The following is a 72,089-nucleotide window of genomic DNA, read 5'->3' on the forward strand; positions in this document are numbered from 1 at the left end:
TCTCTGACCTTTATGAGGACTGGTCATTTTCCTTCAGGATTTGGACATTAAATTTGAAATCTCAACACTTTCAAAAGTGTTTCCTTTGCAACACTGACACAGTGTTACAATATGAACACTAAGAGTAAAATATGACCACCAATGCAGAGAACAACAACACTGTTACAGAGCTGGGTGCAGCTTTGTAGCAAACACTGGCAGAGTTACAGAGTTACAGAGTTCCCTGACGTATTGGGATCACGCTAGGGAGCCAATTGCCTTCGAGAGAATTAAAAACGAGCCAATGGACATTGGCATGCGAGATTTGCATTCCGCGACCCGCCTACCAGCGTGGGTAAAAAAGGCGGAAGTAAACATTGCGCAATGCTTTTTGCTTCGGAGCCGTCCAGTGTGTCTCTCTGTTGAGCTAAGCTGCTGTCTCTGAGGAGTTTTAAAACCAACTTGTCCTCTTTGGACGGAGAAAGGATCCTCGGTGCTGGTGTCACGGTGCTGTTGAGCGACCATCGCTTCCCGCAGCCAGCCGTTTCTCTCTTAAAAAAAAAAAAAAAAAAGCTGTTTTAACGGCTGGTACTGGTGGTGAGTGCAACACACGGGCTTGCAGTTTCCCCGTTGTGTTTGCCGCGGTGGTCCCTCTGTGCCTCGGCACATAAAAGAGTATCTTTTTCCTATCTAAAAGAGCAACACGGGCGTTTCGCGTCCTTTTCAGAATGTCGTTTCACCCGTGTGTTTCTGGATGCAGTCGACTTCTCCCTCAGGAAGATGGTCATAAACACTGCCTCTCATGTTTGGTCTTAGGGCACGCTGAGGCAGCGTTTGTGAACGAGTCGTGTTCTCATTGCGGGAACATGACTCTGGCGATGCTGCGTTCGAGACTGCGAACCCTGAAATATTGGGGAGTCCCTTCAGAGAATCCCCAATCTAGTTCGCCTGCCGGTTCAGTTCAGCAGACGGCTACTTCGGTGATTCCTGTTGGTGAGCGGATGAGGGTTACCGTGCGGAATGTCCTGTCTGGTGAAAGATCCTCACGGGCTTCCCACGCCTCTTGTAGCTCGTTGCCATCAGGTGTCCCGGCGGGGCTTCCGGAACCGCCTCGTGCGGTTCTGTTTGTCTCCTTCGGGGCACCACCTGAGCATCAGATGTCGATCGCGGCATCGGAGGAAGAGCGGTCATCTTTCGGGTGATGATTCAGTGGGTCTACCCCCTTCGGGCGTGGTGGCTGCGGCTGAGCCGGATCCGGAGATGGCCGCTATGCTCGAAAGGGCAGCTGCGAATGTTGGGCTCGTCTGGAACCCTCCACCGGGTCCCGAACCTTCGCGGCTGGATGATTGGTGTCTCGGAGCGGGCCGTGCTGTTGCCCCGTGGCCTGCTCCAGTACCATTCTTCCCTGAAGTGCATGAGGAGCTTAAGAAGTCTTGGCTTGCCCCCCTTGCGACCAGGCGTAGGCAACCTCGCTCCTCCTTCCTCACCACTCTCGATGGCGGAGCGGCGCACAGGTACGAGGGAATCCCCCCAGTGGAGCGGTCGGTTGCGATGCAATTGTGTCCAAAGACCGTTTCCTCCTTTCACGGTGCCCCGCACTCCCCTCCCGCACCTGTAGGTTTTCCTCTGGTCTGACCAGGGATGCCTACATGGCGTGTGGAGACGCCGCTTCCGCCCTGCATGCCATGGTGCTGCTGCAGGTCCACCAGGCCAAAGCACTCCATGACATGCAGGAGGGTGGTCTCGACCCAGGATTGCTGCAGGAGCTGAGTGCGGCGACGGACCTCGCCCAGCGGGCGACGAAAGTCACCGCACGTTCCCTGGGTCGAGCGATGTCCACTTTGGTGGTCCAGGAGCGCCACCTGTGGCTCACCCTTGCGGATATGCGGGAAGCGGAGAAGAACAAGCTTCTCAACTTCCCCATATCCCAAGGGGGCCTCTTTGGCGACGCGGTGGAGCGCTTCGCCCAAGAGTTCTCCAACGCCCAGAAGCAGTCAGAGGCGATACGGCACGTCCTACCCAGGAGGCGGACTGCTGCTGGTCCGTCCTCTGTGGCCGTAGAGCATCCGGCTGCTCGTCGCCGAGGTCGCCCTCCTGCGGCCGCTCCTCCTTCAGGGCAGCAGTCCACCCCTGGAGGACGGAGGTCTGGTCATAAGAGGGCGGCCAAGCCCGCTCAGACGCCTCCCGCCCCTTCCCGTAAAAAGAAGGGCGGGAAGCGTCCCTGAGACGGGCGACCTGGTCGAGGTTCTGGATCCTGCTCTTTCGGAGGGTGCCCCTGCACACCTCCTTCCCCCGGGGGAGGGCCGGGTGGAAAATCTTTCTTTCCTTTTTCTTTCTGTTCCGCCGCTGGCCACTCGGTCAGCGGTACCCACATTTTCAAAAAAAAGAGCAGTTTCTTCTTCCTCCTCCAGGTCATCCACGGCCGAGACTGGTGGGCACACAGTCCCCCCGTCCAAGAGGGCCAGAACGGCAGCGTGTGCCGCCCCTGAGCGCTTACACCCCCGTTCCCCTCTTCCCAGTTTGCGGAAAGCAGTGACGCAGCCCCAGCTGCGTCACTCCGGTCTGCGGCTGGGCCCGGAGGCGCAAAGACCAGCACACGAGGAGGCAGGGCCTCGTTCCTCGTCTCTCCCCCTCCCCTCGCCACCGGGCAGTCCGCATCAGAAGGCCCACAAGCCTTCTCTGCCGTCTGCTCCTCGGTGGAAGCAGGTTGGTGTCAAGCACGCCCAGACCCCGCTCTTGGTCGCTACAACGCCACCAGACCCAGCTCCCTGTCTTCCACCTCGCTGCCCCTCCACGGGTACACCGGTGGTCCGGGTGGGTTTGTTGGGGCGGTACCTGAAAGCCTGGCTAGCGCTTCCGAGTCTGTCCCGGTGGCTCATCCGCACCATTCGGTTCGGCTATGCAATTCAGTTTGCACGCCGGCCCCCCAAGTTCAGGGGCATCCACTTTACCCGTGTGCGGTCGGTGGACGCCCCTGTCTTGCGGAAAGAGATCGATGTCCTGCTGGCGAAGGACGCGATCGAGCCGGTCCCTCCTGCCGAGATGAGGTCCGGGTTTTACAGCCCCTTCTTCACTGTACCCAAGAAAGGCGGTGGGTTACGACCAATCCTGGACCTGCGAGTCTTGAATCGGGCCCTGCACAAACTCCCGTTCAAGATGCTCACGCAGAAATGCATTTTCGAATGCATCCGTCCCCAGGATTGGTTTGCAGCGATCGACCTGAAGGACGCGTACTTTCACGTCTTGATTCTTCCTCGACACAGACCGTTTCTTTAGTTTACTTTCGAGGGTCGGGCGTATCAGTACAAAGTCCTACCCTTCGGGCTGGCCCTGTCACCCCGCGTCTTCACGAAAGTCGCGGAGGTGGCCATTGTTCCCATGAGAGAACAAGGCGTTCGCATCCTCAACTACCTCGACGACTGCTCATTTTAGCTCACTCGCGAGATGTATTGTGCGATCACAGGGACATGGTGCTTCGGCACCTCAGCCGGTTGGGGCTTCAGGTCAACTGGGACAAGAGCAAACTTTGCCCCGTGCAGAGGATCTCTTATCTCGGTATGCTTTCCTTCCTGCAGGATGGGTTGGAACGGAGGCTGTCCCCCTCCACCCTCAAAGTGTATGTCGCAGCAATAGCCGCGCATCACGATGCAGTGGAAGGTAAGTCCCTAGGGAAGCACGACCTGGTCATCAGATTCCTTAAGGGTGCCAGGAGGTTAAATCCACCTCGTGTTTCACACTCTGTACCCTCTTGGGACCTTGCTCTCGTACTTAGAGCTCTTCAAAGTCCTCCCTTTGAGCCTTTGCTGGCGGTAGAGCTTAATATCCTGTCCATTAAGACAGCGCTCCTGTTGGCATTGGCCTCTTTCAAGAGGGTCGGGGATCTGCAGGCTTTTTCGGTCGACGAATCGTGCCTAGAGTTTGGGCCAGGCCTTTCTCACGTTGTGTTGAGACCCCGGCTCGGATATGTGCCCAAGGTTCCAACCACTCCCTTTGTGGACCAGGTAGTGAACCTGCAAGCGCTGCCCCAGGAGGAGGCAGACCCAGCCCTGGCTTTTCTCTGTCCCGTCTGTGCCCTGAGGGTTTTATATTGACAGAACGCTAAGCTTCAGAACCTCAGATCAGCTCTTTGTCTGTTACGGAGGCCAGCAGAAGGGGAAGGTCGTCTCCAAGCAGAGGTTAGCCCACTGGTTAGTGGATGCTATCACCCGAGCATATGAGTCTCTGGGTGAGACTTGTCCTCCCAGGTTGCGCGCTCACTCCACTAGAGGTGTTGCCGCTTCCTGGGCTTTGGCTCAAGGCAACTCGCTGACATCTGTAGAGCTGCGGGCTGGGCGACAGCTAACACGTTCGCTAGGTTCTATAGCCTTCGTGTGGAACCTGTTTCCTCCCGAGTTCTGGCTACGGCCAGTGGGTCGAGGGAATAGGTTGTGTCGGCTTGCTGCGCCACTCCGCCTCAAACAGCGGATACGTGCGTTCTTTTCTCCGTATGGCGCCCTACGTTGGTGAGCCTCGTGAGTTCCTCCTTCAGCCCTCCGGTGCTGGGCGTGGCGGTCCGCCCGGCGCCAGGTCTGCTACCTCCAGTAGGAGTTGTTAGTAGACTTGGTGCTCCATTGGTCTCTACTGTGACCCATCATGCCACGTGCAGTTTAGCCGTGTCTTCCCCTTGACGGACTCGTTCGTCGTCCCTGCTGAGTACGCTCCCACTTCCCTTGGATTGGGACTACCTCAGGGACTGCTATATGTTTCACTATTCCTTCGGGCTAGTACATATGTGTATTCCTGGCCTTCCTCAATCAGGCTGGGGCTTCCGCAGCGTTCCCTCCTCTCTTGAGGGAACGCTTTCCCAGTGTTATCCAATGTCCACTGTGCGGGTCTTGCGGAACAGCAGTGTGGTTCCCGTGCTAGCTCCCGCAACTTATTTCAAGAAACTGCTGCAGGGTGGCTTGCCAGGCGCTGGAAGGGGCCAGCACCATGGCGTTTTATTAGGGATCCCAATTCGTCAGGGAACTCCCCCGACGACACGTCGGAGTTCCCAGGACGAAAGGGAACGTCTCGGTGTAACCCTCGTTCCATGTGTACAGGGAACGGAGACGTGTCGTCCCTTCGCCATGTCGTCCCTTTGCCACTGTTCGGCTCCTCAGCGAAAAGCATTGCGCAATGTTTACTTCCACCTTTTATACCCGCGCTGGTAGGCGGGTCGCGGAATGCAAATCTTGCATGCCAATGTCCATTGGCTCGTTTTTAATTCTCTCGAAGGCAATTGGCTCCCTAGCGTGATCCCAATTCGTCAGGGAACTCCCCCGACGACACGTCTCCGTTCCCTGTACTCAGTGAACGAAGGTTACATACGCAACCGAGACGTTTTTCTAATTAAGGTTCTGCATTACCTACTTTAAAGAACTGTAAAATAAATTGACAAATCATTTAATCTGAAAAGAATAAATTCACTTTGAAATAAACACATCACTCTATATTACTCTTTCAAAACTTTATTTCAAAACAATCCAGAATGTTAAATCGTAATCTTAGTCTGGGATTATAGCGGAATTCTGTTCATTGTAAAGTAAAAAATAAAGGCAAAATGCAAACAATGGTTTTAACAAACTATTTATTTTATTAACAAACAAGCCCCTTTTAAATCATATGTTAACCTTTAAAATAAACAATGAATGCACACTATAGACATTTCTGTCATCAGAATTATATGAAAGCTGCTTATCAAATGGTCTGTAATACTTCAAATCCTGAACATGTCAGTGAATGTAAGTCCTGTGTCAGTGAAGTTGATTCAGTACCTTCGACTCTGCAACAGTACAGCAGTGCTCGAGTCAACAACATTCAGTAGATGAAGAACAGTTGCAGGATACGAGTGGATCAGTTGCAGGATACGAGTGGATCAGTTGCAGGATACGAGTGGATCAGTTGTGTCCAGTTGCTAACAGTAGTCAAATATCTTCATTAGTGTTGTGAAGATGAAAAAAAAACGTATATGTTTTTTACGACATGAGGGTGAGTAATCAATGACAGAATTTCCATTTTGGGTGAACTAACCCTTTAAGAATAAATTAGGACACCCACCTTAAGAAATCTCACTAATAGTCAGCCGCCAGAAGAATCTGTGTTCCCTTTTTGTGGCTGTGATGTTGGACAGGTGTGGGGCAGATATTTCCCAATCAGTTGAGTCTAAAATTAAACCGCAAGAAAACATCTACCTGTCAAATCATGAAAACAATTGGTTTGAAAACAAATTTTAAGTAAAAAATAAAAATAAAAATTACTTTTGTAAAGTAATTTGACTGGACAAATTCAAAATGAGTGGTAAGAAACACAGAAAATCTTGTTATACCAAATAGCAACAAAGCTATAATTATTTTTTATGTTTGTGCCCATGATTCTCTCATGTTATCTGTTAAATCTTAACATCACCAGGTTCTAGTCTGTACAGTCTTTAAACACCAAGCCTGGTTAGCCTTAGCCACTCGGTGCATCATAGAAAAGCTCCTAGCAAACACAAATAGCTAAATCAATACATTTAAACATGAAAGCATAACCACCAAACATCAATCAAAAGGTATTCTGATAAGTACATTTTGCATAAATATTTAATCTGAAAGAATTAGTCACCCATTATAAGAAAATTGGTCCTCCAAAAAAGGAAATAAAGTGACAATTTCACGTGCATTGTTGGTCTGCAGTCTGTGGAGTTGTTCTTCTGTTTTTCAGTTATACTAGGTGTGCTGGTAAACGAGAGTAAAAGATAGTTTGAGGATAAATACATACTTTTAATATTTGCACATCACAAATATTGTCATAAAACTATATAAAACACGTATTGTAATGAGTTAAAACACTTACTATTTGTTTTTACTGTTAAAAGCAAAATCCGTGTCAGCATTGCGTCACGACTCAAAGAAGATGCAGGTCTAGTCGTCTATGGGCCTAGTCTGTGAGAAAGGTTTAGGCGCGCACATCACATACATATCGTTACAAAACAATATAATGCCATGAAATACATGTTGTAAATTAGGTTAAAAACACTTACTTTCGGTGTTTTTCCTGTTAACGTTACAAGCAAACCTCCTCGTCGTCAGCTCCGTATAGAGTCCAAGAAGATCGTCGCCTTTGAGAAAAGTTTCGGCTCGTTTAAGCGCGCAAAGCATTTAAATATCGCTATAAATCAACATATTATAAAATACATATTGTAAATTAGATAAAACACTTACTTTCGCCGTTTTCCTGTTAAAAAGCAAACCCATCCTGGTCTGATCTGCATCGCGCGTCAACGGAAATGCCCCCCTGAGAGCGGTTTAGCCGTGCACAGCACATACATTGTTATAAAACAATAAGACGTTATAAAATGCATATTTAAATGCGATAAAACACTTAATCCATGCGTTTTACCTCATTGTATGCCTTGCATCGCGAAACAAAGAAAATGGCGTCTGTGAAAAAAGTCTCAGCTCGTTTCGTCGCGCTCAGCGCGTAAATGTCCCGGATGTAACTCATCACAGTGTATCAGAGGGTGCGGCAAATTAACAAAGTTGAGTCAAATATGTTTCTAAAACAGTGAATAAAATGTTGAAAATTGGCTGGAATATATTTTTGTATATGTGACATGAACTCTGGTTGTGATATGCATAAGGATCAATTCGACATTAAGGAAAGTTTTATGTTTGTACTAGGTTAAGAATACTATCTTAGTACTGTGATAAAGTTTAGAGAAATTGTCACAAATGAAAATGAAATCTGGTGATGCAGAATTTAAAATAAAAAGCTATTGATATGTAAAATATTCAACTGTATCTTGTAGAATATACTCTAATAAATAATTTTTGTAATTAAAATGTGTGCTTGTGTGTGTAGTTTTAAATATTGTGTTTCATCTAATGTTGATTAACAGTATATGACCATGATTGACTAGGCATAGGACTCCACTTAGGGCTCCACTTAGGGCTCCACAAGATAAGAGCAAGAGCATGAGTGAACTGCAGCCTTACACTGATTGGTAAACTGCACTGTGTTTTATTTGTTCACTTTCAAAAAAAAAAACATTCTGATCATTTACTCACCCTGATGTCATCAAATATATCCATGTCTTTCTTTCTTCAGTCGAAAATAAATCAAGGTTTTTGAGGAAAACATTCCAGGATTTTTCTACACAGAATGGACTTCAATGGTAACCAAATATTCAAATGTTCAAAGAAGATTCAAATGTCCGTCTCAATGTAGCTTCAAAGTCTCGACACGATCCCAGTCGAGAAATAAGGGTCTTATCTAGTGAAACGATCGTTCATTTTCTAAAAAAAAAAAAAAAAAAAATATATGTATATATACATTTGAAACTTTTGAAACTTCGTTGAACATTTGAATAGTTAGTTGCCATTGAATTCCATTCTGTGTATAAAAATTTTAAGAAAGAGAGACATGGATATCTTGGATGACATCAGGGTGAGTTTGAAAGTGAGCTAATACTTTAATACTTTAAGATATATGCTGGACATGAATATTAAATTAGCATTATTTTCCTACATTTTTACATCAATAAAATATGGCTTTTGTACATAGGACATACAGTATATGACATGTATGATTAAAAATACATTAATATTATGCAATTTATATATGTGGATTTTGCAGCATATATGTCCCTTACAATATTCTGTTGGAACATATAAGAATCACAGGTGTTTTTAGCAAACCTTTTCCATATGGGTAACCAATGTAAATACTGCATCCTTCTCCCTTCCTGTCCTCATTGTGAAGAGATTTCAGAACCAATGTGACACCAATGCATACTGATATGATTTAACTTTAAAGTATGCTGTTGAAGTAAATGTGAAATTGACGACAATATCCAAAAGGGGTTAAGAGTGTTACACTCTGAAAGTGAATAATTGGGCTGAATTTGTGTCAGAGTGTTGATTTGTAAAATGGATTCCCTTATCCGAGCTCCAGAGATTCACTGAGGGCAGTCACAGTAATTGTGCATTGGTCCTGGAGATAAAAATTGGTTATATATTTATGTGATATTGCACTGGGGATTGGAAGAAGGCCAAAGGAATTCCAAACAAATAAGTGGGTTCAGGAGGAAAACGGAAATCTGGATTATCTCTCTTTGAGAATCAAGCCAGAAGGGTAGAAGCTTGGCGCTATTATTGAAAGGACAAAAAGCAAACAGAAACACACAGACACAAATAAACAAATCCCTTTTCCTCACTTTAATATTAAAGGGATACTTCAGCTCTGGGAAGATGAATGTGTATTTATTAGTGAACAGTTATATAGTAGAAATGTGAAATTATTTTTGAAATTGAAGCATTCTAGACTGAGAAAAGGCAGAACATGTATTTTTTACTCATGTGGCTGAAATACAACAACTCCCAGAATGCACTTGCTTTGCTCCCCTTACAAGGCCAGGCTAACCACGCCTACCGGTTAAAGGCGGCAGTATCCGAAAAATTTCTCCACACATTCTCTAGGCTAATACATACTCTAGTAACAGTAAAGGTTTATAAAAAGAACCACAACCAATGTGAGTTATAACTTTTAATAAAAAAAAATATTCATATTAACACTTTTACACTGAAAGCTCTTCCAGAGCTTTAGCTGTTTCCTTATATTCACAGTATTGCCCGTCAGGAGCTGGATATCTCCGTCTGATATCCTGGACAACACAGGTGGGAAAAAGGAGACGACAGTCTTTACCAAGTCGCTCGCATTGCAGGACCCATTCCATAAAGTGACGGTAGGCTGTTAGGCGATATTGTCTACAAAACAGTTAGCACAACGTTAGCAATGGGAACTATTTGCACACAGTATACTATCATAGATGTAAATATAACAACAATAGCTCAGCTGACTAGGCGGGAAGAACATTGTGATAATGCCGGGTGTCCAAACTCTGTACATTACGTCTTGGTAAAAGAAAAGAAAAACAAACCAAATAACGTTACTCACTTTACACTAAGCCATCCGTTTGTCCCTGCTGGCTTTGGCTGGCGTTTCCAATTTATCTCGTCCAGAAGAAAATGGGATAGCTGAAATTCGCGACAGCAATAGGACTCTCGATCTGTTTTCATAGGCGCACAGCGAGAGCACTGACACCACCAGTCCGCCCCAGCTGGAGTCTGGCCGGGCTCGAGTCAGGTCCTCTTGTTTCTCCATCTCCCGCAACTGTTCGTCGCTGAATTGTGGCACGGTAATTTGAAAATACTACTGGTTTTCTACTAATACAAAGCTTAATGCTAAATCCTGAAGTATTCCTTTAAGTCTGACTACTTGCCCCCTTGATTTCTCATTGTGGGTCACTTTAGCACTTTGAAATGAGGTAATGCACATCATTATAGCATTGTGTCATACTGTAAATGTGTATGCTTGGCTAATTAGTAACGAGTTTTCATTTTGTGTTGGTTGCTTAAGGTTTATGGTTCATATGCAGAAATATACAGCTCTCACAAATGAAATAGCAATATGTAGATGCTTAGGTTTGGCTATTTTTATGTGCATTTTTTAATATTCAGTGTACTATCTTCATTAAACTGCCGTGTTCTCCCAGTGTCAGACACTTGAGTCTACGCAGTCATGGACGCCTGACATCTTTTCCCTCCATCTCAATGACCTTCCAGGCATTTACCAAGTGTTAATCAATATTTCCTTGATTATAAGCCAAGAAGAGGAGGTTAAATATGCAGAGATTTAATATCTCCAAATGAATGTGTACATTTCATAACATCTTCTTTAATTTGTCCTCCATACTCATACAAATAAGGTTCCAAAAAGGATTTTTCACAGCAATTAACCAATGTTGGTTCCCAAAATAACCTTTTAATGAGAATTATTTTCTTTTCACTGTAAAACATGATTGTAATTTTAGATTTGGTAAAAGACTGTAAAAATGCTACAGTAAAAACCACTGTTAACAGAAAATTTTCGTACTACATTGAATAACTGTAATAGATATAAACTTACAATTAATGTAATTTACAGTAAAATACTGTTAAATTTACAGTTTTTGGAAGTGAAAAAGTCATTAAATAATTTACAGTGAAAAACCATAAAATGCACCATCTATATATTTTTCTTACCTTCTCAGCTTGTAGAAAAAGTGCTTGTGATGAGCTTTGATTCATCATGTGACTTTCTCATCACCACCTGTTTGGTGGTTGTCAGTGTATTACAAAGGTACAAAACAGATAAAAGTTATTCAATAGGTTGGAAAATTAACATTATATCAGTTAATGAAATACATTTTTAAGTTAAGTCTTTAAAACTTGTTTGTTACAGCTAGTGATGTGACATTTGAAGCGAGGCGTCGGAGCTTGTGTCGAGCAAAAATGGGCGTGCCAGATGAAGCCGCGATTCGAGGCTTGTGTTGTTAACATGAAAATCACGTGACTGATGACAAACGAGGCCTTGGTTTGTGTGGATACGTCATCGGTTCGGTTTGAGTGTCGTTTCCGGATAAAGGGGGTTCGAAACTCGCGCCACCTTGTGGGTGTTGTCAGGAGTAGTAGAAGCAGTTGTAGTAGTGTCAGCGAGTCAGAGTTAGAGAGTTGTTTCATCGTCGTTGTTGTGCAATATATGTGTTAGGGCTGTATATTATTACATTATATCAGGTTATATTAGTTATAGTATAGTGTTAGTATTAGTTATAGTAGCTATATTATAGTATTGTTATATTAATTAGATAAGATTATTTGGATTGCTTTAGATTTTTGGATTTGGACTGGACTTTTGGAATTGTTTGCTTTTTGTGAACTCTTCCTTTTTCCTTGTAATGGAGCCAGCAAGAAAGAGGAAATCCTCCCCTGTCTGGGAGTTTTTTGGAATGGTTGCTCACAATAAGGTACAAACACAATTTGTATTATTATTATTATTTTACTGTCTTGATATAATAATCCTCACTATATGGCTGTATTATATTTCATGTCTATTCATTTATGTTTCAAGGTGAAATGCTTGCTGTGCCTAAAGGAGCTGACATACAGTAATAACACCTCCTCCATGCTCAGGCATTATCGAGCACTGCACAAGCATGCACAAACTACTAACCATCCACACAGTAGTCAAAGTAACTGATAATAATCATTAAAAAAACATTATTTAAATAATGTTTTAGGCTCCTACAATACACCTGCATTTTATTTTATTATAGATTCCAAAAAAAAAAATGGTGAATGAGGCCCTGGTGAACATGGTCATCAAGGAATCCCAACCCTTTTCCATTGTGGATGATGATGGGTTGAGGGAGCTCCTGCATGTGTTGGATCCTACTTATGTGATCCCAACTAGAAATGTATGTTATTAATAAAGTGGTTCATCATTATGTGACATGTTAAAAGCAAGAGTAACTGCATTTATTTTTATCCACAGGCTTTGAAGGTCATGGTTGATCATAAGTACAAGGAGGCTAAGGAGAAGGACAGAGAGCAGTTGCAGAAAGTTCAGGCTATAAGCCTTACCTCTGACATGTGGACATCGCTAAACATGGATGCCTACCTAGCAGTAAATTGCCATTTTATAGATGACAATGACAAGTTCTGCACTATTTTACTAGGTGTACAGCATTTCCCTAAGAGCCATACTGCTGAGAACTTGGCTACTGGACATATCAAGCTCATGGAGGAGTGGGGCATAAAGGATACAGTTAAGTGAATGGTAACTGATGCTGCAGCCAACATGATAGCATGTGTACGATCACTGAATGTTAGGCATGCGATATGCATTGCACATGCACTAAACCTTATTGTGAGGAAATCTTTTGATGACATCAGTAGCTTCAATGACATTCAAACCAAATGTAGGAAACTTGTGACCTATTTCCGAACCAGCACTACAGCAAAAGAGAGACTGGCCCAAGTACAGGAGCAGATGGGGAGATCAGTTCTGAAAAGGATAATTGAAGTGGACACTCGCTGGAACAGCACTTAAAACATGCTGGAACGTCTCTATCAGCTGAGAGAGCCAGTGGGGGCAGCCCTGGCCTCTCTAAAGACCGACAACACCCCTCCTACAGCCCTGGAGTATGAGGCAGTCCAGGATGCTTTACATGTTCTTGCCCCTTTCCGCCAGGCTACAGTAGAGCTTTCGGGAGAGAAAAGGGTGTCTGCCTCCAAAGTGATTCCTTTGATGAAGATGCTTAATCATGCTGTAACGAGTAAGCTAGAAGGCCTGAAGTCCAATCTAACAAGGCAGCTGGGTGACAGCCTTGTACGGAGGGTCAGGGAACAAGCAGTACATATTAGAATCAATAAGTGTGATGACCATACCCACGTAATTGGATCCCAGATTAAAAAAACTAGGATTCTTAAGTCAAGGGAAACTGCAAGAAGTTCTGGTCTCAATTCTGCTTCCACCAATACACCCCCAACTCAGCTGCCAGCCTCTTCAGAAGCAGGCCAATCCACAGACAAGAGTAAGTAGTATATGTCTTTGTTGTGTGAATGTTCAAATTAGTGATTAGTACTGTGAACCATTGTTAATGGAGTATTTTTTCTTGATACCTCTATTATTAGCTGACCTTTGGCATCTGCTTGATAGAACGGTTGAACACAGTAGAAGGAGCTCAAGTGCAACAGCAGATGCTACTGTAGAAGTGGACCGATATTTATCTGAAGTGAATCTCACAAGATCTGAGGATCCACTGGTATATTGGGCTCAACATAAACATCAGTATCCTCATTTATACCAGCTGGCACTGGCATTTTTTATGTTCACCTGCATCCTCTGTTCCATGTGAAAGGATTTTTTCCAAGGCTGGAGAGGTTCTGTCCAAGAAGAGGAATCGTCTAAACCCCAACACACTTGAAAAAATTCTGTTCCTCAATAAACATAATTTGTAATCCTTCCTTCGTTCCTCTACGTCCCCAGTCCCATAAGCACAACACTGCACAAAAAATAGTAACAGTTCTATGCACAAAATGACCAGAAACAATTCTTAACCTTTACCACCCCACACTTTTTCTGTTGCAATTTGCTTTATTACACTCCCTCCAACATAAGCACTGCACTCAACACAGTGTCACTTTTGTTGTTCATATTGTCACTATCCAAACCATTTATGACTAATTAATTAACTGTGTGTGTGTGTGTGTGTGTGTGTGTGTGTGTGTGTGTGTGTGTGTGTGTGTGTGTGTGTGTGTGTGTGTGTGTGTGTGTGAGTGTGTGTGTGTGTGTGTGTGTGAGACAGTTCACAGTGTGACAAGTAAATTCAGACAGAGAAATATACATATTTTATTGTATACCCAGGCAATGGACAAATGTCTGCTTAAGTCTTTTTATTATTGCAAATGAAAGGTTACAGACATTTGTCTGCTACTTCTTTGCACAGTAGCTAGGTGTCACTAGTGAGCAATGCTGAATGAAGCTTCGAGTAATGAACCTTTGGGTGAACCAATGATCTGCGAGGTCTCAGTGGTTCAGGAAGCCTCATTTTGCCATCACTAGTTACTGCCATAACAAAAAAGAGGGACAACACGAAAGGCTCGGTCCAATGGAGTTTTTATTAACAAACAATAATCATTGGAGAAAAGGGAATAGGATAACAGAAACAACATAAACGAGCACCACTCGAGCGCCACTCGACCACCACACCAATACCGCCTAGTAGATGTAACAACGGGGCTCCTTATATCCACGCTCCTCTTACACGGTCCACAGGTGTAGAGAATCTGCTCATAATAAGAAACAGGTACACATTTCCGACCACTAGAGGGCAGACAAAACATTAAGAAAGAAAATAGTAACCAGTCAAACTACATCCACGTCACATTTTTTTACGGTAAATTTCATGCATCCACAGCTGCCACTTGTTGCTGTAAATTTAACAGATTTTTAAGGTGTAGTTTAAAGAATCAATGCCAATAAATAACTTTATTAGAATAGAAGTTGTGACTGTCACAATCACTAGCTCAGTTACTCTCAGCAATATACTTCCCAGAATCCTTCCTGCTCACCATCTGCACACGCTCCATAATCACCTGCACCTGCCATCTATTACCTTCATTAGCACCTCTCTACAAAAGCCTGCACTTCACACAGTACCAGTATCTGGTCTCGTCAATCTTTATTGAAAGACAGTCTTGATGGCACCTGTAAAACTTACCTGACTCCTTACCAGAACTACTATACCTGTTGAGATTCCTGCCCCGTCATCGTCCTTTGTCTCCTGTTCAACCGGCTTATTTACCACAGTCACCATCACAGCACCTGCAAAGGACACAGAGACTGCTACCAGTTAAGCTTAGTCTGCTTATTCATCTATTTGCTGAACACTCACCGGCTTATCCTGCTTGCTCTCTGCTACCTGCTAATAAACTTCTGTGAGCTTGAGTTACCTGTGTTGTCTCCTGTATCCGTTATAGTATCGTTATAGTCTTGTCTTATTGTGACTTGCATCCAAGTGTAATGGAATGAGAAAAATGTAGGGTGGGAATTGATTGGGTCGTTGGAAGTCTGGTGTTGCTAACTTCATAGACCCAAATCTGAATGCTAGTTTGCAGTCAGTTGTGGAAAATAAATACCCTACACTATGACACGTCATGAAGAAAACAGATGTTGTTTTGAGGGGGAGGGGAGGTTAATGTTTTTTTTCTGAATAAGAATATTCGATTTTAATTTCATGGTGACTTTAAGAGTGAATAAGATTAGCTAATGCTAAATATTTTGACTATTCCATGTGTTCAGTGACATAGCTTTGATATTTTAGTCAGCGGCCCTGTCAAATCATGTTTGCTATACTTTTTCAATCAGACATTTAAAATCTTCACATCTCCTCATTAAAAAAGACATTATATTCCCAGCCAGCAATTACCTCAAGTTCACAATCACTTGACCCGTTTCAAGTTTTACAACACTTTTCTGCGCCTTGTGGACTTTATATCTCTTTACATTTGATTACAGGGTAGTTGTTTGTTAGAAGCAGTCTCATATATACATTCAACTAAATATACTGTTATTGTCTCATTAATACGCACAAATTCCTCTGTGGTAAATCTTGGCAGGGGTTTAATGGAAGTCCTTGGCTAGTGAGCCCAAGGTTAGCACCACGTCTCTTGAGGATAATTAGCATTGGCTCATTACAGACGGACGGAGCAGCATGAGGCCGCCGGAGCCCCCATCGTGCCGAGGAAAACGCGTTCCCTCTCAGCACCAGCAGCCTCACAGTCAAACTCCTTGCATCAGACCATATATGATATGCACACGCTCCGCAATCACACGGTACCAGCTCACTCTGGAGTGAGAGAACTGCAGGGTGAAGTCTGACTGTAATCAAGAAGCAGGCATGAGTGAAAGCTGGATTGAAGACAAAGGCCCTGTGGAGTCCATGATTTCACTGCGGGTTTATACAATGTAGAAGTAGCCTTCAGACAGAGGTAAGAGATGAGTGGGAGAGTTTGAAGAGTGTTTTCTTTCTTTCTTTTTTTTTTTTTTTTTTTTGTTGCTTGGAGTTGAGTTTGTAGGGTCTGGGAATATAGTGGGCCTTGAAGTCAGGATGATTTGTCACGTTTTTTTTTTTTTTTTTCGATGATAAGGAGAGGAAAAGAAGACTTTGAGTCCAAATATTCAACCCATACACACACAGTCAGACCCTCAAGTCTCAGGGTCTCGCTTAATTACTGGACTTCATTAGAGGAGTTGGCAGCTTGCTGTGTGTGACTGGGAAGCTGGCCAGTGCTGCAGAAATGAGACCAGGTCTCACTGTTTGATCCCTCAAGATAGTGGACTGAAGGCTCCTCTCCAAAGCCGTGTGTGTGTGTGTGCGTGTGCGTGCGTGTGTGCGTGTGTGTGTGCGAGTGTGAGTGTGAGTGTGAGTGTATGTGTGTGTGTGAGAGAGAGAGAGAGAGAGAGAGAGAGAGAGAGAGAGAGAGAGAGAGAGAGAGAGAGAGAGAGAGAGAGAGAGAATTTGAATTTCAAAATCCATTTATTACAAAACTAAAAACATTAACCAGTCAATTAACACAAAAATAAAAACAGAACAGACAAGACAAAATGTATTTTAAGATGGATGCAAATGCAGATTATCATCAATAATCTTACACAAAGCCCCCTTAATACACCAAATCTGATCAAAAGAAACAAGATCATTCATGGCTTTAAAATATCGAAAATCAATTAAAATTCTTGATTTCACTGAATTGAAAAACACTGCCTCTAAATTATAACTTGTGTTCAATTTTATGTTTCCTGGTATTATAAATTGCCATTTTAGCTTGGCCTAGCAAAAAGTTAAAAAGTTGACACAGAAATCGGTGTCTCCTAACATATTTAAAACCACAAATAAAAATTCCAAAAGAGAAGGTTTCAACAAAACAAACAAATAAATTCTGTAAACAATAAACAAAAACTTTAGTCTACAACATTGCATAAATGCATGGAACACAGTCTCTCTCTGTAAACAAAATTGACAACTATGACTAACACTAGGGTTTAAAACAGAAATAAAAGCATTTACTGCAATTGCCCCATATAATATTCTCCATTGTAAATTGCCTATTTTCTTAGTTAATGGTGACTTGTACAGAGCTATCCATTCTGGTTTTGAACCCTCACCTATCTGTAGGATGGTACGCCAAGGGTTACCCACTTTATTATCTAAAAATCTTTTATTCAACAATTTAACACAACTTTTATACAAAACTTTTCCAGAGGCTGGCTCTGAACCCAATAGTGGCACATTTTCAAAATACAAAAAAACACATTTGCACTCTTCTAAATTTGGTGACGGCAGTAGATTTGGAAAAGGATCTTTGAAGTTCGGAATGATAATAAAGTAATGATAAAGTAATCCTCCAGCAGTTTAAGTTCTTCTGTTGTAAGCTATCTATCGGTCTTGTTCAATTTGACTGGACAAGCGCGGATAAGATGCCCTGTTTTACCACAACCAAAACATTTCATAGTATTTGTTGTGGTGAAAATAACATAATTAAACTAGTCATGACGAAAATTTAAAGACAGGTCTAATTCATCCAGGTTGTCTTGAAGAACCATATAGACATAACGCCTAAAAGAATCAATATGCTTCAACAGTGGTGACTTGCACCCAATTGGAATAATGTTTATGGGAGGAACCAATTTACCATAACGAGAAAGCATTCTGATCAAAATTTAATTTAAAATAAACGGTGGCACATTATAAAGAGTCACTTTTTTCGGAGTAGAAAGAGGGAGCACTAAAAATACCATTAAGCACTACTCCACTTTCTACCAACTGGTTCGCTAAATCAGTCGTCTTCACAAACACAACAATAGCGCTGTTCATGCGAGACGCAGATAGGATGTTCATAGGCCCAATCACTTCTCCTACAGCCAGGCTACACTCTTCTATGCTGACCGCAGAGTGTATTTTCACACCATGACGGTACGTCAAAAAATCTAACTTCTCGCTACCTGGGGCAGCCATGCTCTCAGTACAAAACCGGGAATATTAAACACCTCCTTAGCCACCCAAATGAATAAAACAATACTTATACTTAAATCACAAAAAAAAAAAAAAAAAAAAAAAAAAGATAAAGGTTAGAAAAAATAAAAGATCACTCGTACCTGACCCACACGCCAAATGCTCAGCTCACACTCATCGGTCCGCCAACTGACTCAGAACATGCGCACAGAGAGAGAGAGAGAGAGAGAGAGAGAGAGAGAGAGAGAGAGAGAGAGAGGATGTGATAATTTTAAAAGTGAAACAGTAGCCGCGTTTCCATTACCCTTCAAATTGCACTAATTAAAATTGCGAATTGAATATATGCCCAAAGATGTCAATTTTGTTGACAAAAGTTCTTCCATGAAGTGGTTTTTCAGGCAATTTGAAAAAGGAATATTTCGCAAAACTTACCAACATCAGTTGCCATAATTTTTGGAATGACTTATCGCGAGAGGAAACAATTACAGTTTAGTCACATAACATCGGTTAATGGAAACACCGTAATTTCCCAGTAGTTTTTTGTTGAAAATATCGCAAAATTCTTATTTTTTTCTTTGAATAATTGTAATAATTTGCATTTGACCACATTTCCGTACTACAGAGCCCCTAAAGGGACGTGGTGGTGGGAAAAAATTGGGATGGGGGGAAACAAATTATTTAAAAAAAATGTTGTGTTCCCAAATAAAACTTTTGCATTCCCTCGCAAAGATATTAGCGTTCCCACACAAAACTAAGGAGTTCAGTGAAGTTGGCAATATATTCACAGATTCAAACTTCCTGGATCAATATTCGTGACCTAAACATTGTTAAAACACAAATGACACTTATTTACAATCACAGTAATCAAAGTTTCTTGGAAGAACGCAAAAGTTTTGCGTGGGAAAAAATTCTCCCATCCTAAATCTTTTTCACCACCACGTCCCTTTAGGGGCTCCGTACCTTTAGAATAATGCTCATTTAAAATGTTTTTATTCAAAATTACATAACTGTCTATAGATAGACTGATCATTTCTTACTCTGTCCAGTAAAGTGCAACATAAACTAAACAGTCATCAAAATGTTTTGTTATTTGTCTTTGTTGTGGCTTTTTAGAACAAAAATGGGTAACACTTTAGAATAATGGTCTGTCAATGTAACTATGCAGGAAGTAATGCAGAACTAATGAGTAGTTAATGAGTAGTTAATGTAGTAGTACTACATTAACACTTCAGCTATTACTATTAACTAATATAGAAACAAGCTTAACTAATCAGTAAGTAATATTAAATTTAGGAGATCAATAATTACTTAATGAGATTAGCCTCATTAATAACTAACTAACTGACAAATTAGGTATAAATAACATTATTGTGTATCTTCACTATCTGAGACGTAATCATTACGTCATTAATATAGTCATAAAATGCATCACTCAAGTAACACTCAAGTGTTACTTAGTCACTATGCAGGAACTACTAGTGATCTGGACCATTATTTTCACAAACATCTTTTTTCACTTTAAAATGATGGTCCAGATCACTAGTAGTCCTTGAAGAGTGACTGTATACTTGAGAAATTAGTGATGCATTTTATGACCATGTTCAGAGTAAAAAAAGACAATCTTCAAGAACTACTAGTGATCTAGACCATTATTTTAAAGTGAAAAATAAGTTTTTCACTTTACAATGATGGTCCTGACATCTTTTTCACTTTAAAATAATGGTCCAGATCACTAGTAGTTCCTGTATAGTGACAAGGTAACACTTGAATAATTAGTGATGCATTTTATGACCATGTTGAGAGTAAAAAAACACAATTGCTAACGTCTCAGACACGCTAATGTTGTGATTAATAATTAATTAGTAATTCTTTATAATTTTTCATAATCACCTATTAGTTCTTAATGATGCCAATCTTATTAAATAAATGATTGATTACCTAATAAGGAACTATCTTAGTTCTAAATTCGATATTACTTACTGATTAGTTAAGCTTGTTTCCACATTAGTTAATAGTTGTAGCTGAAGTGTTAATGTAGAACTACTAATTAGTCCTGCATTATTTCCTGCATAGTTACTTATTAATGACAGACCATTATTCTAAAGTGTTACCAAAAAATGTAATCAACTTAAATATTATTTTGCATTTTATCATCACCCAATTTGGAAACTAAGCGTGAAAGTTCACAGACATGTTCAAGAACAAAAATGGAAATTTAAACCATACTGTGATGATTATCGGCTGGATTGCCCTGGAGTGCCACGAGAGGGTGCTCCACTACTTGCGCCTTTCCCTGAACTGTTCACGCACACACCCTGGACTGTTCATGCACACACCCTGGACTGATTACGCACACACTTGTTTCCATTGATCACCTTCACACCTGCATCTAGTTGCACACGCAGCTCCACACACATTAAAACCCCTCTCACATTATTACCCATGGCGAAGTCTTGTTTCACTGTTGTGTACATCTCCGAGCGTTTCTTTGCCTAGTCTGCTCCAGTCTGTGTATTTGACCCATCGCCTGTTTCCCGGATTCCGTCTCGTCTGCTGCCTGCCTCTGACTTCCCGCCTGGTTATCGGACTCTGAGTATTGCCTTGTCTCCTATACTGTGTTTGCTGTCTGTGACCATTGTCTGTCTGACTACCCTGTGAATAAACTCACGCTGCGTTTGGATCTACCGGTGTCTGATTGTTCATAACAGAAGACTTTGCCATAACCAGATCCAGCAGCATCTCAGACTTATATGCCTCCCAGTCAGCCAATGCGGATCTGTTCGAGAGGTTGGCCAAGATGGTTCGCGGTCTTCAGGTTTCTACACTGGGACCATCGCAGACTCAACCCTTCTCCACAGTTGTCAGCCCTGAATCGACGCTAAGGTCTCCCGGTGAAGTTCGACAGAGGTGAGGTTTCACTCTCCACTGGTACCAGCCACCTTGGAAATGATTCGGACAGCCAGGTATCACAACAAGATCCTGCAGCGATGTCAAACAATGATACAGCTGTGGAAATCATTCGACTCTGTCAGGGAGATCGATCGATTGAGAGGTATGTCGAGGAGTTTGTTGAACTGGCGCATCTCACAGCAATGAGCACCGAATGTTTGATGATCTTTTTCCGCGGAGGTTTATCTGAACCGCTCCTGTCTTTGATGCCCAACCCTGATCCTCACGGTACTTTAGAGCAGTATATTGACTATATATTGCCCTGCAACTGAGTGGTTCAGCCTTTACTGTGGGTAAGGTTGATGAAGAACCCCGCAAGCTCACAGTACCCCCTGAGTCAATTCACGTCTCGCCCGTCCAGCCTGAGTTTCTCCACGTCACGCCTACCATCAAAGCGGCCATCGGATCGGTTTTTGCTACCCAGGACTGGTTTCCAGCATGGCTGATCCTCCACTGATCTCAACGCGGAAGTCCATAAAGGTCGCCGTTCCAGGGCTCCTTTCTGCCGAGCCTGCGCTCCATGTCAGCCACGACGAACTCGAGTTTCACGTCTGCCCAGCCGAGCCTGTGCCAGCAGAGTCAAGTGAGTCATGTGCCGAGTCAAGTGAGTCAAGGCCGAGTCAAGTGAGTCAAGTGCCGAGTCAAGTGCCGAGTCAAGTGCCGAGTCAAGTGAGTCAAGTGAGTCAAGTGCCGAGTCAAGTGAGGCAAGTGAGTGAATCTAGCCAAGTGACTGAATCAAGCCCAGTGAAGTGCCGTCGCAGAGGGAAGAGAAGGAGGACTCGTTTGGCTCCCCAGGCTCCGGAGGGCATCCCCAGGCGCCTCGCCCTGCCGGCCCCGCCTCTGCGCCTCGCCTTGCCTGCGCTCTTTAAGCTCCGGGAGGCTTCTCTGGAACCCGTTTGCAGCCCGGAGGTTCCTCCCGTTGATTTCCCCAAGTATTTTTTTTGGGGGGGGGGGGGGGGGGGGGCAGTGGGTACCCTGAGGGGTCCATGGAGGCGGCGCCGACATGGACCTTGGTTCTGCTATCTCCACCAGAGCTTCCCATGCCGCTGGTCCCGTCCAGTCCCGAGCTTCCTATGCCGCTGGTCCCCAGCCAAGTGTGCTCCGCCCTGGCCACCGACTCTTCCTGCTCCGCCGTTGTCTTCGGTCCACCCTGCTCCGCCCTGGCCTCCACCTCATCCTGCTCCGCCCTGGCCACCGGCCCAGTTGGGTCCGCCCACGCTCTGCGGCCCAGGCCAGCCGTGGCTATGTCCTGGTCCCGTTCCCCTGCACGGGCCTGGCCCTCCGTCCCTCCCCTAGGGTCGCCCTCGCTCTACCCCCCGCCTGGATTGTTTTTGGAGCGTCTGGAAGCCGCTCCTTAAAGGGGGGGTTATGTGAAGATTATCGGCTGGATTATCGGCTCCACTACTTTTCTGCCTTTCCCTGAACTGTTCACTCACACACCCTGGACTGTTCATGCACACACCCTGGACTGATTACGCGCACACCTGTTTCCATTGATCACCTTCACACCTGCATCTTGTTCCACACGCAGCTCCACAAACATTAAAAACCCCTCTCACATTATTACCCATGGCGAAGTCTTGTTTCACTGTTGTGTACATCTCCGAGCGTTTCTTTGCCTAGTCTGTTCCAGTCTGTGTATCTGACCCATCGCTTGTTTCCCGGATTCCGTCTCGTCTGCCGCCTGCCTCTGACTTCCCGCCTGGTTATCGGACTCTGAGTATTGCCTTGTCTCCTATACTGTGTTTGCTGTCTGTGACCATTGTCTTGTCTCCTATACTGTGTTTGCTGTCTGTGACCATTGTGTGTCTGACTACCCTGTGAATAAACTCATGCTGCGTTTGGATCTACCGGTGTCTGATTGTTCATAACACATACTTTACAAAACAAGACATTATATGTCTTTGAATTATATTTAAAAAAAAAAGAAAAAAAAGTGGTTGTTATTGTAAAGCTAAAACAAGCAACCAAACTTCCTTTATTGAAATATTCATATTCGTCACAGATTCACAGAAAGTTTATTTTTGTAAAACGGTAGTGGAATATGTCCAAAGTTAATGTGATGAACTGTCAGGACCCTAATATGGGAAACTTCATACATCCACTAAAGAGGATTTTGGACCCAGTTGGTTTGAAATAATAATAATAATAAAGTGAAGTTAGTTCAAAAAAAAGTTTTAGCATCATTTGCTTGCAGAATTGGTTTGATATTTTATCTAATGAAACCAAATTCAGACATTAAGTGTGACTGAAATGTCCAAAATTGTCCAAATCCTTTTTTTTTTTTTTTTTTGGAGGCCACTGTATATGCACACATACACATATCTAATTCATTGTGTTAAGATCACAGTTGGAGTCTCTCCATAAATCCACCCCCCTCACTCTCCCTGGCGGTACGGCTAGATAAGGGTCCTCAGACTGGCGGAGCATGCAAAAGCCCATATCGAATTAACTGTCTGTAATTATCTTAAAATGATGCTTGTTGAAGCGACATGGGGAGACGAATGCATAAGAGAGATAAAGTAGCTGGGCTCCTCTTAACAGCAAGCAAAGTTAACTCCTTTCTGCAGAAGGCTCAGATAAGCTCTCTTTGCCTAAGGCGCTCAAGTGCATTTTTGCTGTTATTTGTTGTGTTATTGCTTTGTGCACATTGAATGGGCAGTTTGGTGCCCGCACGCTCGCTAGAACAGCCATGCATTGGGCCAGAAGGGTGAAGGCCTACTGATGCATTACGTCATGCTGAGCAGACTCGTAATCGCGGTTTGTCTTATTCAATAAAAGCGTGGGCTGCTGAGCTTGCTTGCAAGTTACTGAGGTATGTGAGCATTGCATTAATATAAATGCATCATATGTGCAAAAACTGTTTGTGCATCAAGTGACACATATGATCACCTTGACTGAACTGAATAGCTGGAAAACATCTGTCTCACATCATCTGAATGACACACATAAATACACTGAACAAAATTATAAACGCAACACCATACAAAAATGTAATATATGGCCATATATGTACTTATATTTTAAATAGCATATATTATATATTTGCACTATATAGCATTTATAACATATATTTGACTTATCTGAGAACACAATATATGCCTGCAACATATATGAACATTTATGTGTACAAACATGTGAAGAAAATATTTGAGTTCATCCACCTCACAGGTGTGGCGTATCAAGATGCTGATTAGACAGGATGATTATTGCACATGTGTGCCTTAGGCTGGCCACAATAAAAAGCCACTGTGCAGTTTTACTGTATTGGGGAGTCCAGGGGGAGGGGTGCGAAAACCAGTCAGTATCTGATGTGACCACCATTTGCTTCACACAGTGCAATACATCTCCTTTGCAGAGTTGATCAGGTTGTTGATTGTGGCCTGTGGAATGTTGGTCCACTCCTCTTCAATGGCTGTGCGAAGTTGATGGATATTGACAGGACCTGGAACCCTCTGTCGTATACACTGATCCAGAGCATCCCAAACATGTTCAATGGGTGACATGTCCAGTGAGTATGCTGGCCATGCAAGAACTGGGATGTTTTCAGCTTCCAGAGAATTGTGTACAGATCCTTGCAACATGGGGTCATGCATTATCATGCTGCAACATGAGGTGATGGTCGTGGATGAATGGCACAACAATGGGCCTCAGGATCTCGTCATGGTATCTCTGTGCATTCAAAATGCCATCAATAAAATGCACATGTGTTCATTGTCCAGAACATACGCCTGCCCATAAAATAACCCCACCGACACCATGGGCCAATCGATCCACAACGTTGACATCAGCAAACTACTCACCCACACGACTCCATACACGCTGTCTGCCATCTGCCCTGTACAGGATACATCCGTGAAGAGAACACCTCTCCATACTGCCAGACGCCATCGAACGTGAGCATTTGCCCACTCAATTCCCATACAAAAATGTAATATATGGCCATATATGTACTTAAATTTTAAATAGCAGATATTATATATTTGCACTATATAACATTTATAACATATATTTGACTTATCTGAGAACACAATATATGCCTGCAACATATATGAACATTTATGTGTCCAAACATGTGAAGAAAATATTTGCGTTCATCCATATAAGATACCATATATCTGCATATATTACAGTATAGTATTGGTTTCTCGCATATATGGACAACATTAAGTATAAATATGTGACATACATATTTGTTTCCCACATATTTAATAAATGTATGTAAACATACATGCATGTGATACTGATGCATTGAAATAAGTACATATATGCATAAATACATATATGCGTCTTACATATACTTAACAATAATGTGCATATACGGGAAAATATATGGCACTTACATGAAAACGGCCATTTTTGCTATATTTTGAAATATATGTATCATATATGTCTATGTGTTTTATATATATGAATTTTGCATATGTTCTCCTATAGGCAGCAGACATACATGGGCACTGACATTATATATGTAATTTACATATATTGACATATATTACATTTATGTATGGGAAGTCGGTTACGATGTCGAACTGCGGTCAGGTCGAGACCTCGATGAGGATGTCGAGAATGCAGATAAGCTTCTCTGAGACGGTTTCTGACAGTTTGTGAAGAAATTCTTTGGTTATGCAAACCGATTGTTGCAGCAGCTGTCCGGGTGGCTAGTCTTAGATGATCTTGGAGGTGAAGATGCTGGATGTGGAGGTCCTGGGCTGGTTTGGTTACACGTGGTCTGCGGTTGTGAGGTCGGTTGGATGTACAGCCAAATTCTCTGAAACGCCTTTGGAGATGGCTTATGGTAGAGAAATGAACATTCAATTCACGGGAAACAGCTCTGTTGGACATTCCTGCAGTCAGAATGCCAATTGCATGCTCCCTCAAAACATACGACATCTGTGGCATTGTGCTGTGTGATAAAACTGCACATTTTAGAGTGGCCTATTATTTTGGCCAGCCTAAGGCACACCTGTGCAATGATCATGCTGTCTAATCAGCATCTTGATATGTCACACCTGTGAGGTGGATGGATTATCTTGGTAAAGGAGAAGTGCTCACTAACACAGATTTAGACCGATTTGTGAAAAATATTGGAGAGAAACAGGCCTTTTGTGTACATAGACAAAGTCTTAGATCTTTGAGTTCAGCTCAATGAAAATGGGGGCAAAAACAAAAGTGTTGCGTTTATAATTTTGTTTAGTGTATAGTGTTCTTAACATATTCATCGCAAGACTACAATAATTTGGAAACCTTAGGAGTGAATTTACTAATCGTTTACTTTTGCATGCAGTATTTTAACAATAACTTTTTTCACCATTTAATTCTATTTAAGAGATATTTTTCTACATTGTATAGCAATAATTCAAAAAATGGAGAAGAAGAGCATTGTAAAGGGGTGTCGATGTGGCTTACACTTTATTTCAATGGTCCACTTAGACACTCTACTAACTATAAGTAACTTTGCAACTACATGTCAACTACCAGTCATTAGAGTATTATTAGACTGTAGTAGACTGTTAGGTTATGGTTAGTAGAATAAGTTGACATGTACTAGCAAAGTTACTTATAGTCAGTAGAATGTCTGTTGGGAGACCATCAAAATAAAGTGTTAGCAGATATTAAGCAGACAGTCTACTAATTCCCTAATGACTGCTAGTTAACATGTAGTTGCAAAGTTACTTATAGTTAGTAGAATGTCTAAAGTGGACCATCGAAATAAGACCATTGTTATCTAGATGTGTGCCTATAACGTTTCAGCGCTGAAGCAAGATGGAGACATATGAAGTGCAAAATAAACTCAAAATAGTTTTTTTGTCATATTTGTAACTTATTTGCATAATTCCTTCAATGAATTGGGTACTAAAACGATGCAGAAAGCGTATGAAAATATATGACACTACAAGTGATTGCAATTCATTCTCAGTGAATTCTAGTAAAATTTATTTTATCTTTCTGTTTTTTTTTATTATGGTAAAATAAAGATAAATAGAATAAAGAAATAACTAAATTAATTATTATTAAATTATTATTAAATTATAAATATTGATTTTAATCTAGTGCTACAGTTATAATGACATACTATACACTGAAGTAGCTCTGATCTCCTGATGATGGTTGAATTACATACATGCTTACTCATTATAGATTGAGTGAATGATCCAATGTCTTGTGTAAGAAATGCAAAAGTCAATAATGGCTGATTCTGGCAGCATGATTGTGATCAATATAAATACATTAACCTATACACATATTTTTCTATCTTTACGCTGTGGGCATTGTACTGTGTACATTTGTACAGTGGGGTTATATAACCAAAGAATCAAAACATTACTCTTTATATTTGTGTATTTTCTCATTATTCTCTTGAAAGTAAAGCAGTATCTTCAAGTATCAGGTGTTTGGAAAGAAATAGTTGTCTGGTGTTGTTGGATAAGAATTGTGTGTGTGTGTGTGTGTGTGTGTGTGTGTGTGTGTCAACATATCAGAATGTGTGGAGATTCTTCAAATCAGCACAACTGTGTGTGTGTGTGTGTGTGTGTGTGTGTGTGTGTGTGTGTGTGCACAATGGTGTTAAAAGATAACACAATAATTTCTCGCTTCTCTCTTGGTGGCTGTAGTGATCCACTTTTGTGTGTCCCATTGCAAAGCCCCTCTGTACCTCTTTGGGCATCAGCCATACCCTACTTGATATCTCAATCTTGGAACAGAGTTCACACTGTGCCTATGTGAATGAGTGTGGTTTAACCTTCAAACAAGAAGTTTCGTTGTGAGTAAAACTGACGTCAAACCCAATATCACACCTCGAATAGGTGGACAGCATGTTTCTCATCGTCCTTCACAGGCAGACTTGCCAGGCGCTGGATGTCTGTTGTTTATTGTGTGTTTTTTGACCTAGCTTAATTGCGGCTGCAGACTCCTTTGAGGCAGGAGGCTGATGCGGCCCTCAAAAACGCTGATGGGTACACAGTAATAACTCCCTTCTCTGATTATTTTTTAATCTCCTGTTGATTCAGATCTGCACTGAGCTAAAAGAGTTTATTTATTTATTTATTTATTTATTTATTTATGTATCTTGAGCTGCGCATGGAGATGCAGGGAAAACGGAGAGCAAGGTCAAAAACCCGTCTGTGAATAACATCATGGTTAATTTCACAGTGGACAAGAGGAGTCATTACCAATAGCACATAAATTTCAGTCTTTATGCAAACAATTTCAGCTGTTTATTGCTTATCAACACTCCCGCCTTCTTTAATCTCGGAGACGTCATTTACTCACTCTCATGTTGTTATAAAGCCAGATGATAGCGAACAAATCATTTAAAGCGGTTGTGTGAAACAAATCAATGTTTATTTAAAAAGATCTGAATCAAATGCGTGAATCATAGGCAACATCCAAAATTGCATACTACCCTACTATTTAGCAGGCAAAAAAAAACTTTTTTAACTTCGAAAAAACATAGAATCTATAGTATTCATAAAACATTAGGTAAAATTACTATTTCATATTATGAAGAAGGCCTACGAATCAGATCCACTTTACTGTCCAATGTGGCCACGGGAGAGGATTTGTCAATATTGAAGTGAAGTAACTGGCGCTAACATGACGGATGTAGTATGTATTTAATTCATATACATTCATATTCTTGAGAACAATTCTTTTTTTAAATGGTTGTGCAGTAATAACTAATTCAAAATAAACACCTACTCAGAGAATATTTTGGATACAGCCATTAATGGAACAGAAATTTAAAACAAGCTTTTCATGTAATATCACAAACGTTTCGGTTACGTATGTAACGCTTGTTCCCTGAAGGAGGGAATGGAGACGTAGTCGACGTGTCGACTGATTGGGATCATGGTTAGAGAGCCTGTCATCTTCAAGTACTGTTAAAACGAGCCAATGCACATTGGCGTGCGAGATCTGAATCTCACACTCCGCCCCGCGGCGCGGGTAAGCATGCACCAGTTGTTTTTCGCTAAGGAGCCGAGTGGAGCCCGGAGTCAGCGGTAGTCCAGCAGTAGTGATGATGGGACTACATCTCCGTTCCCTCCTTCAGGGATCGAGGGTTACATACACAACCAAGACGTTCCCTTTCAGTTGCTCACGTTCAACGTAGTCGACGTGTCGACTGATTGGGATCCCAATTAAAATGCCACTAGTGCTGCCACCTTCCAGAGCCTAGACAAAAGCCGTCTGATCCCCCCGCATTATTTGAGGCAGAAATGGGACATGGCTTAGGCCAGGGACGTCACTGCTGTTCCACAAGACCACTGGGAAAGCGTGCTCTTTCAATGGAAAGAAATATGCTGTGGAAGCCACATCCTGCCCGAAGGGAGATAACATGTGAAGAATACACATAAGGACTGGGCAGATGCCCGGGCAGTACAACATATGGAATGTCACTGGGGTGGGATCGTCGTAGGGATCACAACAAATGGATCCAACCTAACACAGGTTCCACCAGTGCATACGAGTGATAGGCCTGGCTTCGGACGTACCAACACGTCCGTTTCCAAAGGGTATGGAGGAACTCAACAGGGTTCGGCTAATAAGGGGAACACTACTGGAGCAAGAATTGCGCACATTATCCAGTCCATAGGAGGGGAATGGCGCAGCAATCCGACGCTTCAAATCGGGCTAACAGTGAACCTGGCTTCATGTGAAGGAAGCCCACGGGAAGCAACGGTAACTGTGCGGCCCCGAAATGGTCCCAAACAGCTGGACCGCCTGGGGACGGAGACTCCACTCTCCCTGGGCCATAGGCTGTCATGAGGCTCGTCAGTGGCACGATTGAGCAGGCCAGAAGTATTAAGTGGAATGAAGCAACCCCAGAGGCTTCTGTCTCCGAGGAGGAGGAGATGGTGGGCGAGTTGTGACATGCAAGGGAAGCATAGTGCAACTGTCGCAATGTTTTCTTTTCAGACCAGTACAAATTCGCTGAGTAGTGGTGTCTCAAAGCGAGATGAACTGCAAGCAACTCAAGGCAATGGATGCCAATGCAGTCTGAGGGCCGCCCAGACATCCGTTACTGCATGCCCTTTGTACGTGGCCCCTCAGCCAGTATTGATGGACACTCGTTATAAGGACCGTTGGCTCTGAGAAACAAAAGGTCTGTTACGGACTGAGGGTTTGGTGGCAGGCCAGGGTGCTTTCACAGGGAGCGTGCCGACCTGCCGCGGCCACCTCGGGACTCGCCCGTGAAGTCAGTGCTGAAGCGGTCTTCATATGGAGGAAGCCGAGCAGGTGCCTCTACCACATACCCCAGGAGCCTCTGAAGAGTTTCTGTGGGACCCTTTCTCACTTCTATACAGCACTAACCATCCACACACTCTTTTTCAGAGATGCAGTGGACCGAATCCATCTCAAAACTAGAAAAGAGATCCTCAGCCCGTGGACGAGTTTACTCTTTCCCAGGACCCAACTGGCTATGAGCATTTGAAGGGTAGGACTTTGAACGCATGAAAACAGGATGGCCTGATACGCGGAAGGATAAAGATCTGAAGTACATGTCTCTCAGGACAAGGCTGCAGACCAATCTTTGGGACAAAGTATTTGGAAATGCATCTCTGTGTAACTATTTGAACAGAGGCTTTCGAAAAAGGGCCCGCCTCAATTAACACCACTTCTCTAGGGTACAATGAAGTACATGCTTATAGAAGCTGGCATTTGCTTTTTCTTTGAAGTGTGGGTACTACTTGCTCCGTTCTTTTTTTGAAGCCAGTGGTGGAACAGACATACACAAACAATGACTCCACCCGGCCCTCACCCGGGGGGAGGGAGTGGATCGGTGACCAAATACAAGAGCATCCTCCTCCATCCCTGATCAGCCCGCTCAGGAATGCTTTCGCTGTCGCTTGCCACCTGGCTTGGCAGCACCTGGAGCTGGCTGGGCGTCCCTACTGTGGCGGTAGGGGAACGCTCTCGGCGACGAGAAGGCGGAGAAACTGCCACCAGCGGCAGGGTGGAGGCAGCAGCGAGCCGCCGGGACAGGATGTACCGGATGGCCTCCTTCTGCACATGGGCGGCAGAGAACTGTTGGGCGCAGATCTCTGCTGCGCTGCCAACCAACCCAACCAGTGAAATTAGGAGACCAGGAACCGAACATTGTCCACATCCGCCATATCAACCAGGCTGAGCCAACGATGGAATTCCTGGACCACCAGGGTGGACATCGCTAGACCGATCGTGCAAGCCGCAACGCTCGTGCCCCGGAGGTCCAAGTGCACGGTCTAGGCTACCCTAGTCCATGTCCATTAGTGTACCTTGGCCTGATAGACCTGTAGCAACACCATGGCATGCAAAGAGGAGGTGGCTTGCCCACAGGCTTTTCTAAGCTCTGCCTGTCGGAATGTATGAGCACTCTAAGGCCTTGGCGGGAGACGGGAATCCCCGTCTAAAAGGCAGTGGCCGCCAGACACATGTCTGCTCCGATGGAGGGATAGCCTCCACTCCTCCGTCAAGGGTAGTGAGAAGGAGAAAGCTATTCAGGCAGTTTCTGGCAGAGAAAAGGTGCTGTCCACAACCTGGTAAGCTCTCCCTGCACTTCGGCAAATAAAGGCACTGGGGCGGTGAGCTGAGAACCAGCACGGCCCGCTCTGAGTTACCAATCCTTCAACCGAGACTGAGCGGGACACGGTGGAGGATTCCACTCGAGCCCGGCAGCCTCGGCGGCCTGTTTAGCATAGCTGACAATTCTGGATCTGGCAACGTTACACTCTCAGAGGGAGATAACGCAGCTGAGTTGTCATCTCCAGAGGCCAGCTCACCCTCCGATGATGGTATCAACATCCTGTGATGTGTGATGGAGGAGTGAGGAGCCCACAGGGAATGGTTACCGGGCGACACATCCATCACTATCCTCCGATCACCCATCCCACATGGCACACGGGGGTGGGGCATAGCAAAGGGGACTCCAGCTATGCTGACGAAGGCGAGTCTCGATATCAACACCGCAACAGTCATATACCCGCAATGGGAACATGAACCATCCACAAAAGCTGCTTCAGTGTCCTGTAAGCCCAAACACGTGATGCCATAATTGTGACCGTCAGAGACGAACAGGGAATGACCGCATTCAGAAAACGCACGGGTGGAATGACATCTTGAAAAAGACGCAAACACACACGTGTTGCTCTTTCAGGAAATAGGACCCATCACCAGTGCCGGAGCACACAGGGGAATGACCGCGGCAACACTGAACAGTGAACTGAAGCAGTGAAGCACTCACTTTTCCGCCCTCTAACCAGCGGTCAACAAACACAAACATTTAGTAATTTTTTGCTGTTAAAACAGCAGTTGAGAGCTCAAAGCTTGCGATCACCTCTGCACTCGCGCTGTAGAAACCACCAGCACTGGGAGAGTCTTCCAGAAGAACACAGACACACTCGCTCGTTGTAAACAACAGCACTCTTCAGAGACATCAAACGATCCGCTCTGAAGCGAAAGGGAACTGATGCGTGTAGATCTCGCACGCCAATGTCCATTGGCTCATTTAACAGTACTCGAAGATGACAGGCTCCCTGAGCGTGATCCCAATCAGTTGACACATCGACTACGTCGAACGTTAGTGACTGAAAAGGAGCTTCCGGTTTAAGCCTTGCCCACTTCCAGACTTATCAGAATACAGACATAAATAATTTTGAGATTGTTACAGATACAGATATTGGCTCCACTGCCCACCCCTGTTCCATGTATCTCCTGAGGGCTATTATTTAAGGGAAAAGGAACAAGATTATTGTGGTTGTGTCAGAAAAGACCAATTCACTTCCACTTTAGATCTCTGAAATGATGAGCACTTTTCTGATCTGACAGGTAGAAGTTAATTCACTTGACAACTATTACCTAGAACCACTCAGGGCACAGCAATTTATGGTTAATTTTCAGAGAGAGAGAGCTCTTAACACACATACAGACATCACCCACTCTTCCTCAACCTATATGTTACATATCTAGAAATACAATCTCTTTTTTTTCAGGTTGAATAAAGTGAAATGAAAAAGAACAATAAGGAGTCTCTTTGAATTAATTTGCTTAAGTGAGGTTACAAATGGGCATAATAGCCACAGCAGCCACAATTATAGTTAATTTACACTTTCCAATTATCCATAAAAGGTACTTAACCTAATACTTGATGTGTGTCAAACGAAGGCAGGCCCAATTAAGCATGGGGGTGGTCTGAATTTCTGCGCCCCCTCTTCTGCACATTCTCTCCCTTGGCTCTCCTGATCTAAGCACCACTCTAGTGAATTTAACACCAGCCATCCAAAACTCCACTCTGGGCAAATCACAGCCACTCCAGTTCAGCCTCTACTTCAACAAATTTCGAGGGATTTCAACATGATGAGCAGGGCTGTAACATAACTATTGCTTCCTATTGGTCATCATTATCATCCGTTCTCTTTCTCTGGACACCCTGGCTGGAAGCACTTCAGAAGTTAATGGACAAGCTAATCTATTTGACAGTACACATAGATTAGCAATTACAGTACAATTATTGACTAACAGTTGCTTTATCAGCTCTGCACATAAAAGTTTCAGTTAATGATATCTTGTTTTTCAAGAACTCTGAAAAGAAGCTCTGCATTTAGGTGTTGCTTGTTGGTTAGTGTTGCCAGTCAATTCACAATTTAGTTTATCAAATGAATTAATCACAATTATTCACTATATATTTGCTGAAAAAAATACCAAAATGAAGATAATTAAAAAAACAAAACAAATGTGTGTGTGTGTATATATATATATATATATATATATATATATATATATATATATATATATATATATATATATATATATAACTGAGGCAGAAGTGTAAATCACAGAATTAACATCTGTTTATAAAAGTTATTTTATTTTTTATGAGACTATTTTCAGATTTTGCTGTATTGTTTATTTTGTGGTATGTAAATATATCCTACATATCATGGATTCTACAAAATGACTTTTAAACTTTATACCGTGTCCTAAAGCAAAACTCTGGAGAATAATTTCAGTGCTCAATACTCACCATAACCTCTTGAAACTTGTGACGATGAATTATCTTGGGAATGATGTTTGTTTTGGTCTTCAGCACTGGTTGTTTCTAGACTGGTCCCACCAGACTCTCGTACATTTCATTTGTACATAGAGTCTGGCACCGCTCCATTGACAAGTGTTAACTTCATTGTAGGCGGGTACTCTATTGAAGTCTACAACTATTGTATCTGCCCAGAGTCACTCTGGACCTGCCATAACCAATCGCTAACGTTTCATCGTGACGTATTTCATGTCGAACCCCGTGGGGAGGAGGGCCACAACATCATGGCCACCAATAAAACTAAGCAAAGATTGTTCTTGCTCCAGCTTTGACTTCTTGATATTCGGCAGCGTTGCCACAACGGACCGAATGGCTTCAATGGCTTTATCCGCTGCAATTACTGAACTACAACTCAAAATAACGCATGACATCAACGTCATCGTTCTCAGCCACTCCCTCTGTTCGCTGATTGGCCCGGTAAAAAATTGACCGGAGAAAACGTCTCAGGTTACGACTGTAACCTATGTTCCCTGAGAACAGGGAACGAGACACTGCGTCAAGCGCTATGGGGAACACCTCAGCGTGACTGATGACTGAAACACTGTAGAATCACGACAATCCTATTGGCCGGCGTCAGCCATGACGTCATGCTCTAGCGCGACCAAGAAGTATAAGAGGAGCGCCTAGAGAATATGTCATCCATTTCTTCGTCTGAAGGGCCTGTAAAAGCAGGCCGGAGGCATGGCGACGAGACGCAGTGTCTCGTTCCCTGTTCTCAGGGAACATAGGTTACAGTCGTAACCTGAGATGTTCCCTTTCGAAGGGAAGGCAGCCCAACTTTCAGAGGAGGGTTCCTTTAAGGGAGTATAGCCCGGTGCCTATGGGCCCTAGCCTGTTACTTTCAGGGGGACAGTGTCAACCCCCATACCAGGGAGGCTATCATGCTTAACGCTGAAGCCAACAATCTTTTTGGGTTTACCTTTCAACCACAGTCTCTAGCCAGAGACGATAGTTCCTTCACAGTGCTCTGGGAAGCGGAGGCCTCAGCAGGATGACTCCGAGATTAGAGGAGGCCTGCCGTACTTAAACCACTGTGGTCTAGAGTTTTTCCTCATAGGGTGAATAAAGTTCACGATGTAGAACTCAGGCAGTGAGGGGCCTAAACAACTCTCTGTTGGTGAGATGGCCCTTTTCCTACTACCTGCAAGTTTGTTTGCATGGAGGCCTCAGCAGGATGGCTCTCGAAGGAGAGGAGGCCTGACACATGCTATAGAACAGATCAACACAGCCAAACTGTATATATGGAGGCCTCAGCAGGATGACTCAAAGGAGAGGAGGCCTGACACATGCTAGAGTACCGCTACAGTGCTCAGGGAGTGAGGGGGCCTAGGTGCTCTCCCTCCACGCTTTACCGAGCTGTATATATGGAGGCCTCAACAGGATGACTCTCAAGGAGAGGAAGCCTGACACATATATTTCGGAGAGCTAGCTCGACGATCATCAGAGCTCAGGGTGCGAAGGGCCTAAAGCACCTCCTCAGAGAGAGAGGGGCCACTTCTCAAGCTCCACCTGAAATGTTGGTATCATGGAGGCCTCAGCACGATGACTCTCGAAGGAGAGGAGGCCTGAAACATGCTATAAACAGATAGCACAGTCTAACTGTACATATGGAGACCTCAGCAGGATGACTCTCAAAGGAGAGGAGGCCTGATACATATAGTTAGGAGAGCTAGCTCGTTACTAAGCACTCTATAGAAACACCCTGCTAACTAGGGGAGTACTACGGATTACTTCTTAAATCTTTTGAATGCATATCTACGATGTGTGAGAAGAGAATAAAAGATAAATAAATGTAAAATAGCATTGCTTTATGTTATAATATATAACTATATAAAAATATTCTGTGAAATCTGTTATGCTGACTGGAGCCTCATCATGCACTGAACACCTCTGAAGTAATCTAACCCTGGAACATAACATACTCCGGAGTAGGTTATGATCAGAGAGTAAGTTGCTATGGCCACTTAAATAACCTGAAAGTTACCTATGTTTTTGGAACGGAATGTTGAGGTTATCCCTTTACTCTGCTTAAACTTGGGTATGCCACATAACTTGCTTTATGGAATAACCCATAGGCGTCGATTTCGGTGGGGACGGTGGGTACGCGTCCCCAACATATTTCGTCATGAATCATTTTGTACCCACCACTTTTTGAAACATTGAGGTGCCACAGATGTACCTAATAAAAATAAATAAAACATATACAGTTAACTAGCAGAGAATTAATATAATTCGCTATTAAATAAGATATCTAGCGCTAAAATGTGTTGTTTTTGAACTCAAGCTGAGTGCTCGTTGCCGCGGCAATCATGGATAAAGTGTTGGTTAGCGCATTCTTCACTCAGATGCGCGCTTCAATCTATCGCTGTTGCGGAGACTCTCTATTCATTCCGGTGAAATCACAAAATAAATTGCACACAAACGTGTCCCTGCTTGATATAGACTGTTACCACTGATGAACATATTCAGTTTTGATGAGAGAAAAAAAACTATACCTGCCAAAATATTTTTTTACTGTTTATTCTTGTGATTTATATGCAATATGTGTGTTATTCCAATTGTTTAGACGTTATGATGACAAATGCATCAGTTATGCATAATCAAATAAAAAACAAATGGTAGAATAAGCAGTGCTTATACTGTCTACTGGCATTTTTCTGTTACTAGTATTTGTTTACTGTATGTTGCGTATGCGCACTTCGATCCGGTATTCTTCAACATGTAGGCTACGGCAAAAAGCACAAATCTGCTGTGCCTTTGGACGTAAATATGTTATGCCAGTAATCATCCGTTAGGTATCAGACACGGACGCAGTACCGGCACTTCTACATTTTACTCTTAAACTTACCTGCACTTTTTCTTGCGTACTGTCAGAAAAAGCATCAGTGTCAAGCCCGTTACACATATACTCCATTTGCATACGCGTATGCGGTGCGTATGTTTTCCGCACCCGTGTTAACAGGTTTAGAGCTTTCAGCACCCGTGTTAACAGGTTAGAGCTTTCACACTCTGCACGCGGATGCGCTCCGGCGATCCGTTCCAGGAGCGGAGTATACAGCAGTGCAGCGATCGTTTCCACACAGAGTCTATTTCTGCTGCGCTGCACGTGCTGAATTAAAGATACAGCGCATGGTTTGTGGTCAAAATGAACACAGATTGACATGAAAATATAATAATCTTACCCAGGGCCGGACTGGGACACAATTTCAGGCCGGGAAATCCTACACCCATCCAGGCCATCCACCCAAATAAAATTTAGAAACACGGACAACCCTGTTTTTACATTTATTCCACAGTATGACCATAACATAAAAACATAAACAACAAACCTAGAAGTAAAGCAGTCCTAATATCAAATGGGTCTGCACATAACGTTATACAAGCATTTGAAGGGCAGCAGGTTGCATAAGACTTTTTGATTAAATGTATTTAATAAAATTATTAATAAAAATATTTTTTATTACCTTATTAAATGTATGTGTGGCGTTTCCCGGAGGACAAAAGGTGATCAGTTAGCGACTACGCAATCCTGCCAGGGACAATACCGTAATAGTTCTTGCTTAAAGCAACACAGGTTCGCTCACAGTAAACGGCGGGAGACGTGGATGCAAAAAAGTACAAATTTTATTACAGATAAAATTTGAGTTTCATAAGCACAGAACAAACCATCAACAATAATTATTATACACCACAACAATTACACCATTTAACAAAACACACGAAACGACTGAATAATCAGTTACAGCTGAATCTGGACAGGGGAGCTGAAGTTTGACAATAAAACACAATATGGCCTCCACGGCAAATCACTCTTTCCAAACCCCTGTGCTTCGGCACTCTCGCACACGTACACCACTCAGGACACAGCACTCGTGATAACAGACCACAACCAGCTTTCCGCGCCGGCTCCAGCACTTAACCCCTGTAACAGATTCAGAGTATACACCACTCAGGCTCTCACATTAAACAGTCACTTTACTAAAAACAACACAGCAAGGTTTTCACCTCTCTACTTACACATACAAAATTATAATACCAAAATAAACCCAATACAAAAAGAAATGAGTAAAACCACTTCTGGCCACACAAAAAAATAAGAAAATAAAAACTTCACGTTTAACAAAATTCACATTAACTTGACCAGGGTAATCCCACAACCCAACCATACACACATTAACAATATAACAATCTTACAGAAAGAAAATAAACACACACGCACCCACACACACACACACACGCTTCGGTAACAAACACAAAAAAAACAATTTCGATGCAAATCTCAGAAGCAAGCAGCAGCGCCTCCAGACGATCTCCCACGTAGTCCAACAGCACGGAACCAATCGCCCATAACGAACACGACCACTCTGTACCCAATCCCTCTGTAAAATTACCAGCTCACAATTAGACGAGATCGCCATAATTTAACTAGTTGCAGCTGTTCATAAAAATCAGTTTCTCTCTACAGGAGATCGCCACCCTTAAATTATAAACGCACATACCTTATAAGTGCGATCGCCAGACACCCGATCAGTTAGGCAACCAGATATACATGGAAGCTGAGGGCTAGTCCAGTTTATAGTGGGGAAACGTACGCGCCGGTGACGACCAAGCGCCTTCGTACTGGGCTACAAATAGCCTATAAACCCCCGTGCTTGAATCAGCCTCACCCCAACCTTTGACTGTAAACACAAGGATATTGCTACAGTAGAAACGGATACTCAAATAACACAATCAACTCTTTCACCTACCCGAAGAGGGACAGTCTCGCTCAATGCCAGCCGTAGGGATTCATACGCCACCCTAAAAATAGACTATAATAAGCCACATAGTATACCATTTACCAGTCAACTCTACCAAACATACCTGAATGACGGCTGAATGACGACACCGGAAGTAAAGGCGGTGACTCGTAACACCACCCACTCTAAACCACCCGTTTATATACATAGACATCATATAGATAGACGCCCTATCGACCGCTACTGCCTATTGGTGCGGACGAGCCGTGGGGCCGCCATCTTAAACCGGTCACCCGCTCCGCTCAGTGTAATCTGTTTGGCTGGTGCAATGAGCTGTCAGCGCATTTAATTAATCGTATCTCACTGAATACAGAACTGATTTTCACGCGGGTTTTTTTGCTGCAACGGTCATACACGTAGCTACGATACAGGACACGTTGAATATTTTGTTCACAAAATACAACTAATAGAACGGTAATGTTAAATGTTAAATCTTACTTGTGAAAAGTAATCCCCGAGTGATGGTCCGCCGATTTGAGCAGGAATATGCTGCACAGTGCTCTGGCATCTACTGCTGCTATGCAACGCAAATAGGAGTATGACCGGTTTAAGATGGCGGTCGCATTTCTTGCGCCACAGCGGCCAATAGGGCATCTAGTCTCTATATGATGTCTATGTTTATATACACCACTGCAGCTCACTGATAGGAACAACTTAACACGTAGGTTCGCCAACCGCATGTAGGCGGGACGAATTTCATTGGACCTGCCACATATGCATCATCTTTCATGTCAAATTCTTACATTTGATCAATAAATTCAGTTATAATAATAAGACACTATAGGGCTGTTACCCATCAAATTAAATAATTTGCACTGCAAAATTACAACTGCAATAAATGCTGTAAATGAGATTGATGTTTTAAATAAATGTTTGAATATACAAATTAAAAAAATGCAATACTTAAACATTAAACTAAACCGCCAATAGTTAGCGGCAAGTGACCGTCTTAATTAGTGAGTCATTGAGTCAATCATACAAAAGATTTGTTCAAAACACTGAATCATTCAGTAACAAAACGTCTCAGGTTACGTATGTAACCCCGGTTCCCTGAGAGGTAACGAGACGCTGCGTTGAGACGCGGTGGGAACGCTCTGCGTGATTGCGTCGTGAAGCACGTGTATAATCAGTCCAATGGAAGAGCGAGACGTCATAGGCGGTGACGTCATAGACCAGGAAGCTATAAAGCACACCAGAAAACAGACCTGAAAAAGCCTGAAGCAAGTCGATCAGGGCATGCAGGAAGTATGGCGGGAGAACGCAGCGTCTCGTTCCCTCTCAGGGAACCAGGGTTACATACGTAACCTGAGACGTTCCCTTTCAAGGGAACTCGAGCTGCGTTGAGACGCGGTGGGAACCCCATACCCACTACGCCATAAGACAAATGCCCGTTCTGTGTGAAGTCCTTGCGCACACTAGAAGCAAGCAACCTAGCCCCGGGAGTGGAGAGGTGTAGGTCATAAAATCTGACAAATGTATGAGGTGAGGACCAGCCTGCCGCATTACAAATATCCTGAAGGGAAACACCCGAAATTAAAGCCTAGAGGCAGCCATACTCCTAGTAGAATGGGCCTGAACAGCCACAGGTAAACGCTGTCCGGCCGCTTCATAAGCAAGTGAGATAGCCTCAACTACCCACTTGCTCATTATCTGTTTAGATGCAGGGCAACCTATCTTAGGTTACCCGAAGCAGACAAATAATTGTTCTGATAAACGCCACTGAGCAGCTCTGTGGACCTAAGCATCCAAAGCCCGGACAGGGCATAACAGATTTAAGATTTTCCTGATCTGGGGTATTAAAGGTGGAGGACAGAAGGCCTGGAGCACAAATGACCGCACATTTAGTAGGGACCTAGAAATACAACCCGATCTGGGGTGAAGAAATACTACCACCAACCAGGTGCAAATCCAAGTACGTGCAGGCCTCAGCCTCATGTACCACGGAGAAGACGAAATTAGGGATCTCTCCTCAGAGATAGCCCAGCAAAGAAACATTCATTACAGAAATCAAGTACTGTACCAAAAAGGGCCGAAACGAGATTCAGAAGGCGTTCTCTGCACCAGGCAGAGAACAGCATATTAGTCTTCTCGTGGAGGGAGCTCTAGACTGGAGTATGGTCTCCACGACCTCGGTCGAGAAACCTGAATCTATGAGCAGGGCCCCCTCAGAGGCCGAGCCCACAGTATCCACAACTCCAGAGCTCCTAGGAGCAAAGATATCGGGAAAAGCGTATAGGTGTAGTGGCAACCACACCTATTACATTACATCCAGTCCAAGCGGAGCTGGATACGTGAGGGAGAAACACAAGGGCAATGCATTGTACAAGCGATGCGAAAGGTCGACTTGTAGTTTGACCGAAGTTCTCCCTAAGAAGCTCCACCACCTCGGGGTGAAGTCTCCATTCCCCGGGCCACAGCCCCTGCCTCAACAGGATATCTGCTCTGATATACGAGACCATCAGTGTGTTGTCCGGACCCTTCGCCGACCAACCACTCATGATTGCCCCCGACTTGTGAGGGAAACATCCGTCGATAGCATTATGCGTCGACAAGAAGCCCCCAACACTGGGCCTGGGCGAGGAACCAAGGTTCTTCCACATGACCGAGGCACGAAGGCATAGCCGCGTGACCTTGATCATGCGAAAACGGATTTCCCCTCGGAGAAAACCCCTTGGTCCCGAGCCACCACTGCAGGGGTCTCATGTACAGAAGGCCAAAAGTAACTACGTTGGACGCAACTGCCATGAGCCCCAGCCAAAGACCGTTCACCGAGCGGCCACTCATGACCGCCCCCCATCCTGTGAGGGAAGCATCCGTCGATAGCGTGACGCGTCGACAAGAAACACCCAGCACTGGGCCCTGGGCGAGGAACCAAGGTTTCTTCCACATGACCGAGGCACGAAGGCATAGCCGCGTGACCTTGATCATGCGAAAAACGGATTTCCCCTCGGAGAAAACCCCTTGGTCCCGAGCCACCACTGCAGGGGTCTCATGTACAGAAGGCCAAAAGTAACTACGTTAGACGCAACTACCATGAGCCCCAACAGTCTCAGAGACTGTTTGCAGTGAGTGACTGACCTAGTTTTACATTCTTTACGGCTGTGAGAATCGCAGAAATACGTGCAGGAGACAGACGTGCTTGCATTGTTGTCGAATCCCATAATACACCTAGAAAGTGGTCCTCAAGCTGGGAGGAGTACACTCTTTTTGGTGTTGAGCCGCAACCCCAACCTCCTTATGTGGGACAGAACGACATCTCGATGTTGAACTGCCAAAAGCTCGGACTGAGCTAAAAATCAACCAATCGTCGATATAATTTAATACGCGAATGCCCTGGAATCTCAGAGGAGCCAGAGCTGCATCCACGCATATTGTAAAAGGTGTGGGGTGATAACCTAGGCCGAATGGAAGAACCCGATACTGGTATGCTTCGCCCCTGAAAGCAAACCTCAGGAACCTCCTGTGATGAGGATGGATAGATAAGTAAGCGTCCTTTAACTCTATTGTGACAAACCAGTCCTCGGACTGAATCTGTGACACAATCATATTTATCGTAAGCATAATATGCTGTTTAATTGACGCAGGTCTAGAGTAGGACGCAACCCCTCATCCTCTTTCGGAACAATGAAGTAATGGCAGTAAAACCCTGACTGTCTGCCGGGAGGAGGAACCCCTTTTACAGCTCCTTTTGCAGAAGTGTCAGTACTTCCTGCTCCATAACCAAAGCCTGCTCGGGGTCCACCACAGTGGGGAGGACCCCTAGAAATCTGGGCGGACAAGAACCGAATTCTGAACCCTTTTCTATAGTGTGCAGGACCCACCGAGAAATATGTGGCAGTAGTTTCCACGCTGCCAGAAATTCTACTAGGGGAACCAGTCTCTCAAGACTGGCCTCTGGATTTGGTTGAACAGTCAGTATGGTGCCCTGAAGCGGCGAACCGGCAGGGAACAACCGAACTGACCGTTCTACGACCCTCCTCGGAGGATCGTATGGGGACGCTGACACCTCGGTGCCCTGAATGGCGAACCGGCAGGGAACAACCGAACTGGCAGCGCTGCGACCCTCCTCAGAGAGTCGCACCCCAGAGGGCGCCGAGGAGAAACGATTTCTCAAAACCGTCCCTGCCCCGGAGGAACCCTCAGAAGCTTTATTAGAGATGACAGTCCTCAGATCTTGCCTCCCTTTAAATAACTTAGTTCCAATGACCCTCCTCGGAGGATCATTGGAAAAAGCAGGCACCTCGGCACCCTGAAACGGCGAACCGGCAGGGAAACCGAACTGACTGCTCTACGACCCCCCTCGGAGGATCGTTTGGGGACACTGACACCTTGGTGTCCTGAACGGCGAATCGGCAGGAAAACCGAACTGGCAGCGCTGCGACCCTCCTCAGAGAGTCGCACCCCAGAGGACGCCGAGGAGAAACGATTTTCTCAAAAACCATCCCTACCCCGGAGGGGACCACCCTTTAGAGGCCTGATAGCCTCGGCATCAGGGCTTCCTATTGTCCAAGCTTTTTTAGAGATAAAATAGTCCTCAGATCTTGCATATCTCTAACTGGCTAGACTGCTACCGCCACCCAAGTCCCCTTTGATTGTGGAGGAGCCCAAATGGCGATGCTCGCTGTGCTGCGAGGAGCTTAGTAGACTGAGACTCCTCCGCCCAGCAGTCTCAGGAACATAGATTGGTGAGGAAGAAACCTCTGGAACGCCGCTGAACGGTTTATTCTTAGTTTCTTGAAAGCGGAGCATCCAGAAGAACAGACATAATTTTATCTTATTTTTCTTTACTTTTGTAGGGTATGAGCGCAGAATCATGGAGTCAGCATTCCTTAACACAATAAACACACGTTAACAGGGGTTTCTAAAGCCCCAACCTATGACTCTTCCAATTCCAAATCTTCCGTTAGCGCCAGCCAGTCTGGAGGGTAGATTAGTTTGTGACACCTTTACAGCGTAATGAGTCCCCACAGAGATCCTCGCGCGATCCTGATTTGTTCGCGAGCCAACATCCAAGAAGACCGTTATCTCCAAACCCCCCCCCCCCCCCCCCCAGCGAGGAAGGAATGCCAGATGCGCAAATGGACAACACACACTCACACACACACACATATATGCATCTATAACATTAAAACCCAGAAATGAGTGATTATGAAATGTAAACATGATGTATTCCTGTATGTTTGAAGTTTATACTGTATCCTGTCTATCTAGGACTGTTAGTTATGTAGTTGAACCTTGCGGACTTCTATAAAGGTCTAAGAGTTTATATATATCCTTGTATGCGTAACAAACACGGAGTGATTGGTATTAAACGAAATCGCTCAACTTGCTCGAGCCAAATATATGTAAGAAGTTAATGAAAAATATAGTTTACTATGTTTTCCATCTTTGGAGTGAAAAGAGACCAAAACTAACATCACTGGTGTTCTTAGATAACGGCGTTTACGACCCAAAGGAATGTTCACAGAACTGCCACCCTCTCTGAATTCTAACCAAGGAGGAGAAATGAATCCTGTATTCATATATATACAGTATATGCTATTATATATCTCCACTTGAGAATTGTATGAACAATGTATCTAAGTTCCATATTTCATGAGTTGCCTTTTTGTGGTTTGGTCTATGTTTCTCGACAACTCTAATGCGATAATGTTTTAAACTTGGCCAACTAATGTTTAACCAAATCCATTTGTGGCAAGTTTGGTCTTGATAAACTCCAATCTTCATTCCCCATTTGTTAATTGACATTACATTTTGCTAAACTTGTGACACATTAGTATTATAAGAATTGTGAAGATTCTGCTCTTAAACACCCTAATTTCGTCGGTTTCAAATGTCTCTCTCTTAGACAAAGAGCATTAAAAACCAAAGTCCCGCCTGTGAAATTCCAACCCTCTAATTGGCCAAGTCAACAGGAAGAGGCCGGATTTCTCCAAGGTGATAAATGACGCTTCCCCCCTCCGCTCGTCTCTCTGTTACTTTTGACTGTCAAAAATGTAGGGTCTCGCCTCCGGGCGAGCTCTTCGCCTTTCTTTTATTTGTTTGTAGTTTAGTTTGTGTTTTTCAGTCTTAGATAAGTCTCCGTGTTTAATTCCAATCGACGAGTGAAAAGAACACCGCGTGACATATCTCTTCAGCAAATCCATCTACAAGGGACCTTTAAACGAGCGCGCGCTCGTTTTGAAGGAGAAACACGCCCACGTGACCACGTGGCGAGAGACGCACACACGCGTCTTCACCAGCCATGCGAAGATGTGACGTTAACTCCGCGTGATTTCCCCGTAGAGATCTTTATTTCTTTTCTTTGTTAGTCAAAGTTTTGTTTTCCGTAGTCGACTCTGTTCACTTCCACAAAGTGAAACAAACTTAGCCGAACTATTTTCCTTTGGTAATGTTACCCCAAAGACTTGGAAACTCCGTTCAACGCGCGCCAAGCAGCACCCAGTGACGCTTCCTAAAGGACTCCGCTCACACACGCGCAGGAATGCCGCGACACAGAGAGACCCAGAAACTTAAGTATATCACTTTATAGAGCTTCTAAGAAGCATTAAGATGATGTTTTCGTGTTGTCACAGGCAGGGGACTGTCAGGGGAATGTTGCCAATGCTCTCTCTCTCTCTCTCTCTCTCTCTCTCTCTCTCTCTGTCCCTTCCCCTCTCACACGTGTTTCCATTGTCCACACTCTATGCATTTCTCGTTCATCGATGCCTTATCGTGTATTGTTGTTTATTATGTTTGTAAATACATATATCCCATGTAACCGTAGTAAATACATAAGTAGTTCTGCCTTATTAAATTCATTATATTCATCTGATTGATTTACTGCCTTTTTGCTCATTTAAGTCCCTTAAGTGCCAAAAGATCTTATAGCAACAAGCTTACCAATTAAAGATACTTTAAAGAGTATGTGTTTATAGGGCAGGAAACCCAATTCTTGTGGCCACAGAATTGCTTTTCCTGAAATCCTATAAAGTAAGATGATATTGTGGATTCCCACAGATATTAGTCTGACAATTGAGCTAATTAATTTAGCCTGTTTTGTAAGACGTGGTCCGTGCAGGTAATTGCAATCAACTTGTGGTTAAGTGCAAGGATACACAAGCATGCATGCAGGTAAAATTACATATCATCCCTTATCGGGAGTTTTATTAACATGTAAGACTGATCTAATCCAAACATGAATGAATAATTATTAATTACCAATTATTAATTATGATATGCAAATTCCCCACGGATTAGATCCGCCCCAGAGTCTTTACACTTTTAAATCAGAAAAACGTATATATATATATATATATATATATATATATATATATATATATATATATATATATATATATATATATATATATATTAGTGCTGTCAAACGATTAAAATATTTAATCGCGATTAATCGCATTAATGCCATTGTTAACTCGCGATTAATCGCACATTTTTATCTATTCTAAATGTCCCTTGATTTCTATTTGTCTCATTATTTTTTCTAATTTTAATGCTCTTATCAACATGGAAAAGTGGATCAGCAGTAAGTTTGTTCTTAGCTGTGGTATCCATGTGCTTCTGTCTGAAGTCATCCATTGTAGAGCTTAGATCGGGCCCAAAAAAATCAAGCCCGACCCGAGCCCGTGCGCATTGTGTCCGAGCCCGGCCCGGCCCGACACATAAACTGTAATTATGAGCCCAAGCCCGATTTAAACCCGTCAATTTTTTTCATACGTGGGTCGTTATAACTGACGTTCTCAACTATTTTCTATGTTACTTTCTCCCGCCCGCAACATTTTTGTCCCGCTCCCGCCCGCAAATACACTCTTTTTTTTGTAGGCTACCTCCAAATACTTTTGCCTACGTGTCGCCACCATACACATCAGCATAAATGCTCCTGATAAATTATTTGTTATTAAAGCATTAACACACAAACCACTGTTATAAAATAAAAGCAAGCAGGCTACTGAGTGCATGGTTTGGCATGACTGAATGCGCGCAAAGTGCGCTCCCTTAATAATTCCTAAAAAGCTGACATCAGTTCATCGCAATCTCACACATCTGTTATTATCAGTGAAGCTGACTGCACAATGCATCTTTCATAATATATACACTTTGTTTGTTATAATTTGAGGATTTGCCAGCTTACAGAATTCAGCACTGAACAAAAAGTCTGTTTTGAGCGGTGAGGGGAGTCTATTTTAAATGCTTCTGATGCTTCTTCATATGTCTGTGATTGGCTACATCCCTCAACGCTGCAAACATGTTATAAAAAGAAACTCTGGCCTGTAAATCGTTTCTATTTTGTTTTAGTTGTTCTTGTTGCTTTTCTGCAACATATGAATAAAAATGTATTAGTTTTTATGTTTTATTCATAGATATTTCTAGTTTGCGGGAGTCCCGCGAATCGTTTTATTCTCCCGTATCCGCACACAGAGTGAGTGCATTACCGCTCGAGCCCGCCCTCGCACTCGGCCATCAAATCTAGTCCCGCGCCGCACTCTACTGCGTTGAGAGTGCACGTCTCTAGATCGGCGTCTCGCGCTCGCGCCATCCACTCAAAACGTACCGTTAGCCTACTACTCTTTGGCCGGCGCGCAAGCCGAAACAAGTACGTGCGGCGTGCCTGTTGTTTTGTTTCCGGTCTAGCTATCCGGTGTGATGTTGTTTGCTAGGCCAAAAAGAGCGTTAATCTCGCGATAAAAAAATTGACGCCGTTAAAATGTGTTTGCGTTAACGCCGTTAATAACGCGTTTAACGCACAGCACTAATATATATATATCAGTCCGTGGCCACCAGCAGGAAAACAACCGAACTGGCCGTGTGCGACCCTCCTCAGAGAGTCGCCACCCAGAGGACGCAGAGGAGAAACGATTGCTCGAAACCGTCCCTCCCCAGTATAGTTTATCTGTTTTTGCACGACGCAATTCTCGAATAGCGTCAGTGCTGACAACCTCACATTCATCCATGTCTTTATAATTTACCCACCAGCGTTGCCTAAAAATTTTTTTATTTAGATGGCTGGTGGGTAACGTCGGGGTTAAAAATGATGACGCCGACTCGGGAGAGAGAAAGCTAGCAAGCGTCTCTTTAACCCGAGGCACTGTCATACCATGATACTTAATACCCATAGCATTACTATAGTTAGACGTAGGGCATTAAACACATAAAATAGAAACCGACTTATTCCACGATCTTGACACCTCAGTGTGGTGTGGAGATAGGGAAAAACGGCAGTCCCCGACGAGGAGGCTGAGATACAGAGTTTTTCTGTTTTTAGATTTATTTCATCTAATAAACTCCTTATTTTCACTCTCATAAAGTTCAGCTGGCCAGAAAATATTTAACTAGCAACAACACTAGATAAACCTCCTTTTAAAGCTCCTCTTTATTCAACAGAGTTATGAGCTGACTTATTTATTCATTTATTGAAAACTCAAACATCTGCCTTTTCTTAATATCTTTATTTGTTTTGTTCTCTTTTTCTAAACAAAACACTAACGATACCAATTCCTCGGAACTGGAAATCGCCAGCACTGGATCTGGCAGGTGAAAGCTGAGATAGGGCAGAGCCCGTCCCAACCCCCGCTGTCAGATCCGTTTGCGAACCCCAAAATGCGAGTCGCCGCCGTGCATCGGCAACAGCGGGACCCGCGCGGGGAGCGCGAACCGAACCGTCCTCCTCGAAGAACGCCCGGCGGGAGCGGAGCGTCCTCACGGACAGTTTCTCGCAATGCTCACAGTCAGCCCCCTCGAGAACTGACTGTGGCATGCTCCACTCCCAAATAGTAACAAAAGGCTGATGTGTGTGTCCCCACCCGTGATATAACGTGGGCAGGGAACAACACAAAAGCTGCTTGCTCTCTTTTGCCATAATATATATATATATATATATATATTGCAACTTGACAGACAACAATAAATATGACAAGGACAGAATACACAGATCGCTTGCTGAAGGCAACAGAAGCTGTCGCGGTCTGTTTTCTGGTGTGCTTTATAGCTTCCTGGTCTATGACGTCACCGCCTATGACGTCTCGCTCTTCCATTGGACTGATTATACACGTGCTTCACGACGCAATCGAGTTCCCTTGAAAGGGAACACCGCGCTGCTGTTGCTTTCCTTTGGAACTATTTTCGTCGGTGAAATAGAACAAAAACAGTTAATATTGTTTGTGTCTAAAATGTAAGTAACTTAATATTAAATATTAACTACGCTAATTGTTTATTGAACAATAAATGCAATGTAACATTTTCAATCAATTTTCAATAATATTCAGCAAAACACCTCCCTTAGTTGTGTTATAACTAAATGATATGCTATAAATAAAATAAAATAAACAAATCGAATATTTACCTCAGTAGCCTACATTTCTTATGTGAGTTTTCTGTGTGCTGTTTCACCCATTGGTTTTGATTTCTCCACGAATGTAGACGAGTTAACAAAGAAAAAAGTATAAAAGTATAAAATAATAATCAAAAATAAATATAAAAAACGCTGGCTGGCAGCAGGCCAAATTAGTCGCTAGGCCACCGGGAATTCTCCCGGTGCTCCCGATGGCCAGTCCGGCCTGATCTTACCATAAATGCATTTAATTAAATAAAATGTAGTAATCGCAGCATAATTGCATTTTTGGACTTGTACACTTGGAGGAGTTCCGTTTACACACACACACACACACACACACACACACACACACACACACACACACACACACACACACACACACACACACACACACACACACTCAAACACATGCACAGACACACACACTCACACACACACACGACTTGTTTAAATACATTTATGTTGAATAACAATAAATTGTTGTTGTACCAGCAATAACTCCAAGTTTTGTTTTTCACAGTAGAAATCTCAAATGTCATGATTTGCCAATGCAAGGGAGTACCGACACCTTTTTTCCCCACTTCAAGCACTGCCCACCACATTTCAAACCAAACTGACGCCCGTGGAAGAACCCCCATTTTCATGCATGCACGTTTGTTGAAATGAGAATTAAACTTAAATTCCCTTCCTAATTTGTCTCTTGATGTGTATCTGAACCCTCAAGATACCGTTTTTGAGCGCAAGGACGCAAATCGCTATGGTAATTGAGTAAGTGGGACGCGGGAAACAGAGCGGCCCAACTGGGGAGTGAGAGAACGGGTGGGAGTAGTAGATGGTGTGGAGAAAAGGAGGGAATCCTAAAAGACATTTGAGATAAGATAAATTAATTTAATGTATATGAATGACATGCAAATGTCAACCAAAGTAAATAACCCTTCTTTTTATTGACATTTTTTTTCTCAACCCATCACGTTGTGTAGTGGAAACAGCGTGGTGTTGTTGTTATTTAAAGCAGTAATAACATAATAAAAAAATTCATATTTCCCACACAAACATTTCCAACAGGTTGCATCAATGCAATTTTGGACTCATTTTAGGCTACTTTGATTTTTGTATCTCCTAGTTTTGAATAAAACAACATAATGTAAGTAGAGCACGCATATAATAATGGCACATTTTGCCTATCAGTCTTCTGAGTGTACAATTCTCATCTCTTTAATAGCATTTAAATATAACCTTCATGGAGACAGTTGCAAAAGGCACGTGCGTATGTTGTCTCAGCGAGTAATTACCCTCATTTCAGGTTTAATGCCTGGTGCTTGTTGACATGCATGCTCACCATGCAGTGCCCGTGCACACAGATGGCATCATCGGAAAATAAAGATCAAAGACTACTGAAATCCCATTCGTTCCACTCCGGATGGGATCCGCATGCTTTGAGAGAGAGTTTGAGAAAGATTTGGTTACGTGCCGAAAGAGAAAAACGGAATTCTGGATCAGTGACTCCCAGATGGTGGTAGCAGATATGTGCGGTACTACCTCTGAAAAGAGGGCAGCAAATAGTGAGAACAGGCTCTCATCCTGTGTTCTTTCTCTCTTTCACATTATCTTTCTCCATTTTAATTTAGTCTACTCACTCCATGACTCTCTTTTCAACATTATCTTACTTTTGTCACTTTAATTGAGCCTTCTCACTCTCTCTTTCTCTTCCTCAGCCCCTCTTTCTTTTCTAACAATCTATTTTTTTATCTAATTTTAATGCTTGTTCAAATTGTTCCTTACTTTACTGAGTGAATTAGTCTTATGACTCATTCAGTGCTTGACATCAAACTCCATATTGTCAGGTGTGAAATATGAACTCTTGAAGAAATAGGTCACCCAGTAAAGATGTGATTACATTAGCAAAATGTTGGCAACATTTCATGACCAAAAAAGGTCCATTGTCAATAGTTTAGCAATGTATGATGCACAGCTCAAAGTCACATCCAAACCTCTGTTCATCACCACTGCAAATTTGTATGACCAACTTGAACCCGATGCTAAATCTTTTATCCTCACATGACCTCATGGGCTGTTTCCTATTGATATGACTGGATTTTTTCCATGAAAATTTGCAAAACAACGGTAAATCTTTACTCACCCTGATTTAATTTGACTTTTTTATGAAGCAAAAGCACCATAAATTATCAAAAAGGTGGTCCAAATGTTTCATGTAAATATATGTTTTCTGACACTTTACAACAGGGTGGGAACTACGGGGGAGCTAGGGGGAGCTCGGCTCCCCTTAATAAGGCATGGAAACGTGATTCGTGAAATTTTGGGGGGCCTAAAAATATTGACAATGTTTTATTTTAACGTGCAACTTCAGTTCCCTTTCAGTCGATAATGTCGGACGTAGTCGAGAGCCTATCATCTTCGAGTACTATTGAACGAGCCAATGTAATTGGCCTGCGTGATTTGCATCACACACTCCGCCCCCGCGGCGCGGGTATAAATACGGAAGTGGATGCACCCACTAGTTGCCTTTTCGCTTCGGAGGCGATCGTTTGATGTCTCTGAGAGTGCTGTTGTTTACAACGAGCGAGTGTGTCGGTGTTCTTCAGGAAGACTGTTGACGGCTGGTTAGAGGGCGTAAAAGTGACTGCTTCACTGTTTCAGTTCTCTGTTCAGTGTTGCCGCGGTCATTCCCCTGTGTGCTCCGGCACTGGTGACGGTCCTATTTTCTGAAGGAGCAACACGGGTGCGTTTGCATCTTTTTAAAGATGTCATTCCACCTGTGCGTTCCTGGATGCGATCGTTCCCTTTTCCTCTCTGACGGTCACAATTGTTGCATCACGTGTTTGGGCTATATGTTTATATGTATATAAATATGTATGCATATGTGCTTATATGTTCAGCATGCTGAGGCAGCTTTTGTGGACGGTTCATGTTCTCATTGCGGGAATATGACTGTCGCGGTGTTGAGATCAAGACTCGCCTTCGTCCGCGAAGTGTGAGTCCCCATTGCCATGCCCCACCCCCGGGTGCCGTGTGGGATGGGTGATTGGAGGATAGTGATGGATGTCTCGCCCGGTAACCATTCCCTGTGGGCTCCTCACTCCTCCATCACACCGCAGCCGATGGAATTCCTGTTGAGCATACTGGTCCCTCTGTAATGGACTGATCAACTGTTTCAATGGGGGTTCCCCCTGAGGATAAGATGTCGATAGCAGCATCGGAGGGTGAGCTGGCCTCTGGAAATGACGACTTGGCTGTGTTATCTCCCTCTGGGAGTGTAACATTGCCCGAGCCAGATCCAGAAATGTCAGCTATGCTGAAACGGGCCGCCGGGGCTGCCGGGCTCGAGTGGAACCTCCACCGTGTCCCGTTCAGTCTCGGTTGGAATCTGGAGTTTGGTATCTTGGGGCGAGCCGCGCTGGTTCTCAGCTCGCCGCCCCAGTGCATTTCTTTCCCGAAATGCATGGAGAGCTTATCAGGTGGTGAACAGCATCTTTCTCTGCCAGAAAATGCCTGAATAGCTTTTCCCCCTCACTACCCTTGATGGAGGAACGGTGAAGGGTTGCGAGGTGTCCCTCCATTGGAGCGGTCTGTCGACACAGGTGCACCTGTGTCCGGCGGCCGCTGCCTTTTGGGGGGATCCTCGTCCCCCCCCTAAGGCCTGTGAGTTTTCGTCCGTTCCGACGGGCAGAGCTTACAAAGCCTGTGGGCAAGACGCTTCCTTATGCATGCCATGCCGTTGCTTCCAGTCTGTAAAAAAAACAACAAAAAAAAACAGGCCAGGGCACCCATGGCATGCACGAGGGTAATCCAGACCGTGCGCTCATAGGTGAGCACCGCACTGCATTCGACGTCGCCCTCCGGGGCACGAGTGTCGTAGTGTGCGTGATCGGTCTGGCGATGTCGACCTTAGTGGTCCAGGAGCGCCATCGTTGGCTCAGCCTGGTTGATATGGCGGATGCGGACAAGGTTCGGTTCCTGGTCTACCTAATTTCCCAGGTTGGGCTGGTCGGCGACACGGTGGAGAACTGCATCCACCAGTTCTCTGCCGCTCAAGCGCAGACGGAGGTCATCCGGCACATCGTGCCCTGGCGGCCAGCTGCTGCCTCCACCCGCCGCCGGTGGCAGCACCTCCGCCTGCTCGTCGCCGAGGGCGTTCTCCGGCCGCCGCTCCTGCTGGGCCTCCGCAGCAGCCTCCACCCAGGCCTCAGCATGGAGCCGGCCGCAGTAGAGACGCCCAGCCCACTCCAGGCGCTGCCAAACCAGGTGGCAAGCGACAGTGAAAAGCATTCCGGAGCGGGCCGGACAGGGATGGATGAGATGCTCTTGGAGCTGGCACGATCACTCCCTCCCCCCGGGTGAGGGACGGGTGGAGTCTTTGTTTGTGTGTGTGTGTGTGTCTGTTCAGCCGCTGGCTCCCAAAAAAAAAAAAAAAAGCGGAGCAAGCGGTACCCACACTTCAAAGAGAGAGCAATTTCATCTGTTCCTGGGTCCCAAGAGGGCCAGTCTGGCGGCTGTGACCCTGTATAGCCTTACACTCCTCAACTTGGTCGCCAGCAGGGAGCTTGGTGCATTCGAGGACCCGGTCATCCGCCTTCTCACAGGCCCCCTGCCGCTAGTGGAGACAGGTAAGTGTTGCACAGCACACTAACACCACTCTCTCTACTTTGCTGCCCCACCTCAGGCTCGGCTATCCAGCTCAAGTCAGTGAAATTCATCACACCAAGTGTTGAGCAGTGCTCCTGACTTGTGCGTGCTTATCTTATCCTGCTGGCGAAGGATTTGATATAGCCGCTCCTCCGGCCGGTACGAAGGCCAGTTGTAAACTCGTTCTTCGTGCTACTAGGTGGTGGGTCTGCAGCTCCGACCTGAAAGACATGTGCTTCAGATCTCTACCTTCCGCACCGCAGGCCATCCTGTGGGTTGCGTGTGAGGGTCGGAGTATCAGTACAGAGTCCTTCCCTTCTAGAGCTCCAGAGCTCGTTGGGTCTTCAGGTCAACTGGGAGAGAGTAATCTCGCCCACGGGCTGAGTATCTCTTTTTCAGTTTTGGAGATGGACTCGGTCTAACACGTCTCTCCAAGGAGAATGTGTTCAGCTGGTGTTTGACGTGAGAAAGGGTCCCACTGAAAGAAATTTCAGTGGCTCCAGGGGTATATGGTAGATGCAGCCATTGGCTTCCTCCATATATGACCGCTTCAGCGCTATCTTCATGATCGAGTCCCAAGGTGACCGTGGCAGAGCAGCTCACCCTGTGTGACTATACTCATCCCGGTCTGCTGCCAAACCCTCTTCAACTGAGGGGTCATGTATAAAGGGCGTGTTTTAACGGGGGCCTGGGCGACCCTCGACTACACGGGCATATGTGACCAGTCACGGAAACTAGGGACACAAGTCGGTTCTGGGGCATTTTGAGTTATTCATAGATTCTGAGAGTGTAATATCCAAGCTTTCCAACGATGTGTAACATGTGGAAATCTGATAATATTTGGAGAAGTTGTGGCCATTTTAAAGTAGGCACTTAAAAAAGCTCAAAGAGGAGAAAACGAGCTCTAAAGATTGTGCAGTTCTCACCTGTCTCTGCTGCTGGGGGTGACAATAGGGCTTATTTACATCTCATTTAGATAAGCCATACCCCCTGTAAAGCTCCTCCAAGTGCTTTACAGCTTTTTTTACACTTCGAATGAGTGCACTTCTGCCGCACTAGGCGAAAAACAATTGTGCTGCCCCTCTATTTGCAACGTACCAGCAACAACACACAAAGACCAATAATGCCATATAGCCTGCATATAACGCGAAACCAGCAACAACACATAAAGACCAATATGCCATATACATATAACGCAAAACCAGTAACAACACACAAAGACCAATATGCCATATAGCCTGCATATAACGCAAAACCAGCAACAACACACAAAGGCCAATATGCCATATACATACAGTATAACGCAAAACCAGCAACAACACACAAAGACCAATATGCCATATACATATAACGCAAAACCAGCAACAACAAACAAAGACCAATAAGCCATAGGCCTACATATAGCGCAAATAGTGCGCAACGCTCGTGTGCCCAAAATGTCAAAAATATTAAAGTTTATGTAGGAGGCAAATGCCTGCTGGCATTTTTCTTTAAGCAGTCATTTCTGCAATTTTCCAAATAATCACATTTCACCTCCTCAAATTACTGTTGCAAATCTCTTTACACCACTTTCTTATGTGCGTATCGACACACAAATGAAATGTCCGCAAGCACATTATATCATCAGCAGGTTCAGCATCTTAAATAACGACTAAAGAGCAAATGAAGCTTAACTTACATTTCAGAAACACGCACGGCAGGCCTTCATCGCAGCAAAGGTCTTAACTGCATCCTCTATTTCGATTCTCCGTCACATATGAAACAGCCAGCCACCGCTGTCAGCGAGCCGAGCCGCCGTATTGAAGCACTGAGGGCGCGCGCGCTGCGCCCATACCTCCGGTTCAGTTTCCCGAGCCCACGAAGTGCGGCGAAAACATTTTCGGTGTAACTGCCAGACGGTTCATCTCGTCTGCGACAATCTTTGCGGCATCCATCTTCATTGAATTTTGACATCAGAGAGAGCCGGCCAGAGCACAGCATAATAAGTAGCCATGTGGTTGACTTGGAGGGCGGGGGCAAAAGCGCCGGGTTATTCAGTATGGAAATACACACAGACAATGACACGCCACGCCCCTACTGCATGCTAGAATCTCCGAAAACAAGCCGATTTCAACCTCAAAATGTAAGCTTTTAAATATACCAATACTGCTATCTCAAACATGGAGAGGCTTCTTCGTGATTTCAATTAACAGATTCTCCAAAAAATTGAAAATCATCAATTTTGAAAAAAAAACTCTTCTTTCTCATTTTGCTCGAAAGTTGTGCTGCCGACTTGTGTCCCTGGTTTCTGTGACGGGTCACATATGTGCCTTGAGTTGTTGGACATTGCGACCGTTGCTTAAGCTTCCCTCGCATGTCACGACTCACCCGTCACCTCCTCCTTGGAGTCTGAAGCTTCTGATGACGCTTTGTTCCACTATTTCCCGCTCTACTCAGTCGTGCAGCCGACAAGCCTCATGAAAGTTAGAGCCAGGGTGAGTGGAGACTCCATCCCCTGGGGTCCAGCTGGGTCATGACCACTCCGGAGCCGCCCAGTTGCCCCTCCGGTTTCATCTCCTTGCCAGTGTTGTCCGAGCGGTCTACCATTGGACAGACACTAGCTCTCATCTGCCCCAGGGGCCTGCAGAAATGCATTTCCCCAGTGAGCCTCCTAAAAGCGACTGCGACTCAGGGTCGTCTGGCGCCTGCTCAAGTCAGTGAATTCTTCACACGTCATGTTGAGCAGAAATGCTCCTGAAACTCAGTGAAGTTCATCGCACTCAGGTGTTGAGCAGCAATGCTCCTGTAGCTCAGTGAATTCATCACACTCAGGTGTTGAGCAGAAATGATCCTGAAGCTCAGTGAATCCTTTTACACTCAGTGTTGAGCAGAAATGCTCCTGTTGCTCAGTGAAGTTCTTCGCACTCAAGTGTCGAGCAGAGTTGCTCCTGTAGCTCAGTGAGTTTATTACACTCAGGTGTTGAGCAGAAATGCTCCTGAAGCTCAGTGAATCCTTTCACACTCAGTGTCGAGCAGAAATGCTCCTGTTACTCAGTGAAGTTCTTCGCACTCAAGTGTTGAGCAGAAATGCTCCTGTAGCTCAGTGAGTTTATCACTCTCAGGTGTTGAGCAGAAATGCTCCTGAAGCTCAGTGAACTTATCACACTCAAGTGCTGAGCAAAAAATGCTCCTGAAGCTCAGTGATCTTCACATGTTGTGTTGAGCAATGCTCCTGTCTTTTTGCGCCCGTCGCTTGCACCTACGGTACCAAGTCAGGAGGGAGCAGGTCTTCATAGTTGCCCCTTATTGGCCCAACTAGACCTGGTTCCCATCGACAGCCTTCCTGACTTCCCCTGAACACTTTTTCAGGGACAGGGCACAATGGCACCCGCGTTCTACCCCTGGAGATTCCGGGTGGTCTTACATCTGAACGCAGAGGTTCAGGTGGCTATCACAGGGACATGTGATAGTTACCATCACTTCTGCGAGCACCCCCTAGAAATGGATAGCGTGCTTACGCCTTTAGAAGTGGAACCTAGTCATTGAGTGCGTCTTCTCTCCAGAGGAGATCCTGAAAGCTTTCGATTACTTCAGTGCTCTCTTTCCTGCAAGATGGGTTGGAGTAGGCTGTTTTCCTTCACCCTCAAAATGATGTTGCCTCGGTGTTTAAACAACGCTCATCGTGATGCAGAAGTATTCTGCCCTACAAAGGCAAAAGACCTTAACTCACCAGAGTGTGAAACTGAGAAAAATGACTTTAAAGTTTTTTTGTTGTCCAGCCAATTGTCTGATAGGTAGGACACTGAAAATTTGCCAAGTAGTTGTCATAATGAATATATTTATCTACATTAAAAAAATGTGAGCTTAAACTTGACCTTTGACCCTTATTTGGAAGTTACTGTATTCTGCCTTTGCATTATCTGCGAAACAATAATGGGTCATACAAATGCAAATTACCTTAACTTCTAATTTATTGACCATTTTGACTTTTATCACTCTATACAAACATTTCTATGATAACAATGATAGCCTTAAAATAACATTTAGTGAGTTCTGTCTAGTAAGGCTTAATATTACATCAATAGAACATTACAAAATAAAAAATGAGAAGGCTATTATATGTACTGGATCATTTTAAACCTTGATCGTTGTACTTAATTTAAGTAAAATAACACTTTAATAGGTACCGTTAAAGTAACCTTCCACAAATATTTCTTACATTTTAAAGGTTTGATTTGGCTATGCCAGTAATATGTAGACACCCTTTCTCAAATATCATTCACCCTTTTCTGACAAAACATATAGGAATATGCTTATATCTGATGACATTGTGTGTATGTTTTCCAGAATCAATGAAAAAACTCTGTATTAATTCATTTTCCTGGACAGAATGGAAAATGTATTTAGTACCACATGCATGTACAGACTAACAGTTCTCGCTCAAAAATTTTATGTGATTAGGATTGATTGTCTTGATATAGTCAGTATATGACAGTTTACAAAGAAGGGAGAGAGAGAGAGAGATAGAATCACAAGAGTCCAGAAATCAATCCACAGAAGGGCAGAGGGGCTTAATTTATCCCTATTCTTCAACCTCATTGAGGTTTCTGACTGCCAAGGAGCTCCAGAAAAACCTCCTGGTAGGAGGCATGAGGGGAACAAGATTTTTTAGGATCTCCGTCTTCTTGGCCTCCTCCACACCCGAGTCTTGCGGCCTCAAGGTGGTTGGTATACAGGGATTGAACTTCTTCTGCAGGAAGTCCAGCTCTATGAAGTCCTCCTCCCCATGGGATTTCTTCACGAACATGGACCTTGACCCACGTCTCAGTTGTACCACTTTGAGTTCAGCCAGCCTGGGCATTTTTTTTGTCTTGGCTGCAGAATGGCCATCCATCCATGCCCTGATGTTATCATTCTTCAACTCCACCGCCTCCACTTTCCTAGAGTAGGATTTGGCCACCACTGAAAAAAAGTCATCAAAATCAAAAACCACTCCTCCAGGTCTGTGCCTCATTTCTTGTTCCACACCATGGTGAAAGCTGTCGGCGCTCATGAAGGTGTGTCCTGGCTCGAAATACTTCAAAGTGACATCTTCAGCTGATATTGTTTCAGAATTTACCAGTGTCAGCAGTGAAGAAAACAGACACCAGTTTTTATTTTGGGCACTACAATTATCCACCCAGTATATAACATGCCTGATGTCCCGTTCTTTTTCTAGTGCTGCTGCATACGCCGATGTGATTTCTTTGGCATTCTGCCCTGCAATTCCCTCATGCCAGACAACAGAGATGGTTTTTCTTTTGTTTTGTTTTTTGCCCACTGACGCGAAGGTCTCATGGTATGTGGATATTCGTCGGGTGAACACTGCCGACTTCACACCTGGCATGCGTGGGAGCATGATGACTTTCTGCAGGTCAACGCTTCTGACAGATGTGTCGTCAGGCCAGTCCTTGTCTGCATCCGACCTGTAGTACAGTCGGGTCTCAACTGCTTCGGTTTGGTGTTTATGCCACCTCTCGCACTCAGGGCAATTTTCTGCAGCCTCCCCCTGGTGATCAGCCCTCACATGCTGGTCCTGGAGCAAACAGCACTCGCACTCCTCTTCTCCAAGCTTGGTAAAGCTTATGTTCTTCGACTTCACTGTTTTACGGTAAGTTTCATAAGAGCAGCGGTTCCCTTTTCCAATGAAGTCAGCAAACATGAGCTTGACCGTGACATCACTTGGGAGATAGCGCCGGAATGGTGCATGCTCCCTCCGGTAGTGGCTGACTGACGGGTGGAAGGATTCAATGTGGTCAATCAGTGGTTGCAAGTCCAGCTTGTTGGCAGGCTCGTGCCTCCCTCTCATGTCGTTCGGTGGAGCTAGAGCAGTTCTTATTGCTTTGCCCACGACTGAGAGAACTATGCTATTATTGGTGGGATGATAGCCTAGTGTGGAAAGATAGAATAGCTTGCACACCTGCTGCGGGGTCTTGTGGGTATCCTGCATCCTGTAGACAAATGACCTGCTCCGCTGCCGACTGGGATTGGCACAGACCTTTACCGTTGGAACCTGGCTGACTGAGGCAAAGATAAAGGCCCGTTTCTGTGCATACGTCATATTCCAGTACTCAGACCAGATTTCTTGCCGCATGTCTTCTGAAACCTTTCCAGAGCACTGCCGTTGGCATTTAGCTCCACATGGTCCCCTCATTGGTGGTCTATTTGTGGGCTCTGATGGAGGAGCAGGAGAGTGTGCTTGACTGTTTGGAACAAGGACAGACAGTGGTGGGTTCTCTGGAGCTAAGGGTGAGGCTGGTGTGACTGGTGGAAGAACTGGGTCGGGGGCCGTGACATGGGCAATCACAGGCTCTGGTGTCATTAGTGGCAGAGGAGTGGGGTCTGGTGTGCTCATGGTGAACAGCTCATCTGCTCCACAAAACAAATCATCGCTGAATCCGCTGATGTCGAGATAACTGTGAAGAATTGTCCACTCCTTTGCCTCTAGTTTCGTAGGGGGCATGCTCTCTGCATTTTGTGCATTAACCCCAGGAATGGACTTGGAAGAAACTGAAATTTAGAGAAAAAAAAAATTGTTAGACACATGCAGCTAATGAATATCTATCATTATAGACAAGATGGTGTCTTTACATCTGATAAATTTTCTTTAGAAGTACACAATTCAGTAACCCAAGTAACAGTGTAGGGGTAACACTTTACAATAAGTTTTATTAGATAACATTAGTTAACTACATTAGTTAACATGAACTAAGAATGAACAATTATACTTCTACAGCATTTATTAATCTTAGTTAATATTAATTTCAACATTTACGTTATTAAAATCAAAGATTGTATTTGTTAACATTAGTTAATGCACTGTGAACTAACATGAACTAACAATGAACAGCTGTATTTTTATTAACTAATTAACAAAGATTAATAAATACCGTAACAAATGTTTTGTTGATTAGTTCATGAGCTAATATAGGCTGCATTAACTAATTTTAACTAATGAACCTTATTGTAAAGTGTTACCAGTGTAGGCTTAATAACTCATATGAAACAATTTGTACTCCCTTGTCATAGTCTTATTTTTTAGTAACATTTAATACTGGTGCAATTTGTACAAAGTTTGACTTATAAAACAAGTTTGACTTATAAAACATCAATTATTCAAAATAATTAATATTGAATAAGTCTCACAATTTTTTGAAAGCTTTGAATATGTTAAACGACAATTTTACATTATCCATGAATGCACCACGAGTTTTACCCGTTTTAAGTAAACGCAAGCTTTTTTCACGTCTGTTTTTTTTTTTTTTTTGACAGTGCTAGCTAGTTTGTGTGTCTTAGCTCATGGCTTTAACGGCATACTGTTGTACGTCGCGCTGTTGGAATCCTCCATATCTATGGGAATCCTCTTCAATACAGCCACACTTTTACACCATTTAGCTGTCAGCATTTTAACTGTTTAACCGGGACAATTTCATAGTGGTTGGTGTAAACCGGACGTCTGATCACCCTACTAATAGCCTACCCACAGCGACATTTAATTGAATGTCAACCTCCGGACAACTTTGCACTTTGATAGAATTAGGCTAGCCAGCCGGCACATGATGGATTTAAACAATGGATTTGTCTTCTCAGTGGATATTGTTTTCCATGGATTTTGACCATGTTTAAAAAAAAGAAAGAAGGTAAGCTGCGATCGAAGTTATATCTGCTGGTTTGGTTTGTGTGTGTGTGGTAATGTTTTCTCCTCGCCAGGGGAGGTGTATCGCGAGGCGTCCCCAACCCACTCGTGTTGTTTTCTGTCAGTGAGTGGACCATCAGTAGGCCTATGGCACGAGAAAACGTGTAGGCCTAGTACTAGTTAATAGTATCCAGGCTTTGATTTGTGGTGTCTTACAGCTGGCACACCATCTATTGTGTAAGCTATTTGCGGATTAGGAACAGGTGTGTTTTGTGTGTCAAGTAGCCTAGTTTAGCCCAAGTTTGCATCGCTAGCTAGCTAACTAGGCTATCAGTCTCCTAGCTGAATTTCACAATATCTGAAGTAGAATTTTTTTTCTTCATGTATCCATATCATCCTTACCTTGATCTTGGTGTTTGCGTTTCAAAGCCATCTCCACCATAGTTTTCCCGCGAGAATAGGACATTCTTAATGCTAGATAGAAAATAAACACTGCAACAATTTTATTTTCACTTTATTTATGTGAATGCGTGTGGAAAAAGTGCTTCAATTACATATAGGCATAACACCGTAACTTCAGCGCGGCAAACACATTGCCGGTGGGTAATAAAAAGGCAGAGTGCCTTAACTCCACTGTAACTTAATAGCAGCGTTCTAGAGTGCAGCGGAACAAAGCTAAAAGACTCTAACTGATGTTAAGGGCTTCTGCCTTTGCTTTCCCTCTGCTTTTGGAAGTTATGGCAAAAACAACATCTTATTTTTAGCAGAAAATAACAAAATTGACGCAAGATATTTTTCTACATGATAAAACTGATGTCCATTGTTCCAAATATGGCAATAACTCATTTTGACCAAAATTGAAGTTAAGGTCTTTTGCCTTTGCACGGCAGTATTGAGAAGCACGTCCTAATCGTCAGGTTCCTGAGGAGCAAGGTAATGTAAATCATTGCGTCCCTCTTTATCCTCTTGGGCCTTATCTCTGGTGCCACTGCACTGCAGAGACCGGTCCTGAGCCACTGCAGGCAGAGAGTTAAAAATTCTGTTATATCACTTCTCCTGCTCGCGTGGTCTCTACTAAAGGTTAGGGACTTGCTCGTTTTCGGTTAACGTATTGTGCCTGGAGTTCGGGCCGGCTAACTCTCACAAGCTGAGACCCCGGCTCGGATTGTGCCCAAGGTTCCTACATCTCCCGTAATAGGAGCAGGTGGTGAGCCTGCAAGCGCTGCCCCTGAGGAGGCAGATCCAGGCCTAGCTTTCTCTGTCTGTTCGCTTATACCGGTTAGACGTGTACAGAATGCAAGCCATAGACCTCAGACCAGCTCTACAAATATCTGTTAGGGATTCAGCAGAGAGGGAAGGCTGTTTCCAAGCAAAGTTGGCCACTTAGTGCTTGCTTTCATTTCGGTAAAAATTCCGAGATGCAACATGTCCACTTAGGTGTTGAGCTCCTCTATGATGAGTGTAAAGTGCTCCGCCTGGGCGTTGACGATATGCTTTGCTAAACAGATTCTAGAGTTGGGGGCTGTACGACACCTAGTTGAACTGCTGCTTCCCGTGGGCTCCCTTCTCATGAAGCCAGTTTCACCGTGAGCCCGGTTCAAGTGTCGGCTTGCTGCGCCATTCCCCTCCTATGGACTGGATACGTGCGCCTTTCTACTCCAGTTGAGTTACCTTAAAATTTAACCCTGTTAGTTCCTCCACACCCCTTCGTCGTTGGACGTGCGGAACGTCTGGTGTTAGGCCTACCACGTGTAAGCAGTGTGGAACCTGTGTTAGGCTGGGTCCGTATGTTGCGGTCCCTACCGCAACCCCATATGTGTATTCTTCCACGATACGGCTCCCTGAAGCGAGCCCGTGTCTTCCCTCGGCAGAGTCTCTCTACCGTCACTGTCCGGTGAGTCTCCCCCCGTCTTAGGCTGGAGCCACCCCAGTGTTATTCCATATGTTATACTGCCCGGTCATCCGCCCAGTTCATATGTATATTTTCCACATTTACCTCCCTTCGGGTAGGATGTGCTTCCCCAGCGTCCCTTCCTTCCAATGTACGGGAACGCTTTGCCAGTGGTCCTGTAGGAACAGCAGTGACTTCCCTGGCCTAAGCCCTGTCCTTCCCCGCCTTAATTGCGGGGGCATCAGGAGGCTTTTGTCTAGGCGCTGCAAGGTGGCAGCTTTAGTGGCACTTTCAAAGGTTATCCCCATTCAGTCGACGTCGACTACGTCAAACGTTATCGACTGAAAGGGAACGTCCTGGTTGCGTATGCAACCCACCGTTCCCTGAAGGAGGGAACGGAGGACGTAGTCCCCTTGCCACTACCGCTTGACCACCACTGACTCCGGGTTACGCTCGGCTCCTCAGCGAAAAAGCAACTAGTGCGTGCATCCACTTCCGTATTTATACCCGCGCTGCGGGGGCGGAGTTTGTGATGCGAATCACGCACGCCAATTACATTGGCTCGTTCAATAGTACTTGAAGATGATAGGCTCTCTGACGCGATCCCCGTTCAGTCGACGTCGACTACGTCCTCCGTTCCCTCCTTCAGAGAACAGTGGGTTGCATACGCAACCAGGACGTTTTGTGTAATGTGATCATCGTGGAGTATTATGTGTAAAATAGCAAAAATATCATTCATTCATGCATGACGGCGATTTAAACCTAATTCACTTCAATAAAGATAACTATACATGCTATTCTTGTCATGAGCATCAAGGTGTGGTGAGGCTGCAGTGCAAATTCCAATCATGTTTAGTAGGCTACATGTTAACTCAAAGATTCGTAGAAAAAATATAAACGTTGGAGGCCATTGATCTGCGCTCAAAGTCCTTGAAATCCATTATGTGTTAAGGTAAGGCATGTTATTCCCAACTATGTTTTGTGGCTGGGTTGTTATAGATCTGCGTGACTCTCGATGTCTTAGGCCTAATTGCACGGAGGAATTATGGTATTCTTCTGTAGCCTGACGAGTAATTTAACCCTTGTTCAAGTGAACTCAAAGACAGCCTATTTATAGGCTATTTGTGGATGGCTGTTTGCTGTTTGACTTATCAATTTGTGTCGATAAAGTATAATAGGGTGTATCCTGTATATAGTGCTTGCATAGTGTATACACTTGTAGCTGTTATGTATCTTTGGGAGTCCTTGAAATGAATGGGTTTCATAGTAAAGCGCCGCACATTCCACGTCCTGTCTGAAAGGCGCATCAGTCCTCGGCACGCGCGAACATCTCTTCCCCCCGTATAGTTCGAACGCTGCTATACAATTACTTTATGTAAGAAACAGACTGAAATTTCAGCTTTTTTTTTTTTTTTTTTTTACCAATTTGCGACCAGATCGTAAGTGAGTTGAATTCGAGAACCAAATCAATCTAATTCTTGAAGGAATCAGTGGGGCTGCTGTTATGAACCAGATCTCCCAAATCACTGTTTTTGTTACACAAGCAATGTTACACAAACCAAGAGTTTAACACCCAATAGAGACTCTGTAGACCGAGCTTTGCTTCGAGTACAGCACAAAACCCCAAATAATAAATGCAGAGCAGAATTAGGATTATACCCATTTATAATCACAATTCAAAAATAGCTATCAAATTCCATGCCCACCTAAAAATAGTAATGAACATACCCTCCATCACAAAGCCTTAAAGGAATAGTTCACTTATTCTTCTGAAAATTCTGTCATCATTTACTCAAGTTTTTTCAAAACCTGTATGAATTTCTTTCTTCTGCTGAACACAGCGGAAGATATTTTGAAGAATGTAGGTAACCAGATAGTTGATGTACCCAATTGACTTCCATAGTAGTAATATAAAATATTCTATGGAAGTCAATGGGGTACATCAACTGTTTGGTTACAGACATTCTTCAAAATATCTTCTTTTGTGTTCAGCAGAAGAAAGAAATTCATGCAGGTTTGAAACAACTTGAGGGTGTGTAAATGATGAAAGAATTTTAATTTTGAAGTGAACTATTCCTTCAAACTATTTACACTACCAAGAGCTGATGCCAGAAAGAAACGCCCTCGGCCAGTTGGTCTTAGAACTGACTGCATAAACTAAAACATGTCTGACTGAAAATATAAACTTAGCCAGACCAAACCAAATAATTTAAAACACAAAAAAGAAAAATACCTAAAACATTGGACAGACGCAACACCCCAACAAAATAAATTGGAACGCTATTTGGCCTAAACAGAGAATTTAAATTGGCAGGATAACTGAGCACAGTTATTCTAATTATTATTATTATTATTATTATTATTATTATTATTATTATTATTATTATAATGTGTGTATATGTTATAAATTTATGTATAATGTTATTAATGCTTTGGCAATGTAAAGTTATAAATCATTCATGGTGTGTTTTCTTTTTTCTTTTTTCTGAAATGCTTTAGTTTGGTGTTCGGCAAACATTTACTTGTTTCAGAGCGTTTAGCAAACAGTATAAAGTTCCCATAATATTTGAAGAATGATATAAGGCCCCATCATACACACGGCACAATGCAAGTGGTTTTTGCTAGTTTCAGCCCGATGCAGTTATCATGTTCACGTTGTTTAAAAAGCAAATACATTTGCACCCATGCAAAACTGGTCTGAAAATGAGGTGTGTTCAGACGCAATGTTGGCGCTTTGGTATTTTGAAGCATCTGAAATAGACTTACTTTAGACCAGGTTTCAGTTGGTCAATGGCGCAATATTTTTTTTTTACAGAGCGCGTTAGTAAGGTCCACAATGTGCTTACACTCTGCTTATTACACACAAAGGGATGCGCAGCAGCACACAAACTAGCCAAATATTAAAAATAAAAGAATTGCAATGTAAATGATTAATATTGTGTACATAAAGATATGATGGAATCCGGCTTGTCCTGTAGATGGTCAGCTTCCGTGCTTTAACCTCGCACACGAGCAGAGCAGATCCGTTTCCTCTATCGAGAAGCGTTCAGTCTTTCCACTTGCAAATTCCGCCATGTAAATAGCAATCCGCCATGGCGCGAGCGAAACTGGCTTTTAAAGGGAACAGGAGATGAGACTCTGGTTGGTTTATCCAAAAAAACCACATTACTCATTCAGAGAATAGGGACAACCCTTTTAGAACATGTGCCGGGCACACCGACCATTGTTTTTGTCGTTAAACTAGCAAAAGTGGATTCAGACACAAGTGCACTTGTGCCGTGCGCTATGCACTTAGATCATCAAAATAGGCCCCATAGAATCTAATGTTTCCTTAAAATTCATAGAACCAAAAAAAAAAAAACATTTTTAAAACATAAAAAAAAAAAACTCTTCAGAGAACATTCAGAAATGTTTCCATAACTTAACAGGGATGTTATCAAAACATAACATGTTTTTGTTGGCTGGGGTAACTTAAAACAAATGGGAATATAGTGCCCTAGTTATATAGACTACTATGGAGCCCCTAAAGGAACATAGTAATGAACAAAAATGAGATGGGAGGGAAAAGTAACCTAAATGTCAACGTTTTTAAACATTGGAACGCAACACTTTTGTGATAGAACGTATATTCCTCTCCCATCTCATATTTTTTTCCCTTTTTTTAAAAAAATACCCACAAGTACAGAAATAAAGATCATCTTCAGTATTACACATACGTTGTACAGGTTTAGAATGACATGATAGCTATTAAATTACATAAATAAAATATTTGAGTGATTTCTTTTCTTTTTTTGGAGACGTGTATTATTCATGGGCATGAGTATGTGTCACCAGTGCTCGATTCATTACAAACAGGTTTATATTGTTTTGAGCCCCGATGTACTGTGGTGCTACAGGAGAGGTGAGGATGGAGTAATTGTCTCATATCAAATGAACAGGCATGAACAGCAGAGGCACACATCACCTGCATTGTCAGATGAGCGCATCGCCTGCGCTGCTGATTTGAATCCATGGCGTATCTTGTTTACAAGTCATCTAGGGCACAGCCAGCGAAAGCCAGGGCATAAACAAGTTTACCTCATGTCAGGTTGAGTGTCACTCTTTCAGTATTCTATACACTAATCACAGGCATCCAGAACTTTTTCTTGCACATGCACCAAAAAAAAAAAAATTTACATTGCTATTTTCTATGGCTTGTCCCCTGCCAAGCTGAATGCTGCTGTGTTCACAACAAGGGTGTTAATCAAGAATTGCATGTCAAATGTGTAGACTATAACATCAGAACCAAATAATTAATTTTCTTAAGTGTGCCGACAAAATGAATAAGGGGATGAGGTATAGAGGGAAAAACGAATGAGAAAGATGTCGTTATAATTGCCAGTTTTGTTTGTGCACTAATAAAGGACTGGGGAAATGAATGTTATACACTATTTCCTTTTGAGCCAACAGACATATCTAAGGAGGAAATGAGATGGATGGAGTGTGAAATCTGCAATGTGGTGCGGCTTGCCTGATGCAAATGAAATGTCAACACACAGCGAAGGTAGTTAATGAGATTTCCAATGCATAATTTCCACATTGCACCCAAAGTGTGAAAACACAGAATAAACCCTGTCATTAAAACAAAATACCACAAATAGAGACAGTAGAGTTCTTTTCTTTTCTTGCTTTTGGTTCCTTTCCTTCTCTATCTCAATCTGTCTTTCTTCCTCTCTGTAACCTTAAAAACAGGCCCACGATCCATCTTAAGTTATAAGATGTAAATTAAATATAACAAAATAACTTGTATCACTGCCTTTTCTATGAGATAAAACATGCTAAATATCACACCATCATTCAAAGCATGGCAGGATATAAAAGCACAGCATACTGTATATTTGCCTGCTGTTTTTGTTGTTTTATAATGAAGGATAGTCCGATGGGATACCCTCAACTCTGAGGTGGGTAAACTCTGTCACCCTGCTAGGGAAAGCCACTCAAGCGCTTACCACTGACCCATATATTAATTATTCATACGGATTGGCAGCTATTTCTGATGTGAGAGAGACAGATTAATGTAGCATTTTTATCTGCTTGCATCCATGTTGCCTGACTCTGATTTCAAGCCCAGGCACTATAAATCACTTTAATGAGCCGTGCCAATTGACAAGTTATTTCATATTTAATAAAATATGGTATGTTTGCAGCTGACACACGCGCTTAAAGCACCCAAAGTCTAAAAATAAAAGCCTCAGATATACAGAAGACAGAACGTCCTCCATCTATAATATGCTTAAAACAAATTAGTTTCATCAGGAGATCTGACATACTACAGCCGGTGAAATACTAAATAGTGACAGTTTTGGGTGTGAAGGTTTTTATTAAAATGGGTTAAAAAAAATAAAACTTGCGACCTTCTCAGCACTGACGGAGCAGAAACACCCAATGTGTTTTTAATTTACCTCATACACACTGTGAAACGTGAAAACATTATGTTCAGTTATGTTCCTAGTAAGCTATTTTTAATTGATCAGACCAGGAAAATTATTTTTGTTGGTGTACCTTATGAAGTCAGTTTGATTGAATAATATAAAATATTTGTGATTCAATATAGTTAATCAGTTAAATGTTTATAAGGCTGCATGATTTGAAAAAAAAAATATATATATATATTTTTTTTTTATTTTTTTTTTTTATGCAATTTAAAAAATTATTTAACATTTTTTTTTTTTATAAAGAAAACGTCCCGGGTTACGTATGTAACCCTAGTTCCCTGAAGGAACGAGACGCTGCGTGAAACGCTGCGGGAACGCCTCTTGCGTTGTGCGTCATGAAGCACGTATGGAATCAGCCCAATGGCGAGACGGAACGTCACGAGTGACGTCATCGACCAGGAAACTATAAAGCACACCCCTGAACACAATGACGACAGCTTCTGGAAAAAGTCTGAAGCAAGTCGATCAAAGGGATGCCGGGAGTATGGCAACGACACGCAGCGTCTCGTTCCTTCAGGGAACTAGGGTTACATACGTAACCCGGGACGTTCCCTTTCAGGAACGTCCAGCTGCGTGAAATACGGCGGGAACGCTAATATCCCCGTCGCCATAAGAGCAAGTGACCGACTGTGTGAATCAAAGATTAAATTCAGCCGAAAGCACCTGCGCCCCAGGGGTGGAGCTGAGGTCTAGGTCATAAAACCTGACGAAAGTATGCGGTGAAGACCAGCCTGCCGCATCACAAACGTCCTGGAGGGAGACTCCTGACAATAAGGCTTTGGAAGCCGCCATACTCCTGGTAGAGTGAGCTCGAACAGCCAAAGGTGAAGGCTGACCAACCGACTCATAGGCAAGTGAGATGGCCTCAACCACCCAGTTGCTCATCCTCTGCTTAGACACTGGGGACCCCTTCTTAGGTGGTCCAAAACAAACGAACAGCTGTTCTGATTTTCTCCACAGGGCAGCTCTGTGGACGTAAGCATCTAAAGCCCGAACAGGGCAGAGCAGATTAAGTTTTTCCTGATCAGATGATGTAAAAGGAGGAGGACAGAAGGCCTGCAGAACTATAGGTCTGGCCACATTGGTAGGAACCTTAGGGACATAACCTGGCCTGGGGTGGAGAAAATCCCATCCCAGGTGAAAACTCCAAACACGAAGGAGCAACCGAGAGAGCCTGAATATCTCCGATTCTCTTAAGAGAAGAAATGGCAAGGAGAAAAATAGTCTTCAAAGTAATAAACTTATCAGCAACTTCTTCAATAGGCTCAAAGGGAGCTAGGGAAAGACCTTCTAGGGCGATAGCTAAGTCCCATGCTGGCACCCTCGTGCGGACTACAGGCCTCAGCCTCAAAGTACCACGAAGAAAGCGAGTTATAAATGGGTGTCTCCCCAGAGAGACTCCACTGAAAGGGACATGGTAAGCAGCAAGAGCCGCCACATACACCTTTAGTGTGGAGGGGGATAGCCCTGAGGAGAAACGCTCCTGCAGGAACTCCAGCACTGCACCCACTGGGCAGTTAACTCGGTCCAACAGGTGTTCTCCACACCAAGAAGTGAAGAGCCTCCACTTCAAGGCATATAACCTCATCGTGGAAGGAGCTCTGGAATGAAGGATGGTCTCAACAACCTCGGTTGAGAGACCAGCCCCTACGAGCTGGGCCCCCTCAGAGGTCAAGCCCATAGCTTCCACAACTCTGGGCGGGGGTGAAGTATCAGCTCGCTCGCCTGAGAGAGAAGGTCCCTCCTGATCGGAATCTCCAGAGGAGAGCCGTCTAGAACAGACACTAGGTCCGTGAACCATACTCGGGCCGGCCAAAACGGGGCTACCAATAATAGACTGACCCCGTCCCGGCGAACCCTCTCCAGAACTCCTGGGAGCAGAGCAATCGGGGGAAAGGCGTACAGGCGTGACCTCGGCCACGCCTGCACCATAGCGTCCAACCCCAGCGGGGCTGGATGACTGAGAGAAAACCACAGTGGACAGTGTGATGTCTCCCTGTACGCAAATAGGTCTACCTCGGCACGACCATACTGCATCCAAAGGAGCTCCACCACCTCGGGGTGGAGTCTCCATTCCCCGGGCCTCGGCCCCTGCCTCGACAGGATGTCCGCTCCCTGATTTAAATACCCCGGGAGATAAATCACCCTCAATGAGAGAAGCTTCCCCTGGGACCATAGAAGGATCCGGCGAACCAGATTGTATAACGGGCGAGAGCGCAGACCCCCCTGATGGTTTATGTAAGAGACCACCGATGTGTTGTTGGACCGGACAAGAACATGATGACCTCTCAGGTCTGGCAGGAAGAGCTTCAGAGCCTGAAACACTGCCAACATCTCTAGACAATTTATATGCCAAAACCGATGATGGTCCTGCCACAGACCCTGGGCTGGGCGACCACTCATGATCGCCCCCCAGCCTGTGAGGGAAGCATCTGTCGTTAGCGTTACACGATGACAAAGAGCTCCCAACGCAGGTCCATGGGACAGAAACCAAGGATCCCTCCACATGACCAGAGCACGGAGACAACTCCGTGTAACTTTGATCACGTGGAGGGGGTTTCCCCTCGGGGAGAACCCCTTGGTCCTGAGCCACCACTGTAATGGTCTCATGTACAGCAGGCCGCAGGGTATAACACTGGACGCTGCTGCCATCAGACCCAGCAGTCTCTGGAACTGCTTTACAGTGAGCAACTGGCCTAGCTTTACTCTTTTTACAGCTGAGAGAATCGAAGCGATGCGGGCAGGCGACAGGCGAGCCCGCATTGCCACAGAATCCCATAGTACCCCCAGAAAAGATGTTATCTGTGATGGAGATAGAACACTCTTTTTGGCATTCAGCCTCAACCCCAATTTCTTGATGTGTGCGAGGACGACATCTCGATGCCGAGCCGCTTGCTGCT

General features: G+C 43.9%; 2 long non-coding RNA genes across 2 annotated transcripts; both read right to left on the reverse strand.

Annotated features, from left to right (window-relative positions):
* Nucleotides 1–8,845: 8,845 nt before the first annotated feature.
* Nucleotides 8,846–11,262, reverse strand: LOC143757102 (uncharacterized). Its single transcript, XR_013210396.1, has 3 exons — nt 11,064–11,262; nt 10,255–10,632; nt 8,846–9,214 (listed from the first exon to the last, which is right to left on the reverse strand). It is a non-coding gene; the product is annotated as an uncharacterized LOC143757102 (long non-coding RNA).
* Nucleotides 11,263–38,659: 27,397 nt separating this feature from the next.
* Nucleotides 38,660–39,171, reverse strand: LOC143757103 (uncharacterized). Its single transcript, XR_013210397.1, has 3 exons — nt 39,146–39,171; nt 38,897–39,033; nt 38,660–38,776 (listed from the first exon to the last, which is right to left on the reverse strand). It is a non-coding gene; the product is annotated as an uncharacterized LOC143757103 (long non-coding RNA).
* Nucleotides 39,172–72,089: the final 32,918 nt, after the last annotated feature.

This window comes from Siphateles boraxobius, unplaced genomic scaffold (assembly GCF_051911475.1).
Source record: "Siphateles boraxobius isolate OS27281-9 unplaced genomic scaffold, OSU_SipBor_1 3, whole genome shotgun sequence".
Taxonomy (NCBI): domain Eukaryota; kingdom Metazoa; phylum Chordata; class Actinopteri; order Cypriniformes; family Leuciscidae; genus Siphateles; species Siphateles boraxobius.